We start from the raw sequence: 72,089 nt of genomic DNA, 5'->3' as shown, positions 1-72,089 counted from the left end.
TCTTCTAGGCCTGTGTTAGAATGATATTACTTGACATGCTTTAATACGAAGCACTCCGGGTCATCTTAAAAAGGTAAGCACCACCTTTAATCAAAAGTGTGCACATTGGAGCTTATATAAATTGTCTGTTCGCTAAGTTGTTGTCAATTTGCTGCAGTAGACAAAGGCTAGAGACCCGTGGGACGGGAACTAGGGTGGCAATCTGGGAAGTTGAGGACCCCAGAATAGCTATATCGAGGTGTGGGATCCTCGTCACAGTTGAAAGCCTGCACGAGGGCGGGCCCAAGTTTTTCGGCTGCCTAGATTCCGTGCAGAGGGGAGCGAACTCGTTGTAGTGCCTCTAAATTCAAATTTTATTTGTCATGTACACAGTCATACACAGTACGATATGTAGTGAAATGCTTGGACAACTGCTCGTGACCTAAAGAAAACAAAAAAGGAAAAGGCTATGAATAAGAATAGAAAAATTAAAAGGTAAATTTAACTAGGAGGAATAAAATATAATTAAGGTTAAAAATGATAACTGTACAACACAAATTGAATGAAGGTAAATTAACTTGAAAGATAAGATAAAATATATAAAATTAAAAAAGTTAAAAAAACTAAAAATAACTGTACCAACAAATACACTACCAAATATAGACTCTATAAGAATGTATGAAGAAATTAAATAAATATATACACATAACAGCAGCTGTACAAGTATTAACTGGAAGTGAAGAATGTAGTGACCAGTGTTGTGCCATCCACATTATGTCTTGTGCAGTGCAAATATGTCTTAAAGTGATTTAAGTAATGAAGTGAAAACAATGTCCCAATGTCCAGTGTGTGTGTAAGAACAATATGTTGGGTCCGTACTGTGTGGTGGTGTGATTGAGAGACCGTATCGCCTGCGGGAAAGCTCCCTCCTCAGTCTCTCTGTGGTGGTCTTCAGGGAGCAATGTTGTTGGGCCTCCTCCTGTGCTGGTGATGAGGAGCTCTTCCTGTGTTGATGAAGAGGAGCTCCTCCTGTGTTGATGAAGAGGGAGCTCCTCCTGTGCTGCTGATGAGGAGCTCCTCCTGTGTTGATGATGAGGAGCTCTTCCTGTGCTGGTGATGAGGAGCTCTTCCTGTGTTGATGAAGAGGAGCTCCTACTGTGCTGATGTTTCTCTGTGTGATGTAGGAGGTTGGGGAGCAGAGCTGTGGAGCTGTGGAGGTGACGGCTGCCTGAGACGGAGCGTCTGCCTCTGCTGTGAGTCTCCTTCATGTTTCTCCACATGTATTATCTGTGTTTCCACCACTGGAGGGCGCTGTGGATTATTGATGTGTGGGAACAGTAACCAATCACTGCAGTCTAAATGCTTCTCTTTGGTCATGTGACCATTTGAACTCTGATCAGTGTGTTCTTCAGTTTCAGGCCTGTTTCTGCTGACTGCTGCAGGTGAGCTGATGTTCCTACACCTGTCTGTCCTCATCATGACCTCTGACCTTTGGTGACCCTCAGTGACCTCTGCCCTCCTGTTACAGGTGTGTGTGTGCTGCTGCTATCTGCTCTGGCTGTTCCTGCAGGTGAGTTGATGATGAGGAAAAAACACTAATAAATGAAAGAGGAGGAGGGAGGAAAGTCCTCCTCCCTCATTAGAGGAGCTCTGACATGATGCAGCAGGGCAGATGTTGTCAGTCTGCGTCACCTTTTAGATAATTTAGATAGATTTACATAAAGTGCCTTGAGGTTGTTGTGATCTATATAAATAAAACTGAATTTTAGATCCCCCTCATGTTTGGTCCTGAGCAGCCTGTTGGGGCTCATGCAGTGTAATGTTCTCAGAGCTTTTCTGGTCTCACTGACTGCTCAGAGTATTTGAACTAAAGCTCACACATCTGCCTCACCTCCACAGCTGATCCAGGATCAGCACTTCCAACCTTCCAACTGTGAGGGGACAGAGTTGACCACTGCTCCTCTGTGCTGTGTTTAATTGACCAACACTCCTCCTCTGCTTCTTCCTTCTTCAGATGGTCCTCCTCTTCTTCCCTTTGAGTCTGTGCTCAGACTCTTCTGCCATCTAGTGGTCTTCTGTCCGTACTGCATCTCCACTGGTCTTCTGCTGTCCATCTGCTGCAGCAGGAAGACACCGAACAAACCAGCCATCTCTATGGAGATGACCCAGCATCGCAGAGGTCAGGAACTGGATGAAGACTGCGATGACATCACTGCTGATGTCACCACTGAGCATGCCCTCTGAGCTGCAGAGGCTGTTTGTGTTGAAGCTGCAAAAGATGGTTTTTCACTTTCAGTCTGTTCCAAAAAATTCAGAAATCCTCCAGAAATATTTCCAACAGCTTCATCGCTGATCTGAGTTCATCTCTGTGAACTGACTCTTCCTCCCACTGTGCCACAGCCTGAGATGCACATGCTGGAGCAGCACCCACAGCAGTCCTCTGTCCTTGGAAGAAGCAGCACTCAATTCAATTCAATTCAATTTTATTTATATAGCGCCAAATCGCAACAAAAGTCGCCTCAAGGCGCTTCATAGATACAGAGAAAAACCCAACAATCATATGACCCCCTATGAGCAAGCACTTTGGCAACAGTGGGAAGGAAAAAACTCCCTTTTAACAGGATAGAAACCTCCGGCAGAACCAGGCTCAGGGAGGGGCGGGGCCATCTGCTGCGACCGGTTGGGGTGAGAGAAGGAAGACAGGATAAAAGACATGCTGTGGAAGAGAGACAGAGGTTAATAACAGATATGATTCAATGCAGAGAGGTCTATTAATACATAGTGAGTGAGAAAGGTGACTGGAAAGGAAAAACTCAATGCATCATGGGAATCCCCGGCAGCCTACGTCTATTGCAGCATAACTAAGGGAGGATTCAGGATCACCTGGTCCAGCCCTAACTATATGCTTTAGCAAAAAGGAAAGTTTTAAGCCTAATCTTGAAAGTAGAGATAGTGTCTGTCTCCTGAATCCAAACTGGAAGCTGGTTCCACAGAAGAGGGGCCTGAAAACTGAAGGCTCTGCCTCCCATTCTACTTTTAAATACTCTAGGAACAACAAGTAGGCCTGCAGAGCGAGAGCGAAGTGCTCTAATGTTGTTCGTGTGTAATTTACGTTGAGTAGGCTAACCGCGTTATTACATTAATGCATGTAAGGTGAACTAGCAAACATCATCATAGCTACATGCGGCTGTCTTCTTGTTTGATGGCAGATGCTCCCTTCACCCTGGCCAAAAAGGCTAAAATGACCAAAGAAAAAGTGGGAAACAGTTAAACATGAGAGGTTTTTGGACAAAGTTTATGTTTTTTCCATTGTTTAAGCACTGCTTCCAGCCAAGAGTGATACCATATATGCCCCATAGCTGCAGAAAAGGCTAACATTGTTATCTTTTTACAAAAAACCAGCTGAACATGAGAGGTTTTTGGACCAATTTTGTGTTCTCCATTCTTTAAGCACCGGTTTGAGCACCGTTTGAGCACCGGCACCGTTTCAAAAGTACCGATTTGGCACCGGTATCGGATAAAACCTAAACGATACCCATCCCTACTCCCGTGTGTCAATTCGTCGGAGCTAGAAAATTAAAAGAGAAGGCTAGTGACGTCATATCCCAAAAAGTATCAGAAATTCTTCTCTCGAGTACCGTTGCTCCAGCCTTGTCATCCTGTGTTAGAGAATAAAATCAATTTAATTATCATGTTAGATCTGTTAAACTCCTGGCTCCGCCCGGAGCCTGTATCCGCAGAACTACCTAAAAACAAAATCTGTGTGTTAATATGAACTACACATTTGTCACTCCCTTTTTACCCACTGTTTTTCCCTCATTGTCGAATTCATCATCCTAATTCATCACTGAGCCCAACCATCACTCGCATCTGATAGTGTGGCACTGCCTATTCTTCTCTTAGTGTTCAATCTGTTAATCAGAATCCTTAAACATGAAGTAGACTGCGTCCACAACAAGTCAACACAGCTGTAAATGTGGCCAATTATCAATTAATTAACATTCAATAACAAAATGATTATTTTATGCATGCTTTAGTCAACCACTCACCCTGAGGATCTTCAATCCCGGAAATTTCCCTTCTCCTCATGTAATAAAGTCTGTCATCCTTCCATGCCCTGGTAACTGGTCCATCCAGAGCTGTAACATTTTGAAATGTACATACAACAAGCCAAACCACACCTTGGTCACACCAACCCTTTTCTGCCCTGAAGATGTCCAACGCCATCTTAGTCTGGACCAGGGTTGTAATAGTTTTGCAATTTTCATTAGTTTTTATTTTTATTTAGCTTCGACTTCAGATTTTCAATTTTATATCAGTTTTAATTAGTTTTTACCAATTGTTTGCTAGTTTAGTTTAGTTTTTATTTTTTGAAAATCCTTCTATAAATTCAGTTAATTTTAGTTAGTTTTCCTTTTTTATTTCTATTCTATTTCCGTTAACGAAAATGTTTTTTCACTTCTAGTTTTCGTTATTTCATTTGTTTTTGTTAGTAATAATAACCTTGCTCTGCACACTGGAATAAACATAATCAACATGATCAACATTTTACTGCGTGTTATTTCACCATCTTATCGATTCAAATGTGGTTTGCGACATTATGTTTATCCACTCTGTCTCTAAATGTTTGAAGAATTTTCAAGTTTGGGGTCAAATTTTGAGAATTTGACCATAAGTGAAAGTTATGGTGTTATCACCCCCTTCGGGGCTTACCTTTCCCAGTTTTGATGATATTCCTCCCTATTCTTTGCAAGTACCCCCTGTTGGTGGCGAGAAACTGTTGGTGTGGTCAAGTGGGTGCTGTAAAAACAAAAGCTCAGGACAGAACAGTTATCAGTCATGTACTTCATACAAAATTAGCATATATTGAATTTCATATCGATCCTCTGAGTGTAATGGTACATTTTAATTTGAATTTCTCAAAGCTAAACACAATAATTTTTCTTTATTTTGCTCTTGTTCTTGTGCAGCACCACCTCCTATCACATGCCCCTGTCGGTTATATTCTACTTTTAATAATTTACTCTTTCAAGCGAGAACCTAAATCACGTGGACCAATGTTTGTTATTGCATATCTCTATTCTGAATGTGACAAGTCTACCATTCCCCTGTTATTCATAAATATTGTTAAAGTTTTGGCGATTTTCCTCTATAAACTTTAATTGACTTTTTTACAGTGGCCTGCTATGGTTAATTGTAACATATTCCAGTCATGAGTGATATCAAAAGTCTTCTCCACTGTAGCATTTGGCATTCCCAATAATATAACATGATACCTTAATCAAAACACAGCTAATATAGCACAGTTTTCTTAATGCAAACATCAGTAACTCAGAATTAGCAACCAAAGCGTTAAGTCTGCAGTTCACACTCATGTGAAGCTACAGTCTCCCCCTCCAGTCTCTCTTATCCTCCTACTCCTGCAAAAACAAAACAAAGCGAAGCATCCACCCTTCTCTTGCCGGCTGGGTGAATTGTTTGTCGGCATTTACTAATCCTAAAGTTGATGCAGTCTTTGTCTCAGTCTCAAGTCAGTTAAAACTTTTAGTCGTCAGTCCATCACAGTCCAGTCACATGCATTCATTCACACACATTCATACCAGAAAATCTCTCTAACGACTTCTAACTCAAGCCCAAACAAAGCCACATTGGGAAGTGGCCACAGGAGAGGGCTTTAAGGGGGCCTCGCTGAAAGAGGCAAGTGGAGAGGGAGAAGAGCTGGTTCAGTTCAGAACTACCCACTTCAGCTCAGACACAAAAGGAGGAAAGAGGATGCAGTCCAACCCAGGAGGAAGAAGAGAGTCTGGATCCATTTAAGAGTTGGATACAGAACTTGAGAGGAAAAGGGGATACTCCTGCTGTGACCCTGGCCCCTAAGGAACTGGTAAAGAAATTAGAGGGAGGTCTGGAGCGAGGGAGTCGGGAAAAATATCAGAAGGGGTTTACTCTGCTGATGGAGCGAAAAATGAAGACAAATGATAAAGAGTGGGATGACGATTTGTGGGGCGGTTGGGTGACAGCTGCAGTGGAGGAGAATGAGGATCCTATGAAATGGCGACTGAACATCACCGAGACTGAAGAACTTGAAGAGTATGAAGCATTCTATAGGTGGGGACAGAGAGGGCGACGTGAGGAGGAAGAGAGAGTACTAGAGAAAGGGGGTTGTCGTATGCGCCTACGTACCGGTTTGGTACAGATGCTGCCTCCAATTACTGAGACAATTGGATAGTGACTTCAGGCACCCTACTTGCTCTGGGAGACTTCAGGGCCATAGCTGGAAGATGCATTACTATAACAGCATTAGAAGCGGTGCAGATTATAGCAAGAGTTGTGGATGTTCCTGACACCACACCTTACTGCCGTGTGCAGGAGAGAGTGGGGAATGCTGTCAGACAGAAGTACCCGAACCCAAATGCTTCGGTGATTACTAAGTTTGAGTGGAAACCAGATGGGTGGCATCGTCCGCATAACTGCAGCCGTAGCACCAATCCGTCTGTCCATCTCCGGCTCCCTTCTCCCATCACTCGCGAACAAGACCCCGAGATACTTGAACTCCTCCACTTGTGGCAGGAACTCGTCCCTGACCCGGAGTGGGCAAAAGTTATGAACAGAACCGGAGGCAAAGGGCAGCCCTGGCGGAGCCCATCACCCACCGGGAACGAGTACGACTTATTGCCGGCTATGCGAACCAAGCTATTGCAACGGTTGTATAGGGATCGAATGGCCCGTAGAAATGGGCCAGACACCCCATACTCCCGCAGCACCTCCCACAGGACACCCCGAGGGACATGGTCGAATGCCTTCTCCAAGTCCACAAAACACATGTAGACTGGTAGAGCTGGTGCAGTGTTCCACAACCAGGACGAAAACCACATTGTTCCTGCAAAAGCAGCAGGAAGCTTTTCACCATCAGGTTGCAGTTTCTCAGCATAAAAAAAGAAGGCACCGAGTTGCCAGTTCTCCATCCCTCCTTTGCAAAATTCTGCAGCAAACCTCGGCACCGGGTTGCCAGGATCTCAGCCACTCATCCCTCCTTGACTAAACTGCAGCAAACGGGGCACTGGGTTGCCAGGATCTCAGCCACTCATTCCTCCTTTGCTAAACTCTGCAGCAAACCTCGGCACTGGGTTGCCAGGTTTCCTTTATCCCTCATTCGCAAAAGCAGCAGTTGTCAATCCCCCAGTTCTCAATGCAAAATGCAGCATGCTTTGGCACAGAGTTGCCAGCTTCCCTACATATGCTAAAGATTTTTTTTAAAAAGACACTGGGTTGCCAGGTTTTCCTTCATCTCCCATTTGCAACGCAGCATTAAGCTTCTCTACTACCAAACTGCCAGTTTCTCCACATCTATCATCGCAAAGCAGCGGCAAACCCTTCTAGGACTTTGGTGTCAGATTCTTGCTATATCTATAATTTCCAAACTTCAGCGACAAGCTTCTTACACCTGAGTTGCCAGGCCCTGCCCATCTATCATGGCAAAAGCAGCAGCGAAATCTTCTAGCAGGTTCCTTCTATATCCATCAGTCGTAATCGCAGCAGTGATCTTCTTCCACCACTTTGCCAGTTTCTCTGCATCCGTTATTGCAAAGCAGTAGTAAACCCCTCTGGCACCGAGATGCCAGGTTCTCTCTTTATCCCTCATTCGCAAATGCAGCAGGATGCTTTTGACACCGCGATGCCAGGTTCTCTTCCTCTGTCCCTCCTTTACGAATGCAATATCAAGCTTGACACCGAGATGCCAGGTTCTCTCTTTATCCCTCATTCGCAAACGCAGCAGCATGCTTTCTAATATAGAGTTGCCAGTTTCTCTGCTCGGCACCGCGATGCCAGATTCACTGCCATCTTTCCTGCCTTCGCAAAGCACCGGCGAACCTTCGTGGCACCGGGATGCCAGGTTCTGTTCTCTATCGCTCCTTTTAAGACATCCAAACTGCGCCGTGCACATAATCCTTCGTGGCGTCCCTTCACTTCTCATGTGCTTTCACCAGCATCATCAGGCATCCACCCTCGACACAATCGACCCTCTAATCAGTCTTTCAATTCATCAAATCTTCCCAAGCTGCTGCTGTCACTTCTGTTCATTCAGAAATCAGCTCAGTCGTTATCCCCACCTTATCGGAAGTAATTAACCAGCTGAGCACCCCCTCAAGTCAGATCATTTTTAAAACTAACAGTGTGAGATCTCCCAGACAGGTAGGATCTCAGCCATGATAAAACATTTCCCGTAACTCCAATAAATTGTTCTAGACTATCCAATAAAATACAGTAATCCACAGTGACAAATGCAACACTGAGATCCAGCAATAATAAAACTGAAGAGCGATCATTGTCTGCATTTACCAGTAGATCTTTTACCACTTTGACTAAAGTGATTTGGTCTAAAAGCAGACTGAAATGGTTCAAACAGATTGTCTGTTGACAAATGCTCAGTGAGCTGCTAAAAAACCACTTTTCCAAAGACCTTAGATAAGAAAGACAAATATGAGATGGGTCTATAGTTTGCAACTATGTCAACATCCAGTCCAGACTTTTTCAAGATTGGTACTACCACAGCTGATTTAAAACATTCAGGGAAGACTCCGGTTGTTAACGAAGTATTTAAAAGAAACAGAATGTAGGGTCCTAATACAGACAGTTCGTCAGAGAAATCCATGTACTGTGAATACACGTGGAAGATGGCGCCAGCAGTATGCATGGCGACACGTCCGTCAACTCTGCTAGCTTTGCTTTGGCTTATCCTTTTCTATTTTATCCCAAAATGCGCTCACTCTGCATGTGTACAATCACCAGTTACTCTTAGAAATCAAAGCATCGTATGACCTGGCACTTAAACAAACGGAGACAGGAGATGAGGAGGATATGGGCCTCCTCCACCACTTTTTGAGCCCTGTATTCCGGTTTATCTGTGCCAACACTCCTACACCACTTCCTGGAAGAAGCGCCCGAGGAAACGAGGAAAGCGGGCTGGTACACTCATCAAAGTCTGAGCTCTTCTCCATGCTTCTCGTGGAACTACTGGACCAGCAGAGTGCATCTTTAGATGGATCCTGCCTGTTGTCGCAAACTCCAAATGGCTTTACTAAATGTAAGATCATTAGCAAACAAGACGTTTGTATTAAACGACTTGCTAAAGTCACAACAGTTGGAATTTCTGTTTCTGACAGAAACATGGCTTCAACCCGGTGAGTCTGTAGCTTTTTCAGAACTGGTTCCTCTTAATTTCTCATTCTTCAGTCTCCCTTAGCCCTCTGGTAGGGGGGGAGGCTTAGCCACCGTGTTCAATGCTCGATTTCATTGCCATCAAACATTACAGCACGACTCATTTTCTAGTTTTGAACTCCAGCTGTTTGAGTTACACCTGAATTCTGCTGCGCCTTTGCTGTGTGCCCTCATATACCGCCCTCCCAAGTTTAACAAGGATTTTATCAAAGAGTTTTCAGGTTTTATGGCTGGAATCGTTCTTAAATTTGACAGTTTTTTAATCCTTGGTGATTTTAACATCCATGTCTGCTGTGACTCTAAACTTTTGGTCAAGGACTTTTTAAATATTATTGACTCTTTTAACTTGACCCAGTGGGTTACCGGTCCCACGCATGAAAAAGGTCACACACTGGACTTGGTGCTCTCCCACGGGTTGGATGTGTGCATCACAGAAATATCCGAAATATCTCCGATCATCTTCCTGTGTTGTTCACTCTAACGCTGTGCTGCTCGGTAGATAAGCCGTACGTCCCAGCACGCAAAAAGTGAGCGCTTAATGCTCTAACAGCGCCCGCTTTTTCTGCTGCCTTTATGGACTCTGGAATAATGAACTCTAACTGTAAAAGTGTTGAGGACCTTTCGGACATTCTTCATTCTACCTGCACTGATATCTTGGACTCTATTGCTCCGCTCAGGACTGTGCGCGCTAAGCATTTATCAGAGCCGTGGTTAAATGAACATACGCGCTCCCTCAGACGTGACTACAGACGCGCTGAAAGGAGATGGAAAAAGGACAGATTGCATGTTTCCCTACAGATTTTAAGGACTCGTCTTTCTGCTCACCAAGAAGCTGTAAAAACTGCAAAGACAAAGTTTGTCTCAAACTTAGTGTCAGTAAACAGTCACAGGCCTCAGGTACTTTTTAATGTCCTTAATCGCTTTCTTAGTTCACGTGATAATTCTGGAGTCACTTCTTCACCAAGTATGTGCGATGATTTTTTAGCATTTTTTAATGACAAGATCCTATCGATTAGGGCCCTTGTCTCGTTGTCTGCTGCTTCAGATCCAAGTCTTTCTCCTGTGTGCTCAGCTGTCTTAGAGCAGTTTGATCCCGTCTCCCTTAATGACTTGACCACGGTAGTTAGTAACCTAAGATCATCACACTGCCCCTCTGATTGTCTCCCTCCAAGCTTGCTTAAAAGCACTTTTAATACTGTTGGGCCTTTTATCCTGAGATTAATTAATATGTCCCTGCGTCCCATCATGCTTTAAACAAGCTATAGTTGAGCTTCTTCTTAAAAAACCTGGACCCAACTGTTCTGTCCAACTACAGGCCTATCTCAAAGCTTCCTTTTCTATCTAAAGCAGGCATGTCCAAAGTCCGGGCCGTGATTGGCCTGCGGGCAGATTTCATGTGGCCCACAGCTTCAGTCTAATTATGTATAATTTATGGCTCACTTTCCAAGTCTGAATAAATAAATCCTGGCTTTAGAGGTGTAATTCCTTTTTTCACCACATGGTGGCTGCACATTTTTTCTGCTACTTGCACCTGTGCTGCGAGCCCGCCCTTCTCTGCTCATTTCTGCCATGGCGACTGTTAGATTTATATTGTTTATTGTCATTTATGCTTAGAAATATTTAACCATATATGCTTAGCGGTGTATAATCGATTGTGTAGTGATAGGATGTGTGATCTTTAGCAGTCTGCATAGGCTTGGTGTGCATTCCAGAGTGTTCTGGCATTCACACCCATATTCTGGGAGCATGGGAGAGGGCGTACCTTCTCTTATTGTTTTATGGTAGGATAAACGTGTCTATATCTGTTTTAGGCTAAGTGCCTTTTGTTTAGATGAACTGTTGGACTTCCAAACCAGCAGGGTTAGGGAAGTTGTTTATGGGGTCACACTCTGACCCCACACACACACACATACACACACACACAAACACACACTTACACAACACACAGGCAAGGTACTCTTTGTGTGTATGTATACGTCGTATGTTAATGAACCTATGTATATTCATGTAACCTCAATAAAAGAGCAGTGTTACGGGGGAGCAGATGAGAGCAACTGGGGTCAAGCGAAGGAACGGCGTTTGTCCAGTTCTCTCCCGTGCACGAGAAACATAAAGATCTTTGCCTACTCGTGTCTTGCTTTGCTGTGTAATTAAATTGTCCTTAACGTTCCAACCAATATGGTTTATGCTACAAACCTATCAGCGACTGTACAAAAAAAGAGAAAGGTTGATGGTGCGGTGGGAATTGCAGTATTTTTTAACTGAAATTCGAGGCAATTGTGTTTGCCTGATTTGTAAAGAGACTGTTGCCTTGTTTAAGGATTTTAACATTAGGAGACACTATGAGACTAAACATGTTAGCTTGTTATATGTTGCAGCATATAACAAGCTAACAGGGAGTGAGCGCGCTGAAAAAGTAAAGCAACTCCAAGCTGCTCTGGCTTCGCAACAGCGATTTTTCACGCGGGCCTGTGAGACACATGAAAATATCACGAAAGCCAGCTACGAAGTGGCTATGTTAATAGCTAAACATGGCAAACCTTTCACTGAATGTATGTTTGTCAAAGACTGTGTCATGAAAATGGCGGAGAACATTTGCCCCGAGAAGAAGCAAGAATTTCTGAATGCTTGCTTGGCACGCATCACTGTGGCACGAAGAGGTGAGGATATACCGCGCAACTGCTGATTTATTTACGAGGAGTCGACGACAAGATGAACGTGACAGACGAGCTGCTGGATCTCAAAAGCCTTAAGGGTCAAAGCAGAGAATTGGCTTCTGTTTGTGAAGCTGTTGATGATATGAAACTACCATGGAGTAAAGTTTCTGGGATCATTACTGATGGTGCACCTGCCATGGCTGGTGAGCGAAGCGGATTGTCCACACTGATCTGCAATAAAGTCAGCAAAGAAGCAGGTAACGCTGTTAAACTTCACTGTATCATTCATCAGCAGGCTCTCTGTGCCAAACATCTCAAATTTGATGATGTTATGAAACCCGTAGCAAAGACAGTCAACTGTATTCGCTCTAAAGCTCTGTACCACCGACAGTTTAAGCAGTTTCTTCACGACATCCAGGCTGAATATGGTAGCTTAATTTATTACAATGATGTGAGGTGGCTAAGTCGGGGGTCTGCACTACAGCAATTTTTCTCTCTCAGAGAGGAAATCAGACAGTTTTTAGATGAGAAGGGACAACCAATGGAAGAACTGTCTGATCCTGTATGGCTGGCAAATCTGGCTTTTTTGGTTGACATGACGAAGCATCTGAATGCGCTGAATGTTAATCTTCAAGGAAAAGACGCAGTGGTGAGCCAACTATACGCTTACATCAAGGCCTTTGGAACCAAACTGCAACTTTTCCAAAGACACTTGTCCCTAACAGAGCCCTGTACTGCACACTTCCCAGCTTTGAAAGAGGTTATTGACAGTTTCCCAGTGGACATTAATGTCCAAATGAAGAGGTACGCAACAGCTATTGCGTCTCTTTCTGGAGAATTTAATAAACGCTTTCAGGACTTTGCAGCTATTGAAAAAGACATGCTGCTTTTCTCATCTCCCTTCTCCGTGGACCCTGATGATGCTCCTCCGCAGCTTCAGCTGGAGCTCATTGAGCTGCAGTGTGACGATGAGTGCTGCGGAAAACACCGGCAGTGTTCTTTTGTTGACTTTTATCGGCAGCTGGACAAAGACAGGTTTCCTGAAGTGCGATCTCTTGCTAAGAAAATGCTGAGCTTATTTGGTTCCACATATTTGTGTGAGCAAACATTCTCTGTCATGAACTTAAACAAGAACCGATTGAGATCAAGGATGAGTGACTCCCACTTGCGTGATATTTTACGCATCTCAACCACTGCCCTCAAATCAGACCTAATTGCTTTACTAAAATCTAGATCTCAGTATCACCCCTCTCATTAGTCCAGGGATGTCCAAATTCTGTACTGGAGAGCTGCTATGCATGTTTTAGTTATTTCTGGTTTAGCACAGTTGAATCAAATGAAGAGCAGGCCTCCAGGAGTGACATCCCTGCATTAGTCATGTGTTCCTGAACAGTAAAAAGCATAAAGCATGCTAATGCAATCCACAAAAGGAAACGTATTTTCTAAAACTCTTAAGATTTGGTTTTAACTGTTGATGTTATGCTCTTAATTCATAGTTGAGTGTGTTGTGTACATATTGTGTAAATTTACAAATGTGTTTATTTCTTGCGGCAAGTGAACTTCCAGTTGTGCAGTAGATGTGAAAAACTTTGGCTTCCTGAAAGGTCTTGTAAAAGTCAAGGGCAAAATTCACTTTAAAAAAAACTTTATTGATAACAGAACACTTTTCATTACTTATAACTCCTGTTTAAATGTTCATTAGGCAAAGATATTGCAAACTCATGGAAATTTAGGGTATTCTATACAGTTTGTTCACTGTTGTCTGACTCTCCAGATATAAATGAAAGGCGGAATTGTGTCTTTAGAGTTGTAAATGCTTGCCTGAGTGTCTTTTATTTAGGTACATTTCTATTTTAAAAATAAAGGTAATTGTGACTATTAAAATTGTTCTTCATTATTTTTTCATGTACTGTAACTTTGTTATGGAAAAAAAAGTCAAAAGGAACCATTGGCCCCCAGGCATCTTCACTTTATAAAATTTGGCCCTCTTTGCAAAAAGTTTGGACACCCCTGATCTAAAGTCTTGGAGAAAGTGGTCTACCTACCTACAGTTGCAGGCCCACCTTGATTTTAATATGATCTCTGAAAAATTTCAATCTGGTTTTAAATCACTACATAGCACTGAGACGGCACTTTTAAGGGTTTTTAACGATATTCTTTTAACTCTGGACTCTGGCAGCCCTGCTGCCCTTTTATTGTTGGACTTGTCAGCAGATTTTGAGACAGTCAACCATGACATCCTGTTATCACAGCTAGAATTTCATGCTGTCCTAAAAGGATCTGCCCTACAGTGGTTTCGGTCCTATTTGTCAGAAAGGTCTTTTCATGTCAATATGGGCCCTCACAACTCCAAAATAGCCCCTCTTTAATACGGTGTACCTCAAGGCTCTATTTTGGGTCCTGCCCTGTTCGCACTCTATTTGTTGCCATTGGGCTCCATCTTCTCGCGGTACAGCATTTCATTTCACTGTTTTGCTGATGATTGGCAGATTTATCTACCTTTAAAAGCAGGGTCAGACCATCCGCAGCTCTCATTACGCTGACGATGTCAAACAGTGGTTGTCATTAAATTTTTTAAAGCTAAATGAAAATAAAACTGAGGTTGTCATTTTTGGCAACTTTAATCATATCAACAGCACTCTGGGCGCCCTTTCCTCTTAATGTAAAAAACCTCGGTGTCTACATTGATGGTTCTTTTAAATTGAATAGGTGAGTGCAGTAGTTCAGTCCTGCTTCTTTCAGTTAAGACAGCTGGCCAAGGTAAAGCCATACCTCCCGACTAACGTCTTTTTTCTTACTTGCAGGTTGGACTACTGCAATTCATTGTATTATGGTCTAGATCAGGCCACCATCCATCGTCTTCAGATGGTTCAAAATGCAGCTGCTCGCCTGCTAACTGGCAGGATCTACAGGATCCAATTTAAACTTTCACTTTTTGTTTTTAAGTCACTTAATGCCCGAGCACCTCCTTACCGGTCTGAGCTCCTCTCTGCCTATGCTCCAGGAAAAACCATGAGGTCTAGCTCAAAACTAATGCTGTCCATCCCACGGACTTATCTCAAACCCATGGTGATAGATCCTTCTCTGTGGCAGGTCCCAGACTTTGGAATAGTCTCCCCTTAAATATTAGATCTGCACAAACACTTGAGCAATTTAAATCATTACTAAAGACACATTTCTATGCCTGGCTTTTAACACACTATGACCGAAGCATTTTGGTCTTATTTGAATTAGTTTTAGTTATTGTTTGAATTCTTTTATTGTCCTATTATTGTTTTTTATTGTTATTATTGTATTACATTGTTGCTTTTTAATGCCATTTTTATATTGTTAAGCACTTTGTGCAGCATCGGCTGTTTGAAATGTGCTATATAAATAAATTTGACCTTGACCTTGACCACAGTTCCTTTATAGCCCAGGCTGGTAGAGGATCCAAAAAACAGGTTGTACATCGAGCTGCGTTTACAATTTTAGTTAATCCAGACAGGGAAATAACCTTGAAGTCAGAAAAAAGTTTATCAGCACAATGAAAAACAGACAATGAGTCTTTCCAAGACTGGAGAAATACTTCTAGTGTGGAAGTCAAAGGAGCTTGCAAAGAAAAGCGTCTGGACTTCTTTAAGTTACTTGAAGACGTTTCACCTCTCATCCGAGAAGCTTCTTCAGTTCTAAGGTCAAATGGTGGAGAGTCCCAGATATAAACCTAGTGGGAGTGACCCCCCACAGAGGGACAAAAGGACCCCCTGATGATCCTCTAATCGCCTGAGCCAAGGTGTGAAACTGGGTGTGGGTCCCAATCAGCCAGAGTTTCGGGTGAGTTCATTGTGAAACCTGGCCCCACCTTAACATGCGAATTCCTGAGATCAGATGGCCCAGGATGTGAGTGGGCGTTAAGGCGTCTGGGAAGGGATCTCAAAACTGGATTATAGATGGCAGACAGTTGGTGTCGTAAACCACCGCCTCTGTTCAAAGTTGGTCGCTCACAGTGGACATAGATGGCTTCTTTCACTCCTCTTTCAAACCATCTGTCCTCTCTGTCCAAAATGTGAACATTGGCATCCTCGAAGGAGTATCCTTTATCCTTAAGATGCAGATGGACTGCTGAGTCTTGTCCTGTGGAGGTTGCTCTTCTGTGTTGTGCCATGCGCTTGTGAAGTGGCTGTTTGGTCTCTCCAATGTAGAGGTCTGGGCATTCTTCACTACACTGTACAGCATACACCACATTGTTAAGTCTGTGTTTTGGAGTTTTGTCTTTCGGGTGAACCAGTTTTTGTCTGAGCGTGTTGCTGGGTCTGAAATGCACCGGGATGTCATGCTTGGAGAAAACCCTCCTGAGTTTTTCTGATACACCGGCTACATAGGGGATGACAATGTTGTTGCGTCTGTCCTTCTTATCCTCCCTCGCTGGTGTCTGGTCTTCTTTTCTGTGCCTCTTTGCTGACTTTAAGAACGCCCATTTAGGATAGCCGCACGTTTTGAGTGCTTCCTTTACATGTGTGTGTTCCTTCTTTTTACCTTCAGGCTTAGAGGGAACATGTTCTGCCCGGTGGTGTAGGGTCCTAATTACTCCAAGTTTGTGTTCCAGAGGGTGATGGGAGTCAAAGAGGAGGTACTGGTCCGTGTGTGTGGGCTTCCGGTAAACCTCGATGTTGAGTTTGCCGTTCTCTTCAATGTGCACAGTGCAGTCCAGGAAAGGCAAACAGTTGTCCTTTGTGTCTTCCCTGATGAACTTGATGTTTTTATCCACAGCGTTCATGTGCGCAGTGAAGGATTCCACTTCTTGTGTCTTGATCTTGACCCAGGTGTCGTCCACATATCTGTACCAGTGGCTGGGTACTCTTCCTTTGAAAGAGCCAAGAGCCTTCCTTTCCACTTCCTCCATGTAAAGGTTGGCTACAATAGGTGACACGGGGGAGCCCATGGCACAGCCATGTTTTTGTCTGTAAAAGCCTTCGTTGTATTTGAAATATGTAGTGGTGAGGCAGAGGTCTAACAGTGTGCAAATCTGATCAGGTGTGAAGTTGGTCCTGTCCTCCAAGGAGCTTTCTTCTTGTAGTCGTTTTCTGACAGTCTCCACGGCCTCCGTGGTGGGTATGCAAGTGAAGAGAGAGACTACATCAAAGGACACCATGGTTTCATCTGGATCCAGGGTAAGTTTCTGGACCTTGTCCGTGAAGTCGGTGGAGTTCTTGATGTGGTGTGGGGTGTTCCCCACGAGAGGAGCAAGGATGGTAGCAAGGTGTTTAGCAATGTTATAAGTGGCTGAGTTTATGCTACTGACTATGGGTCTGAGTGGGACAGCTTCCTTGTGGATTTTAGGAAGTCCGTAGATGTAGGGTATGGCATCCCCTGGGTAAAGGCGGTGATATGTAAGGCTGGTCAATAATTTTGTCCTTTTCAAGTCTTGAAGGCAAGCTATAACTTTCTTTTTGTAGCTGCTTGTGGGGTCTCGCTTTAAGGCTTCGTAGGTATTGTTGTCACTGAGGAGAGTAGTGATCTTTGTATGGTAATCTGTAGTGTTTAGGACCACGGTGCATCTTCCCTTATCAGCTGGTAAAACAGTGATGTTGTGGTCTTTGCTCAGGGAAGCGACGGCCTTCTTTTCCTGTATTGTGAGGTTGGATGGAGGGACTTTGGCACTGGAGAGCGTGGCTGAGACTTTCATCCTGATTTGCTCTGCTTCTGTCTGTGATAATTTATTAATCCGTATGGCAGATTCTGTGGCTGTGATGAGGTCCACTATGGGAAACTGTTGTGGAGAAATGGCAAAATTGAGTCCTTTGGCTAATACTCTCTTTTCAGGTTCAGTGAGAATTCTGTCTGAAAAGTTCTTAACCCATTTCTCCTGACTGTCTTCAGGTGTGTTTTCTTCTCTGGGTTGTGTAGGTTCAGGATGAGGAGTGTGTGTTTTTGAAAGCAAGGTGTGAAATTTCCTGCGTTGTCTTTCTTTTCCTTTATAGTGTTGGGCCCGCTGAGCCTTGTCCACAAACTTGTAAACCTCTTCTAAGATTGGAGAGGGTAGAAGGATTTCCAGTTCCTGCAGGGTCTGGCTGATCTTGATCTAGAGGGCATCTATGGTGAACTCCCCCGAAAACTCTGGCTGATTGGGACCCACACCTAGTTTCACACCTTGGCTCAGGCGATTAGAGGATCATCAGGGGGTCCTTTTGTCCCTCTGTGGGGGGTCACTCCCACTAGGTTTATATCTGGGACTCTCCACCATTTGACCTTAGAACTGAAAAAGCTTCTCGGATGAGAGGTGAAACGTCTTCAAGTAACTTAAATGCAGCAGCGAAGACAGCTGAGAATTGGGGAGCAGTTTCAGGTGTTATAGGGCATATAAGAGAGGGGGCCTGGGTTTGTTTGGGGGATGAGTGAGGAATTGGAACATTAAACAAATGAAATTATGGTCAGACGGACACACATCAATCACTTCAACGCCGATCACTGAGAGCCCAGATGACAAGATGAGGTCAAGAGTGTGGCCCTGCTTGTGTGTAGGGCCGTTGACAGACTGGGTCAGATTAAATGAGTCCAAGAGTTGTAAAAACTCCCTAACCAAAGGTTTAGAGGGGCAACACATATGGATATTGAAGTCGCCAAGGATTAGAAGCCTATCAGTGGTTGGTAATGTCACAGATAGAAAATCCGAAAATTCCTTAATGAAGTCTTTGTTAAGGTGAGGAGGCCTATAAACTAGAGCACAGAGTACAGGAGAGGACAGATCCAGCATAAACAGTTGCAGTTCAAACTGGTGTAGACACTTCTGGGTAGTATTCTGCATTTAAAGTGATCTCTGAAAACTGTTGCTAAGCCTCCTCCATGACGGCAGGTCCTAGGTGTGTTAAGGAAGTTACAGTTTTCAGGAGTGAATTCCACAAAAGCAGCTAGATCATCAGTAGTTAGCCAAGTTTCAGTAATAAAGAGAAAGTCCAAGCCATGAGAAACAAACAGGTCACGGTATATGAAAGTCTTGTTCACCACGGACCTTGCATTGATTAATGCCAATTTAAGTGGTGAAGAATCCAAGACTGAATGTGTGACAGCACCAGATGGTACAAATTCCAGATGCTGAAAATTGGTGATGTTGGCACCTCTTTTTTTTCCTGTCCAGTCTAGTTGGGTTACGACGGAAAGCTGACCAAATAGATGGTATTTGGTGAGAAAGTCCGTTTCCCACAGGATGATTATACACATGCAGATTATGACGGCAGCCCCGGTGAATATAGCGTGGACAGCGAGCTATCCCCAAAGCAACACAGCGCGCATAAGTTTGGGGAGGCAGCCGAGTCCTTGTGTTAAGATGTAGCAGTTCCAATTTTGAATAGTGCATTCCGTCATTTGCATAAAGGTCCGAGCCTTTAATATGGCTATAAAAAACACTGCATAGTCCAATGATAAAACCAAGCAACAGTAGGCATATCCATTGTATGGTTAAAAGGGGAATCATAGTTTCTCCATTTGTTCACACAGCCAAGTTAAAACCACGTTAGCCAGCATGCCACAGCCACGAATTAAGTAGATGCGTCTCTAACAGCATCACCATCAACACAGGAGCACCTCAGGGATGTGTCCTCTCACCACTGCTCTACTCCCTCTACACTTCAGACTGTGTGGCCACCATGGCTCCAACACCATTGTGAAGTTTGCTGACGACACAGTGGTGTTGGGGTGTGTCGGGATGAAATATTATTTTACTATTCATAATCATTATTATTACTGTTGCATCACTTATGATTTATCATTATTATCATTTCATTGACACATTTATTGAAACTGATGATGTTATATTAAAGTCTGTATTTCAGGTGTTAGTATAACTACATTATAATCTTATATACACATATATTGCCTTTTTGTGCTTATTAAAGGGTTGAAGTTAATTAATGGTTTGAAGCTACAGCAGGCGCGAGTTCGACTGATCAATGGAGCAAAGTTCAAGCTGAAAGAATTGCCTATATATACAATTTAACACATATTATACATGATTGTTTAAGAGATGAAATAAAGGCCGTGTGCCCTGTGCTATGGATGTTTGCCTGGTAACAGATGACGTAGAGGGGGGTCATGTACTGAGGTTAAAACACAGACACATAGTCTGCCTGAGTGAACTGACTGCAAATGTTGTGTACCTGCATACGTGACAGTTTAGTTCTGATAAGCCCAGAAGAGTGTAATAACAGGAAGCATCTGGAGGAACAAAGGAAGTAGCTGTTCTTTTTTAGAATATCTCCTGAGATAGAATTACTAGAACATGCATGTTGTTTTTCATCTGCGGTGACGCGAGTTACTGGTCATCATAAGTATAAATATCACACCCACCTATTGTTCGGGGGAGATCGAGGCTGATGTTTTGCAGAGCCCATCTTCACCACATATATGCGTTTTAATAAAATCATTTGTGTTGACCCACTATGGACTTTCAGTCGTATGTCTCTTCTCAAATAAGAACCAGGTAACAGGTGCCATCTCCAACAGCGATGAGGCGGCCTACATTGACGAAGTGAAGAATCTGGCATCATGGTGCCAGGATAACCATCTCCAGCTGAACGTTGGCAAGACCAAGGAGCTGGTGGTGGACTTCAGAAGGAGTCAGCACGGAGACTACAAGCCCATTATCATCAAGGGAACTCCAGTGGAGAGGGTGCAGTCCTTCAAGTATCTTGGTGTCCACATCTCCTCAGACCTGACATGGGCTGCCCACATTCAGGTCCAGACCTAAAAGGCTAGGCAGCGCCTGTACCACCTACGACAACTGAGGAAGTTCAGGGCCTTGCCAGCGATCCTCAGGACTTTCTATGCAGGTGCTGTGGAGAGCATCCTCACACAGAACATGACATCGTGGTTTGGGAACAGCTGTGTGAAGGACCAAAAAGCTCTTCAGAGAGTGATCCGTACAGCAGAACGCTGCTGCAGGATTGCTCTCCCCCCGCTTCAGGACACCTACACCAGGAGATGCCGGACTAGAGCAGCGCAGATACTGAAGGACCCGTCCCATCCTGACAACAAACTGTTCCAACTTCTGCAATCTGGTAGAAGGTTCCGCATCCTCCGGGCAAGGACAGAGAGACTCAAGAGGAGCTTCTATCCCCAAGCCATCCGGGCCCTAAACCATAACAAGCCCTCCCCCCACACTCACACACCCGCCATCTCACAGCATCCATAAGTGACTGAGACAGGACTCTCTTCTAGACAGTCTGAACCCACCGGCACAATGTACATTTCAATTTTTTAAAATTTTTAATATGTTCAGATTGTCTATTTTGTAAAATGTTCAGATAGTGTATTCTTATTTAATTCATTTAATGTAGAGAATCCATCCACTTGCTGCACACAATGCCACTTACTGCATATAGTGTCCCCCGTGTATATATTCACTTAATGTATATATTGCTCTTCCCGCTGTAAACACATTATTCAGACAAAAAACATTGCGTTTATTTTTTATCATAACTCTAGTTTTACGTGGCCAGTCAACATGATTTAAAACTGGTATATAGTTTGAAGTCCGGGCTTTCGACTCTGACTCTGGGTCGCTGCATCTTGTTGCTGTGCCATCTTAAATGGGTTAAGAAATTAATATAGCCACTACAGTGACCATCAAAACAATGAAACAATATTGCCGTAAACAGTTTATTTTGTGACAGCATGGAACAAATGATAGTGTAATATGAAACGATAGACGTTTTTATATCGTCATTTGCTATATATCATTATATTGAACAGCCCTAGGGGCATGGGTGTCTCTCTTCGCTCTCCTGAAGTCCACAAGGAGCTCTTATATGTTTGCTGGTATTCAGGAGCACGTTATTGTCAGCACACCATACAACTAGGTGCTTTACCTCTTCCCTATAGTCAGACTCATCATTGTCAATGATGAGACCAATCACTGGGGTCATCTGCAGACTTGATGATGCAGTTGGATCCATACCCTAGGTCTGCAGTCACAGGTGAAAAGGGAGTAGAGGAACGGGCTCAGCACAAAGCCCTGTGGAGTGCCAAGGTTGTTGTCTGTAAGGGTGATGGCGGTAGTGCATTTTTGGCATGACTTGACATGTTGGTCAGAAAGTCCAGATGGAGTTGCTGATTCCAAGTTTAATAATCAGTGTGGAGGCAATAACTGTATTGCATGGTGAGCTGAAGTCAACAAAGAGCATTCTTGCATAAGTAAGTAAGTAAAGTTTATTTATATAGCCCCTTGCACAGACGTGTCACAAAGTGCTTTACAAGAAAGGAAAGAAAACACAATACAGTCATAAATACATCATAAATACAACATAACCCCTTGTCTAATTAAAAGCTTTTTGAAATAAAAATGTCTTTAGCTGCATTTTTAAGTTCTCCACCGAGTCCAGACACCATAGAAGTAGAGGAAGTGCAATCCACAGTCTGGGTGCAACAGCTTGGAAAGATCAGTCCCCTTGAGTTCTAAAACGAGTATGGGGGACCACTAAAAGGTTTTGATTTGATGACCTCAGGTTGAGAAGGGGTATGTGTATGAATCAAATCAGCAATATAGGGAGGGGCATGTCCCTGTACTCTAAAGGTTAAAACTAAAAAGGAACCTAAATCTGATTGGTAGCCAGTGAAGCGACTTTAAAACAGGAGTCATATAAGCTCCCTTGATCGATCGGGTCAGTAGCCTCGCTCACTCTGCAACGGCTGTAGACGAGCTAGCCCTTTCTTGTTTAGAAAAGTAAACAGGCTGTTACAGTAATTGAGTCTTGTAGAGACATAAGGATGGATTATCATCTCAAGTTCACTTGTTGACATGATGGATCTAAGTTTTGAAACATTCCTCAAGTGAAAAAAAGCTTACTATCTTACTACCAGCTGATTTAAATTTCCCCCCAAACAAAAAGCTTCATCAAAAATAACACCTAGATTTCTAAGGTTACGCTTCTGTGAGGAACCTAAATCACCGATTTGCTGTTTAATATCAGGCATTGGTCTGGTGCAATAATCAAAGATTCTGTTTTGTCTGGGTTTAGCTGTAAGCAATTGTTGTTCAACCATTGTTTAATGTTGGTTAAACACTCAATCGGAGCAGAGAGCTTATGAACTTCAGAAGGCTTAAATGAGTATTATAGCTGAATATCATCAGCAAAAAGATGATAAGACGCATCAGGAGACTGCCATATTTTCTGTGTGCAAAAGGGCAAAAGCTGTTCAGGCATGTAGGTGATGAGTGTTTTGGCACTGGCGTGATGGAGGAAAGAAAGAAAATGGAGTCCATAAAATGAAATACATTTGGTTTTCTTTTTGTTTCCTGCTTGAGAGATGACCTAAAGTATATGATTTCTTCCTTGCTGTTCAGGCTTGTTTTATTTTTATTTACCAAAGTTAAATTCTGTCCATCACTTATCTAATTAATGTCAAGCTTAAATGCATATTACATTTCTATAAGCTTTAGTATTTGGAGACTTCAAGGAGCCCTTATTGTTTTTCATGCTTCCTATGTCTGCTTTGATTTCTTGATTTTAAGTTTTGTCTTTTGGCCTCTAAAGGGTCCTTTTTTGTCACTTCCTCCACCTCTACATATATACCTGTCTTCAGGATTCATTTTTAAATCCTCACCCTTTCATAAAAAAATTTAACAGAGAAATTCACAGTCAGGCTGTATGACAGTCAGTGTATGTAGTCCATCTACACCATCACTCTTCATCTCACTCACTTAGTTCAAACATGATAAATTTACCGTCTGTTCTACAGACCTGCCAAAGCTCATCAAGCATTTCTATTTGGTTGTTGTATCACAGGTTCTAAAAACTTTCTGATTATTAAGCTTTAATAATTATTTATTTTTCATCTTTTGATAAAGCTATGCTAAAAGTTATCCCTGCTTTTAGTGTCTGCAGTAAGTTAGGATAAATGTATGCAGACCTGTCTCTGTACAGAGATGTGATCTTAATCTGGTCAAAAGGGAGGATGAAAATTTCCCTTAAAAATCGCTGCACCATTGAACATACAGAGATTACAGATGGACCGATCCGATATTACGTATCGGTATCGGTCCAATACCGACCTAAATTACTGGATCAGGTATCGGAGAAAAATAAAAAAATGTAATCCGATCCATTAAATATCAAAAAAACATCTCACAAAACTTGCGACATGGCGATACTCGGCTCACAACCGTAGCACGTCGCAGCAGTGTGCATCACGTGATAGAGCGGCTGTGTGTATTTGGAGCCTCGCTACCAAACCAACATTTCATCTCCGAGGAAGTGATCCCAGAGAGAAGTAAATCAAGAGTGTAAGTTCATCTCTGAATGTTAGTAAAGCATTCCAGCCTTAAGCTTAACAACCGATATATGCAGCGACTGCCTCTCTCTCTCTCTCCCCCTCCCTCTCCTGTTGCTACTTCAATCATGAAACTGATCAATGATCAGCTGATCGGCTTTTCTCTCTTGTTTGTTTATCGCCCACTTCGCGGCACAAAGAGGAAACCAGCGGCTGAACAACGGCAGAACGTTTAAGTTTGATAAGCTGTTGTTAGAATTTAGTTAATATTACTTTGTACACCAGGATCTTTTTCTACGCAGCTGACGGCTGGTAACTGCGCAGGGGCGGGGTCTAACAAAGTTTAGCCAGGGGGGCCGATAGGGCATTAACAGGGAAAGGGGGGCACAAAGACATACTTTTCTTTCTTATTCTCATTTAAAATGTCGAGCTTTTAATAAATAATTATCTGAATCTCACACCCAAAGTTTTAATCTGATGTAAAATGTATAGAAGTCCATTACTGTATATAGTAACTGTTAAGTCTAATATACCCTAGTAAGCTATAGTACTTTTTCCTTTGGGAAGATACCATCTGTGCAGTCTGCAGTTCTGTTGAAGAAAGATGTTGAACCTATTTAATTATTCTTGGAAAATAATTTATTTCTGTGCATTTTTTTTCACACTGCATCAAATTAAAGTTGATTACGTCGATTAAGCATCATGGGGAGGAGGGTGGGGGGTGGGTTCCCTATTTTTTTTTCCTTTGCTGGGAGTTTTAGAGCCCTATTAGTTAGGTTGCTTACTCTTTAAAATACCAGAATAGGAAGGATGGAGTAGGTTTGAGTTTATTAGATTGATCAGTATTGCTGAACTATGAAATATTTTGGGTGCAGTGTATTTTTTACATACAGGTATAACAGAGTAGATTTAGTGTTTTGTTTTGTTTTTTTACTTGAGTATGAACTTATACAAAAAGCAGCAAGATATTAAAAAAACTGTTTTATTGATTAAAAAACACACTATATCGGATTCATATCGGTATCGGCAGATATCCAAATTTATGATATCGGTATCGGACATAAAAAAGTGGTATCGTGCCATCTCTAACAGAGATCTGTCCAAATGGTGAATAAATGGTAAGCAAAAGTCAGTTATCATTAATGTTTCTGCAAATGTTTCCAGCTCTTCTTCCTCTATCCGACATTCTCTCCATACCTGAGAGTGTCCAGTCTCCAGCATGGATCCTTCAGTTGAGCCGACAGCAGCTTCATTCCTGAGGCTCCTGGATATTGTAGCTCAGGTCCAGCTCTCTCAGATGGGAGGGGTTGGAGCTCAGAGCTGAGGCCAGAGAAGTACAGCCCTCCTCTGTGATCAGACAGCCTGACAGACTGCAGACACACAAAACAATTGACCTGAAAATGCTTCAGTCAAATTTTGCCTTTGTTCTTCTTTTTTCAGATACAATGACCCTCACTCACTCTATCCATTCAATTGAACCAGGTCCGGGCCAGCCAAAGGCGGAGCCTGCCCCGAGTGGTGGCCAAAATTGCAGCTACATAGCGAAAGAGGCGGAGGTGGGAAGAGCTGCAGGTTTGGTGGAGCGTGGGCTGAAATGCTGCTGCAGGTGAGATTGACTCAACTGCATGGCACCTACAAGCATGTCTTTCCGGCTTAAAATCTGTGCTCTGCTAGCTGTTGATGGTTTTTGTTACAGCTGGCAGCAGGACAGCTGCAGTCATTTGAATGTATACCAGCAACCGTGTCGAAAGTGTACAATAAAGATGCTAAAAAAGCATAGAAATGTCATCTGGTCTGCCGTGGTTTATTACACGGTATTTGACTACAGATGGAAGGAAGATATCCATTTTAATGTGAAGATACTGCCAACAGAACCAGGATGAGGGAAAATTGAAGAGAAAAAAAAAACATAAACAGCAAAATACAATCTACAAGAGAGCAGAGATAAATGTTAATGTGCTCAAGTTGCAGAAGAGTGGAGAAGAAATGTTCAGTACTTCATGGGAACTCCCCCAGTAGTCCAGACCTGTGGAAGCGCGGCTCAGGATGGATTCAGGGTCACCTGATCCACCCCTACCTATATGCTTTATCAAAAATGAAACCCTAACCTTACATATCTATATTATTGCTAATATATATTGTAATATATCTATATCACTAAAGCACTTCTGGATGGATGCAAACTGCATTTCGTTGCCCTATACCTGTGCATGTGCAATGACAATAAAGTTGAATTCTATTCTATTCTATTCTATTCTATTCTAATCTAAGTCTATTTTTAAATACTCTAACGAATCACAAGTAAGGCTGTTTAATGCTCACTGCTTACCTCGTTGCATGGCAGTGAGCACTGAAAATGATGTCACATCATCCGTTTTAGTGTTGCTTCAGCTGGTTGTGCACATAATGATTATTTTTAACCTACCACATGGAACTATCACAGCTGGGTTGGAAGCAAAACTATTGCATCAGTTTTTCTACCATTTTAATTACATTTCAGTACAGAAGGTCTCAGAGATTTACAGATTAAACAGGAGGCATTGCAACAGTTTGAAAATATGAGACTGGGGAGAAAAAAAATTCTCTAGTGTTGTTGCTTCTAGTTCTGATTTCTTTTGCTTCCAGTTTTGATCTCTTTTTCTATATCATTGCTGATCTGGGTGAGGGTATACTGGTGACCAAAGGCACCAGAGTAAAGTGCTCTGCTTGGAGAATACGGTCTCATGAGGTCTTTAACATATCATTGAACCTGAATAAGCAGGACTTTGTATAGCGGAAGAATTTGGATTTTAATTCTTGTTTCAACAGGGAGCCAATGATAAGGACCTAATATGGGATAAATATAGTTGCTCTTAGTAGGATGAAATGATGATTTCAATTTTTTCAATACTGATCACGGGAAAGAAAGCAGAATTATATTTTGTCTTTAATGTGCATATTAGAGGACAAAAAATAGACCGCATTTGATCACAAGATTAATTGTACTGTTATGAAAAGAACAGAGCTTTACAGCTTCTCTCTGAGAGGAAACAGCCACTTAGTCTAAAAACAAAGAACACGCACACAAACCTGAATTTAATGTGTATTGATGGGGCAATGACGAGTTGCTAGAATAGCTAATTCCTTATTTTAAACACATTATAAATGTGGCAATCTACTGTGATTTAGAAATAATGAAAAAAAAAAAAAAACCTATGACACAAAAATAAATGGAAAAAACTCACATTTAATAAGTTTTAATTGGTTAGTTACATCATTTGATGAAAAAAAAATATCCTTTGATCTGACCTCAGAGTGTTAAGTTTCCAGTGTGGACTCTGCAGTGCAGTAGACAGAAGCTTCACTCCTGAATCTTGTAGGTTGTTGTTACTCAGGTCCAGCTCTCTCAGGCTAGAGGACTGGGAACTGAGAACTGAGGACAGAGCTTCACAGCTTCTCTCTGAGAGGAAACAACCACTCAGTCTGAAAAATAAAATAAAACGGAGTTTCTGTTCAATACCAAAAACTTTAAATGTTCAACTTAAAGAAAACTGTTCTCAGTGTGCACTCATGCTATTGCAGCCACGTGATTGGTTTGGCAAAACACTGTTCTCATTGTCATTGTCTTTCCATTTCTTTAGTCTAAATGTGGCTAGAATGCACTCTGTTGACTTTATATTGATTGTGCCTCGTGTTTTTATTGAAAAGACATTTATTGAAAAATAGCTAATTAGTATTAACAAACAAGAAGAAAATTCAAATCTTCACCTGAGCAGTGCATTGACAAAGAGAATTTGGTTAAGAAGATCAGAGCAGTAGTAAGAAAGGACATTACAGTAGGAGAACATCATGCATCGTTAACCTCCTAGGACCTGGCATTGACACATGTGGACATCGCGCACCGCGGATGACGTCAGTGCGCACACTGTGTCTGAGGAGGATGTGCGGAAGTGCTTCAGGAAGGTGAACGCGCGCAAATCTACTGGTCCGGACGGGATTCCCGGCCGAGTCCTTAAGTCATGCGCGGCTCAGCTGGCTGGAGTGTTTACACACATCTTCAACGGCTGTATCCCAATTCAGGGTCTGCAGCCTTAAAGGCCGCATTTTAAGGCCGATTACGTCACAGCGACGCAACGAAGGCTGTCCCAATTCAAAGGCTGCTCGAAATGCGGCCCTCAAATGCGTCCTTCATTTCCCTGAATTTTAAGGACGTGGCGGTGTAGACTTCGTGGTGTGGATAATTTTGCCGAAAAAAACGGCGGATGAGGGGCGCCCGAAGAGTAAACTTTAAGTAAGTACTGAATATTATGTCACTTATTTATGTGCAAATGTTTAATAACGAAGATCATCAAAACATGACTGTTGGCCACATGTCGGCAAAGTTATGTGACATTAGTGACGTTTGTACTAACTTGGTTTTAAAGCCTTTACTTTAAAATATACTCCGTTCAATAGCTGAGCTTAATCTTACAGAGAATGATCAAAGCTCATGTAGAAACAAACAAACAAATGAACAAAAGATTTTCTCCTTCATTTCTGTCAAACAAAGCTGTATGAAACATTTCCAGCTGTTAGTATCATGGTTGCTAGGCAACCTGGGCAGCGCAACGGAGGCTAGACCGTCCCATTTCACAAGCCTCGCACTTCCGGCCTTAGCGGTCTTTAAGTACGCGGCCCTTGAGGATCGTTGAGACTGCGTACTTTAAGGCTGCAGACCCTGAATTGGGATACAGCCAACCTTTCCCTCTCTCTGTCTGTAGTCCCAGCCTGCTTCAAAATGGCCACCATCGTCCCTGTACCCAAATCCTCCACCATCTCCTCATTGAACGACTGGCGACCTGTAGCCCTGACCCCCATCGTAAGCAAATGCTTTGAGAAGCTGGTCAGGGACTTCATCTGCTCTTCACTACCCGACTCACTGGACCCTCTACATTTCGCATACCGCCACAACAGGTCCACCGATGATGCCATAGCCCTGACACTACACACTGCCCTGTCACACCTGGAGAAGAGAGACACGTATGTGAGAATGCTGTTTGTAGATTACAGCTCAGCATTCAATACCATCGTTCCCTCGAAGCTGGACAGGAAACTGCAGGATCTAGGACTGAGCAGCTCCCTCTGCAGCTGGATCCTTAACTTCCTGTCTGACAGAAGCCAAGTGGTCAGACTGGGCAGCATCACCTCATCCCCCATCACACTGAACACTGGTGCTCCACAGGGATGTGTACTGAGCCCTCTCCTGTACTCACTCTACACCCATGACTGCACGGCCACTAACAACTCCAACATCATTGTGAAGTTTGCGGACGACACTACAGTGGTGGGTCTTATCACCAACGGTGATGAGAGGCTTACAGGGAGGAGGTCAGCACCCTGACCCACTGGTGTCAAGACAACCATCTCACCCTCAACGTCGCAAAGACAAAGGAGCTGATAGTGGACTTCTGGAGGTGCAGAGAAGCACACACCCCCATCACCATCAACGGCGCTGCTGTAGAGAGAGTGAGCAGCTTCCGCTTCCTTGGTGTACATCTGGCTGAGGATCTTACGTGGTCAGGACACATAAACAAAACAGTGAAGAAGGCGCAGCAGCGTCTCTTCTTTCTCAGGAGACTGAAAAGATTCGGCATGAGCCCCCGCAGAGCATTGAGAGCATCCTCACTGGATGCATCACCACCTTGTACGGCAACAGCACCGCCTACAACCGCAAAGCTCTCCAGAGAGTAGTGCGGTGCTCTGAACGGATAATTGGAGGTGAGCTTCCCTCCCTCCAGGACATCTAAAGGAAGCGGTGCCTGAGGAAAGCGGGGAGGATCATCAAGGACTCCAGTCACCACAGCCATAAACTGTTCAGACTACTTCCATCAGGAAGGAGGTTCTGCAGCATCCGGTCCCGAACCAGCAGACTGAGAGACAGCTTCTTCCACCAGGCCATCAGACTGCTGAACACGTCATAGACACCTCAGCTTCACTACTGGAACTTTAACATTATGCACTCCACACTGTACATTAATGCCACTTGTTTTGCACATGTCCAACTACCAACCTCTGTATATTTTATTTTATTGTTTACTCTATGTAATTTGTAAAATATGTATACACAAACACACACACACACACACATGTAGAAAAACATATCTAGTATACACATCCAGTAATGCATATACTATTATATATTGTACATATATTTATTAGTCTCAGATTTAGCCATTCTTATATTTTGCTTGTTTTACGTTATTGTATTTTTTGCACACCTCTGTTGCTTGTGAAGCTCGCACACAAGAATTTCACTCACATGTACTGTACCAGTGTACCTGCACATGTGATGTGACAATAAAAGTGATTTGATTTGATTTGACATCACATTTTGGGTTGTCTAGACCAAAATACAAAATGTTGCCTCTGTTCTATCAAATTAATTTTAATATTGGAAAATTAAAACTTGAGTAGGAAATGCAGTTTTTAAATGAAGATTTCATTTCTGAATTGAAAAAAAAATATTCCTGCCTACCACACACAGGCTATGTAGTACCTCAGTGAAACAATAATTCCCTTTCATGCTAAATTATGAACTGAATGATTGATCAATATTTTTTTATTTGCATTTTGGAATGCTGAATTCAATTTCACTAGCCACACCCAGGCTTGATTACTGACAGACCTGTTGAATCGAGCGATCATTTATCCCTTGTACAATATTCATATTGACCCATTTGAAATTTTTAACAGAAAAACAAACAAACAAACAAACAAACAAAAACACAAAACACAAGTCCAGAGGGCAAAAGAGATAAACACTTCCATGTCACATTACAGAATCTTCCACAATCAGTGTGACCAAAAGGTTGAGCTGTCAGAGGACTCTAGAACTCATATTTGAAGAGAGTCAGGCATACAGTGACATGGAAGAGGAAGATGTCTCACAATAGGAGGATAATTTAGAAATAATTTCATTCTGGTTCTGAAAGTAAATCTAAAGGTGGCCGTCACTTGGAATCCCTCAGTGACAGAGTCCCTGCTCAGCTGCTAACATAAGACGAATTTTACCAGGACATACATGTTTGCAGCAAGTCATTTTCAAGATATCAAGTCAATCAGAAAATTATTCTGGATATAACCAGTCCTGAGGTGAAACTTATTTTCAGTGACCAGCAGAAAAAACATCATGAAGACATCACACATTTGTAGGCCTACATTGGGATCCTCATCCTTGGTGTATACAGGTCAAGAGGGGAGTTGACTGAAAGTCCGAGGGATGCTGAGACATGGAGAGAAATTTTTAGAGCTACAATGTCTCTGAAGAGCTTTCACATGAAAGCTCTCAAGGATCATCAGATTTGATTATCCTGAATCAAGACATGTTAGAAGGCAGTCTGCACTGTGTGGGACTACTGGGTGGACCGGGTTCCCCTTTTATACTAACACTAACTACTGATCTTATCTATTTCTGATTTTATCTGTTTTGATTTTATATACTGTTTTGTTTGTTTGTTAAGCTTAAATTTCAAAACTTTAACTACTGATTTTATCTACTGTTCTGATTTTATCTGTTTTGATTTTATGTACTGTTTTGTTTGTTTGTTTGTTTGTTTGTTTGTTAAGTGGGTTTAGAGCTCTGGGTAGCTCCCCAGCTGGGTCTAGACTGGGTCTAGAGAGTATTTTAAATTCAGGGAATTTAAAATAGAAAGTAGCTCGTCCACAGAAGGACTGGTAGCTCCCCTTACGATAAGGGTTCAGATCGCGCGAACAGGTGTGGGATTAGAGCTCTGGGTAGCTCCCCAACTGGGTCTAGACTGGGTCTAGAGAGTATTTTAAATTCAGGGAATTTAAAATAGAAAGTAGCTCGTCCACAGAAGGACTGGTAGCTCCCCTTACGATAAGGGTTCAGATCGCGCGAACAGGTGTGAAATGTGTGTGTTTAGTTAGTTTGTTTGTTTGCTTGTTTTAATCAATTTTAAATCATGCTTTTTATTTGTTTTTGTTTCTAATGTCTCTGTAAAGCACTTTGAATCACCTTGTTGTTGAATTGTGCTATACAAATAAATTTGCCTTGCCTTGCCTTGCCTTTTATGACACTGGGCAAAGTGTAACTGTGGACGATTCGCCTGTGGGTTAGAGTTTGCCTCCATTTCAGGCAGTGTATCCCATCCAGACCAGCAATGGCATGACACTTTGGCCTGTATGTGATCTTACTTCATTTTATGTATGGAACATGTAAATTTATACAGAGAAGCCAGAAAGAGGAGCTGCTGAAAGAAACCAGGGGACACAAGTGTGACTGATAAGATTTAAACTGCAGGGCTAAGTACGCCAAGGGAGTCAAGCTGGGTGACTCATCCACACCAGCTCCAGAACCTCATAGGATCAGGGATTAGAAGTTCTTCCACAAAGAGCCAAACGAGATTTCCAGTACATGGGTTTGTAGACAAAACCCATGTAGCTCTGCTATCTGTTTTTTCATCAGTTCAGTCTCTAGTTCAGTCTCCTGTGTTGCTGTCTGCTCAGTCTCTAATTCAGTCTCCTGCTCAGTCGCCCTTAGCTCAGTCTCCTGCTCTGTTGTCTGCAGTTCAGTTACCTGCTCAGGTTGCAGTTCAACCATTAGCTCTGCTTTCTCCTCAGTATGCAGTTCAACCTTCTCCCTAGTGTGCAGCTCAACCATTAGCACAGCCTGCAGTTCAATCAGTAGCTCAGCTATTTACTCAACCGTCAGTTCGGCCATCAGTTCAGCTACCCATACAGCCAGGGGTCCCCATACCTTCTGGCCCTGCATCTGCTGGAGGCTCAGGTTAGCCAAACCAGCACTCCGTGGCTCCCACACCGGCATCTGCCTCATCCACTGGGGCTTCTATAGAGCCCAGCCAGCATTTCCTTGTGTCCGCTTGGGGTTCTGGAGGGTCCGAGGGGCCCATTCAGCCATCTGCCATCTGGATCATTTCAGCCATCTTTGGTCCCCACTGGAGGGTCCAGTGCATCCATCCAGCCTGCTCTCTAGTGTGTGCAATAGTCATCTGGTTTTGACAGCTCGTTCAAATCACAACCTCTGGGTGCATTTGGGTCCTTTCTTCACCTCCACATGGCTTGCCTCGTCAGCCGTGACAGTGTCAAGTCCGCGTCTTTGTAAATGTTGCATGTTTCATGTTTTATTTTGACAGTTCCAAGTCCTGTGTTCAGTGTTTTCAGTTTTGTATCAATGGCTGTATCCCAATTCAGGGTCTGCAGCCTTAAAGTACGCAGCCTCAACGATCCTCAAGGGCCGCGTACTTAAAGACCGCTAAGGCCGGAAGTGCGAGGCTTGTGATATGGGACGGTCTAGCCTCCGTTGCGCTGCCCAGGTTGCCTAGCAACCATGATACTAACAGCTGGAAACGTTTCATAAAGCTTTGTTTGACAGAAATGAAGGAGAAAATCTTTTGTTCATTTGTTTGTTTGTTTCTACATGAGCTTTGATCATTCTCTGTAAGATTAAGGTCAGCTATTGAACAGCGTATATTTTAAAGTAAAGGCTGTAAAACCAAGTTAGTACAAACGTCACTTATGTCACATAACTTTGCCGACATGTGGCCAACAGTCATGTTTTGATGTTCTTCGTTATTAAACATTTGCACATAAATAAGTGACATGATATTCAGTACTTACTTAAAGTTTACTCTTCGGGCACCCCTCATCCGCCGTTTTTTTTTCGGCAAAATTATCCACACCCACCTCTGCGCTATGCATTCTGGGATATGTTGGGCCATAAAGTCTACACCACCACGTCCTTAAAATTCAGGGAAATGAAGGACGCATTTGAGGGCCGCATTTCGAGCAGCCTTTGAATTGGGACAGCCTTCGTCGCGTCGCTGTGACGTAATCGGCCTTAAAATGCGGCCTTTAAGGCTGCAGACCCTGAATTGGGATACAGCCTGGGTCTCAGTATTTGCCATTGGTTCCAGCTGTGTTTCGCTCCTGTATCCCATTCCCTCATTATCCTCTGTGCATTTAAGCCCTATGGGCCCCTAGTCACATCTTTGCACATTGCTGTGCGTTTTTCCCAGGCTTCTGGTTTCTACTTTCCTACGTTCTTAACTTCCCAGTTTTTTTAGATTTGTTTTCTTATTCCCGGTTTTGTATTATTTAAATTTTGATAGAGCATTAAAGCTGCCTCCGTGAGTTCACTCCTGCTCCAGCCTGCCACAGCGCTCTATATCACAACTAAGAGTCACCTCTGTTGCGGAGGATAAATTCTTCTGTGTTATCAGCCTCAGGAAGCAAAAGTTAAGGGCATCTCAGATTAAAGCCCAGATAAATGCCACACAGAGTTCCAGTAGCAGACATTTCTCTACATCCACTCTTCAGAGGAGACTGTGCTAATCAGGCCTTTATGGATCCTGCAGTGATATCCTATCCCATCCAGTTTGCGTTTAGTTGGACCATCATTTATTTTTCAACAGGACAATGACCCCAAACACACCTCCAGGCTGTGTAAAGGGCAATATGACCAAGAAGGAGAGCAATACCTATCCATCGAAATCTTGAGGGGGGGTGTCAACGTAATTGCACATGAGAATAAAGTGGCAGGAGTGAGCAGCAGTTCAAGTTCATGTGCAGTACAAGATTAAAAGTGGCAGTCAGTATAGTATTGCACAGAGTATGAGTTTTTGTGAATATTGATAAAAGTGAAGTGAACAGTGCAGATTGTAGAGTGTACTTGAGCAACTGTAAGACAGTATCTGTTTGCATCCTGTGAAGTGAGGTGTGTTTTCAGGTGTTGAGGTGTCGAATGGCTCGATGGTAAAAACAGTTTTTAAGTCTTGTAGTCCAAGCAGACAGGCGCCTGTAACATCTGCCAGATGGTAACATGGAAAACAGCTGGCGTGCTGGGTGGCTGTGGTCCTTGATGATGCTGTGTGCTTTACAGAGGCACCGCTGAAGATAAATGCCCTGAATGGCAGGAAGCCTCATGCCAGTGATGTTCTCTGCTGCCTTCACCACGTTCTGTAGTGATTTCTGGCTGCTGGCAGAGCAACTCCCATACCAAACTGCGATGCAGCTCGTCAGCAAGCTCTCAATTGCACACCTGTACTTCCTGAGGAGGCTGAGGAAGTTTGGCATGAATGCCAACATGATCTCAAACTTCTACAGGTGTTACAGTTGCTGGCGAGCTTTTCAGATTACAGTGTCTGTGTGAAGGTTCCAGGAGAGATCCTCAGTGATGTTGACTCCAAGGAATCTGAAGTTGCTTACCCTTTTGACCTTGACAACATTAATATGGATGGGCTGGTGTTCCCCGACTGGTCATTTATGGTAGTCCACTATCATTTCCCTTGTTCTGCTGACATTGAGAGACAGGTTATTATCCAGACACCACTTGTACAGTGCCATCACCTACTCTCAACAGTGCAGTCTCATCATTGTTCGTGATGAGGCCTATGATGGTTGTGTCATTCACAAACTTGATTATGGTGTTGGACCTATGTTTAGCGACACAGTCGTGTGTGAACAAGGAATATAGCAGGGGCTCAGCACACATCACTGTGATGTTCGTGTATTTAAGATGAGTGGAGAAGAATTGTGACTACCTCATGAAGCCAAGAGTGTGCAAAGCAGTAATTAAAGTAATTCAAGCTATAAAACATATTTTGAGTTATTTCACACTTTTTTTTTAAAAACTATGTGATTCCCTATGTGTTCATTGAGAATAATCTACAATGTAAATAGTAATGAAAGTAAAGAAAAACCATTAAACGAGAATTTGTGTCCAAACCTTTGACTGGCAGTGTATATTTTGTATAAAGCTTTTCTGTTTACACAATAATATAATTAAGATTAAAATATATATCAGTGGAAAAGTTTTAATCCTGACCTGAGAGTTTCCAGTGTACAGTGAGGACTCTGCAGTGAAACAGACAGACACTTCACTCCTGAATCCTGCAGGCTATTGTTATTAAGGTCAAGTTCTTTCAGACTAGAGGACTGAGAGCTGAGAGCTGAGGACAGAGCTTCACAGCTTCTCTCTGAGAGGTTACAATGACTCAGCCTGGGGAAAAAATAAAAGCAAACAATAAAGAAATACTGGTGTTCAAATGCCTTACTAAGATGTAACAACACATGAATGACATCAGATTTTTTGGTTGTTATTTGTCAACTGATGTAAAATAAAATATCATTTGATCTGACCTCAGCATGTTCAGTGTACATTGTGGACTTTCCAGTCCAGAAGACAGAAGTTTCACTTCTGAATCCCAAATGTTGTTGCAGCTCAGGTCCAGCTCTCTCAGACGAGAGGAGCAGAGAACTGAGGACAGAGCTTCAAAACTTTTCACTGAGAGGTTACATTGACTCAGTCTGAAAAATAAGACAAACATTAAAACCAATGCTTGTGTAAAAGTGTGATCAGGAGTCATTAAGTTTGATAACATCCAATACAATTTTTTCAGGAACCCATAATTCCTTAGTAATATATAACAATACATGAATTAAATTCACTTGTTTTGGCTAAAATATTTAATTGGTTAATTTTGTCAACTGATGAAAAATAAAATATCATTTGAACTGACCTCAGTGTGTTCAGTTTACATTGTGGATTCTTCAGTCCAGAAGATAGAAACTCCAGTTCTGAATTCTCCAGGCTGTTGTAGCTCAGGTCCAGCTCCATCATGCTAGAACACTGGGAGCCAAGAACTGACGACAGAGCTTTATAGACTCTCTCTGAGAGGTTACAGTGAGTCAGCCTGAAAACAACGAACAATAAGCAATATTTGTTATAAAAATTATATCAGTTCACATATTATAATCAGTCAAAGAAAAATGCCAGTGAGCAATAAAATTCATGGTTAATCAATAAGCTAAACATCTAAAACAAAAAACACTGTGTTCAGGATGGACAGGGAGTCCAGCAAGTGTAGATTCAGTCTAGATTGTAGAAAGTTATTCTTATTGTTACAGACTGACATGAATCTGTTTAACTTCCAATTAAGCGCAAAGAAGGAAGCATCAGTAGTAATAAGAAACCTTGATTTACATACTTGTTCAAGCTAAACATTTCTTTTTTTTCCCTCTGTGCTTTAAGAAATGCAAAAATACAAAATACTCACTGTACATGTGGTCTGTATTGCTTGGAACTAAGGTGGAGTAAACAACATCATAGCTTTACATAATTTGCTTTATGGCTGGATTGATTTAAAACTCCAAAAGGTTGTGAGTCTACCAGACTTACAAGTATTGCTTAAGTGGGGAAAAAAAAAAGGCATGAACACTGCCAGGACTCAGAAAAGCTTCAGTCTATTTACACCTACAAGCCAGTGGACACTCAATGATGAGGATGTACACATCAAGGACACGGAGGAACACTGTATCATGGTCCTGAGTCCATGAACTCAGTGATTTTGGTTTTGTATATCATTATTATTATTATTATTATTATCATCATTATTATTATTATGGTTTCGTGAACTGGCATTCTGACTTTTGTTTTTTGCTCCCTCTGTTGGTCGCTGATGTTAGTGTTTCCCCTGTCTCATAAGATCCAGCTGTTACCCCCACCTGTGTGTAATTTCCCTGTGTTCCTCAGTGTGTACTTAGGTTGTGTGAACTCGTGTGCTGATTGCTGGTCTGTCTGTAAATCTACCGTGTGTTCTCCCTGACGTCATCCTTCATGTACCTTCGCTCTCCATCCTTCGTGTTCAGGTTTGCTTTTTAGTTGTTTAGTTTCTCCCAGTTCAGGTTACTTTTGGTTCCATTTTGCCATCTTCGCATTGTGTTTTGTTTTGCAATAAACCTCCCTGGCATATCAGCAAGTGCCTGCATTTGGGTCCTCATTTATTCCTCCACACGGCTCACTCTGTTAACCGTGACACACTGGTTTGAGCACGGAGTCAAGGAGGCCATTTGCATGAAAAGGGAAAGACCAAATCTGAATCGAGGAAGGGCCTAACAGTACATCTGTCACCATCTTACAATGCTGTGATTGCAGCAGTTCTCCATCTCTATATAAATGGAACCAATTGCCATAGATCAATGCTCATGACAACTTGCATATTAACAATCATGCAACTGACTTCACAGCCATTAAGTGTGCTAGTTTAAGTCACTATGGAAAGGTACTATTTATAAGGTTGGCGAAACCTGCAGTCAGCCAAGACTGAAGAAGTCACTTGGATGTCAAAACATTTCTCCCGCTGAAAATCCTACGTCCAGATGAACAGAATAAACTTTCTGAGGTTTCTTTACCTGAATGAATGAGCATGCCTCAAGATAGATAAACACTGACTGAGGAAGGATCTACTGTACAGACAAACAAACAAACAAACAAACCCTTCAGCTCTGTGTTATTCACAACTTTTTGTTGGGAAGATGAAAAGATAGGTGAGTGAGAACTGACAATGACAGAAAGTTTTTTTTTGTTGTTGTTTTTTTGTTTGGGTTCTATTTTTTACAGTGAATTTGATAATAGTACATTATTGAGCCATGAAAAATGTTACAGTTGAAGAAGAAAATTCCCCTACTTAGAGATGCAAGTTCTTCCAATAATAGAACACAAAGTCATCATCAATTACTGACTTCTGATCAAAAACATCACTGACTATGCATTATGTCCAAATAAAGGTATGATCACATATTTACTCACAGAGCTTTGTTGGAGGCTTTGACCACTGGCAGCAGCCTCAGAAGAGCCTCCTCTGAAGCAGAGTATTTCTTCAGGTCAAACACATCCAGATCTTTTTCTGATGATAGTAAGATGAAGACCAGAGCTGACCACTGAGCAGGAGACAGTTTATCTCTGGAGAGACGTCCTGATCTCAGGGACTGTTGTATCTCCTCCACTAGAAAACCATCATTCAGTTCATTCAGACAGTGAAAAAGATTGATTATTTTCTCTGCAGGCAGACTCTCACTGAGCTTCTTCTTGATGTACTGGACGGTTCCCTGATTGGTCTGTGAGCTACTTCCTGTCTGTGTCAGCAGACCTCGTACGAGAGTCTGATTGGTCTGCAGTGAAAGACCCAGGAGGAAGCGGAGGAACAAGTCCAGGTGTCCATTTGGACTCTGTAAGGCCTTGTCCACAGCACTCTTTTGGAGAGTTTGAAGATTTGATTTGTTAAATAATTTAGACCACATAGAGGTTGTTTGTTGTTCTTCCATCAGATTGAGTCCAGAGTTGATGAAGGTCAGATGGACATGAAGAGCAGCCAGAAACTCCTGAACAGTCAGATGGATGAAGCAGAACACCTTGTCCTGGTACAGTCCTCTCTCCTCTTTAAAGATCTGTGTGAACACTCCTGAGTACACTGAGGCTGCTCTGATATCGATGCCACACTCTGTCAGGTCTGATTCATAGAAGATCAGGTTTCCTTTCTGCAACTGATCAAAAGCCAATTTTCCCAGAGACTCAATCACCTTCCTGTTCTCTGGACTCCAGTGTGGATCTGTCTCATCTCCTCCATCATACTTGACCTTCTTCACTTTGGCCTGAACCACCAGGAAGTGGATGTATATCTCAGTCAGGGTCTTGGGCAGCTGTCCTCCCTCTCTGGTTTTCAGTACATTCTCCAGAACTGTAGCAGTGATCCAGCAGAAGACTGGGATGTGGCACATGATGTGGAGGGTTCGTGATGTCTTGATGTGGGAGATGATCCTGGTGGCCTGCTCCTCATCTCTGAATCTCTTCCTGAAGTACTCCTCCTTCTGTGGGTCAGTGAACCCTCTGACCTCTGTCACCATGTCAACATAGTCATGAGGGATCTGATTGGCTGCTGCAGGACGTGTGGTTATCCAGAGGTGAGCAGAGGGAAGCAGTTTCCCCCTGATGAGGTTTATCAGCAGCACATCCACTGAGGTGGACTTTCTAGGGTCAGTTAGGATTGTAGTCTTGTGGAAGTTCAGAGGAAGTCGACACTCATCCAGACCATCAAAGATGAACACAACCCGGAAGTCTTCAAGGCTGCAGATTCCTGCTTCTTCAATTTCAGTAAAGAAGTGATGAACAATTCCCACCAAGCTGAACTTTTCCTCATTCAGCACATTCAGCTCTCTGAAAGTGAATGGAAATATCAACTGGATGTCCTGGTTGGCTTTGTCTTCAGCCCAGTCCAGGGTGTATTTCTGTGTTAAGACTGTTTTCCCAATGCCAGCCACTCCCTTTGTCAGCACTGTTCTGATTTGGTCATCTCTTTCAGGTGAGGCTTTAAAGAGGTCTTCTTGTCTGATTGTTATTTCTGGTCTGTCTGGTTTCCTGGATGCTGTTTCAATCTGTCTGACCTCATGTTCATCATTGACCTCTGCAGTCCCTCCCTCTGTGATGTAGAGCTCTGTGTAGATCTGATTGAGAAGGTTTTTGCTTAATGTTACAGAGATCCCTTCGACCACACGCTCATACTTCTTCTTCAGATGAGACTTGAATTTAGACTGACATGGCTGCAGAGTCTCTGAATGAAGAAAAAAAAAGAACAGAAATTAAAATAAGAAGAAAAAAGTGGCAAAAATCAGGAAACATACTTTTCCTACAGATCTTTATCTGATGAAGTTGTTTATGTTATATTAAAACACAATTAAATGTACTTTTTTTTCTAATATTCTTGTCAGTTTAAAAGAAAAATCCAGTCAAAAGTTCAAAACCTTGACTTAAGTGACACCATGTTAGCAGGCCAAAAATAACACTGCATTGACTAATGAAAAACTTAGAAATGTCATAGTTTAACATTGAATGTTTCTGGTTCACTTGATCCAGCCCTAACTAATGAAATTTGTCAAGTAAGCACTTACAGTGCAAATATTACATTTCTGAAATAAAAAGGAAGTTTTAAAATCAGCCTATAAATACTTAGAAATCACTGAAGTTAATTTAAATGTCTTTGGGTTACTGTGTAGATTCAGAACCACAAGTTTGTGTGTGTTATGTAAGTGAGATGTTCATATGACATGAAACTTTTACAGTATCGTAAGACAAAAATAAATTTTGTTTGTATTGTTTTCATATAGGTACCCTAGGGGGTAGGGTACCACACCTGAGGAGCTAAGGCTAAGTTAGCTCCTCAGGGTATGTTAAGGATGTTTTTAGGTTCTAATATTATATGGCATCATTCAAATAGAAATAAAGTACATAAACGTCCTAAGTATTTACAGGTATTTCGTCAGCTGGATGTAAACATTTTTTTCCAAAATAACTATGGATGACATGGTTAAATTACAAGCTAGTTATTTTACAGTAATAATAAGAATAAGAATAAGAATTTTAAAAATGCATGAATAATTCAATTATTATAACTGTAGAGATATCACACTGGAGAACATGAGTCCATAATGAATTACAATGTTAATAAACTGGCAAGTGTGTTAAGAATTTCATTGATAACAGTTTTATGAATAAAATTTAATACATGTATTTTCAAAAATATTGACATACATGTAACAGTTTGCTAATTAAATAAAATTGTTTAAACATGAAAATGAGTTAAAACAAAACAAAAACAAAAAACCCTTTGTTTTACAGATATGTGGTCTCACCTTTCTTTGTAGATGAGGAGTGATGCAGTTGAGAGGAGAGAACTGGATCTATAATCTGAAGATGGTTGATAGTTATCCTGCAGGCTTTGTTTCCTTTTTTTTTCACTGTGTCAATAAGGCAGCGAGCCTTATTTGCTCTGGTTTGGTTTTCTTCTAATATCGATTCTTTCTCCAGATCATCCAAAACACCATCACTTACAAGGGCTTCAAGGAGCTGTGTAAAGATTTCTATTGACACCCTCCTCACAAATTCTGTCCGTAACATGGCAAGCTCCTCTAATAGATGAAGAAATGAACATGAATGTGTCACTTAGTGTCACAGTCAGGCTGCGAAGCTGACTGTATAAATGTGAGGAGTGGACCCAAAATGCAGACACATAGAACAAAATGTGAATGTTAACAAGAAGTGAGCCATTTAATATGGCTGATGGAAAAATACTAAGGCAAACAAAGATGAGACTAAACAAACAACCTAAACTGGGGAAACTAAAAATAAACATGAAAAATCCTAAACATGAAAGTTGGCATTGATACAAAGTTACCTGGAACATTAAACGTGGAACATGGAAACCTAGGAGCATGGCATGGAAAAGAACAGACGACCTGACAAGGAATGACTGACAACACAGGACTAAATCACACAGGAGGCTAATGAGGGAAGAGGGAACACATGGGGAAACAGCTGACACACATGCACATAACGATATCACAGGGGAAACGTAAAACTAAACACATTGAACACAGGAACACAGGACCTCTTCAAACTTAAACAGGAAACATAATGAAATGCAAACATGACAACATGAACTTGAGAATTAAAAAGACATGCATACATGAAACATATAAAGGACAAGGAAGACTTAACAAATGGGTTGAAAACACAAGAGGAAACTAATAAACAAATTAACTTAGGAAACCCAATGAACTTAAACATAAACCATAGATATCAAAATAAAGTAAAACTTAAAACGCTGGGTCAACAGACCCAGGAACGTGACACTTAGTAAACTTAACTCTGTTTGAAAGATGTGCAAATAGATTACAATTCAGTTTTTTATGTGAGTGAATTCTGATAAAATTATATTTATGAATATAAAGGTTCCACCCCTCCTGTGTGTAACTGATTAGTATGATTTCTGATTCCGATGCCAAGCAGGGCTTCCACATGGGCTTTCTTCCCTGAGCCAAAATGCTGAAGATGGGTTGTGAATTGAGGTTTGCAGCATGACAGTGACCCCCATAAATACCTCTGAGGCAGCAAAGTAGAAATAAATATTAGGCACATTAAGGTCATCAAGTACCCTAGCCAGTCTGCAAACCTCAGTCCTATATGTCTGTGAAGGTTCTCAGACGTCCAGGTTATCGTAGTCTAAACTTGGAAAGACTTCTTTAAGTTTTTTTTAAAGTTTTAAGAAACTTAAAGAAGCCCAGATGCTTTTCCTTCCAAGCTCCTCATACTCAGTCCTGTAGAAAGTCTGTGGATTCAGCTGAAACTTCAAGTTCCTAAGTGGCAGGCAAAGGTAACGAGGAGTGGGCCAAAATCTCTCCTGAGATGTGTGCAAACCTCCAAACAACTATGCTTGCCAAAAAAATAGGTTCTGCACCAAGTACTCCACTAAGTCATGTTTTGCAGGTACCCCAGGATTCTTAGCTGGTGGCACAGCAGACTCCAAGAAGGAAATAAACAGAAGTTCATCCAATTGATCATATGATCAACTAATCAATCACTCACTGGGTTATGTTTCTTTATCTTTCACTTTCTGCCTATTGCATACAACTGTGCAATGGAAACCTCTCAGACAGGCTGACCGAAGCTGACCCATAACATGACTCATCGACCCAGAGACAGTAACCTACAGTCTACTGTAGGAGGCTTAAACCTACCAATTAGAAACAGCTACATTGCTTTTAAAAATGTGCTAAATTGTATTAGCACTTAGCTGTATCTGACTAGACTCATTTAACCATCAGTTAGATGAACAGTTCACTACAGCCACAGTTTTGATTCAGATGCTTATTATGAGATTAGACCTTTTTTTTATTAACTTCCCTGACTTCAACTCCATCCATCCATCCATCTTCTTCCGCTTTATCTGGGGCCGGGTCACAGGGGCAGCAGCCTAAGCAGAGAAGCCCAGACCTCCCTCTCCCCAGCCACCTCCTCTAGCTTATCCAGGGGAACACCAAGGCGTTCCCAGGCCAGCCGAGAGATATAATCTCTCCAGCGTGTCCTGGGTCTGCCCCGTGGCCTCCTCCCAGTGGGACATGCCTGGAACACCCAGGGGGCATCCTTGTCAGATGCCCGAACCACCTCAGCTGGCTCCTTTCGATGTGGAGGAGCAGTGGCTCTACTCTGAGCCCCTCCCGGATGGCCGAACTTCTCACCCTATCTCTAAGGGAGAGGCCAGCCACCCTTCGGAGGAAGCTCATTTCCGCCGCTTGCATCCGCAATCTCGTTCTTTCGATCACTACCCACAGCTCATGGCCATAGGTGAGGGTAGGGACGTAGATCGACCGGTAAATTGAGAGCTTCGCTTTTACACTCAGCTCCCTCTTCACCACGACGGACCGGTGCAGCGTCCGCATCACTGCGGCCGCCGCACCAATCCGTCTGTCGATCTCCGGCTCCCTTCTCCCATCACTCGTGAACAATGCCCCGAGATACTTGAACTCCTCCACTTGGGGCAGGAACTCATCCCCGACCTGGAGTGGGCACTCGACCCTTTTCCGGCTGAGAACCATGGCCTCAGATTTGGAGGTGCTTATCCTCATTCCCGCTGCTTCACACTCGGCTGCGAACCGTTCCAGTGCGAGCTGGAGGCCATCACCCGATGAAGCCAACAGAACCACATCATCTGCGAAAAGCAGAGATGAGATCCTGAGACCATCCAAGTGAAAGCCTTCTGCCACTTGGCTGCGCCTAGAAATCCTGTCCATAAAAAATATGAACAGAATCGGTGACAAAGGGCAGCCTTGGCGGAGCCCATCACCCACCGGGAACGAGTCCGACTTATTGCCGGCAATGCGAACCAAGCTCTTGCAATGGTTGTATAGAGATCGAATGGCCCGTAGCAATGGGCCAGACACCCCATACTCCCGCAGCACCTCCCACAGGACACCCTGAGGGACATGGTCGAATGCCTTCTCCAAGTCCACAAAACACATGTAGACTGGTTGGGCAAACTCCTATGCACCCTCAAGTATCCTTGAGAGGACAAAGAGCTGGTCCAGTGTTCCGCGACCAGGACGAAAACCGCATTGTTCCTCCTGTATCTGAGGTTCGACTAGCGGACGAACTCTCCTTCAAATCCATTTTATTTATTTAGTGCCAAATCACAACAACATTTGCCCCAAGTCACTTTATATTGCAAGGTAAAGACTACAATAATACAAGACTCCCGTATCCTCCGTTTCAGAGACTCCTCAGTTAGACTATTACTGGCTTCCACTTCTATCAACACATCTCAAAATTCTTACCCACAAAAAGGAAGATCCATCTCAGACCTACTTGCTTGCCTTTCTGCTCTCCACCACATTTCTCACCTGGTCTGCCCCATATTCAGATTGGACCTTTCTCTGCTCATCAGGGCTAATTCTTCTGTCCAACGGGGACCGTAAACCTGTTCTAAGCATCAGTGTCAGCACTTAGTTCCTCAGGTCTGGTATAAATATGACAAAGTAACTTTTTTTCACTTTATTGGATCTTGAATGAATAATTTCATGAATTTTTGATCTGAAATTTTAATCCACATCCAAATGCCCATATCAGCTTGTATCCCATGGGATTAAAGACTTTGACCTCTTTTCCTGCCTGATTCCCAGTGATGTCAGTGATGATGTGTAATAGTGTAGGTTTAGCTTTTCCATAGCTGATGTTGACTCTTACCTTCTGGTGATAATGGTGACGCTCCCTGGGTTGAGGAATGTCCTGTTGAAGGAACAAGCACATTTTGAATAATAAAACTGGCTTTGTCTTCTTTTTCCTTTGACTGACCTTCTTTCATCTTTAAAATTGATGTAGTCAGTTCTATCACATGGTCATTCGTATATGTCTGCACCATCAGATCTACAGTTTCCACTATGTCAAGCAAAAGTTAGTCCCGCACTGATAGGGGCAGATGAGGAAGACATTGGACTCAAACTGACACAACCGGTTTAGCTGCTCTGTTATATTATCAGCAGATCACGAATGATAAAACTGGTATTTTGAGAGTAAAAAGTTGTGAGGCTTCAAAACAACATGAAAATATCTGCCTGCAAACATGATTTGAAGTAGGGGTGGAGCTGAACCCGAATACGGTATTCAGAGAGGCACAAATAACGTGTTTTTTACAAATATTTTTTTCGAACAAATACTTTAAAAAATATTTGTATTTGGGAACAAGGAAAAACTTTATATCAAAAAGCTGAGTTTCCTTATGAGACCGCAGTGCATGCCCAGATGAGTGAGTGATATGTGAAAGAGGTGACTGACACGGGCTGCCTCACACAGCAACAGAGAAGGCTTGGCTGAGCGAAAAAAGACTGAACTGAATCAGTTTTTCTTTTTTTTTAATAGATTTTTTTACACCTTAACTGGGTTCTGGAGGCAGATTATAACTTTTGCAAACATCGGGAGATTATTCCATTACGCTGCATTATTGACGTCTGCAGTGCTCTCATGTTCACTCTGTTTACGTAGCTCTGTTAGCTCGGTAATTTAGACAACAGGCTGTTGACAGAGTAACCTTAACGTTCGGTTAAAAAGGTTAAAACAATGCTTGTGTAGTTGTGTTGAATTGTATGCACTTGTGTGAGTTATATGGTACGTTTAAGATGTAGACTATAGGCCAGTTAACCTTAGCATAGCTTCCCGTCACTCATTAACTTAGGTGAAACGCAGAGATATCAAACATCTGCATAATCACATGAGCTTAAAGCATCCTCTCCTGGTACTGAGAGGACCCCCCCCCCAAACTCCAACCCCTCTACCAGCACCAATTCATCATCACAGCCATGTTCTGCCCCTGCAAGTCAGTTTCGTTGTCTGTTCAGCGTCCTCCAAGAGGACGGGTGGTGGGGGGATTCATAATGTTCCAATGGTATTTTATTAGTTGTTGGTTTAACCATGGATGAGGCAATGGCTGTTATGCTATTTTCTTTTCAATGACGTTACATTTATGGGAAAACATCAACTAATACTGCATATTCATAATTATTATATTGGATATAATTAAAGAATACTTACTCTGTAACGTTAATTAGAAGTGTAACACAAAAATTTTATGCCTATTTTGAATTTTACTCGAATACAAATACAAATATAAATACCTTTCCCCCCTCAACAAATACAAATACAGATACAAATATCAGCTGCTTTGCACATCTCTAATTTTAAGTCACAAATCTAGACTAAAATCAAACTAATACAGAGTAAATTTTTAATACATTTCACGAGATACAATTGCCAGTTCTGTGTCTTCATACTGCACCAAGGGTTTCATGTCTTTTTCCTCTGACTGACCTTTCATCTTCTTCAAAATTGATGTCGCCACTTCCATCACATGGTCATTAGTATATGTCTGCGCCATCAGATCTCTAGTTTCCAGTTTGTCTGCATTCTCTAGTTGGCACTTATTGATGGTTACAACAACAACAACAACAACCTTTATTTATAGAGCACATTAAAAGCCTTAGGCATACCAAGGTACATCCTGTAGGTAGGAGTGGAAACGTTCCAGTTCCTCCACTTCCAAATTCTCCAGCATTTCAAGGGGCTGCTCATGAACAGACTCCTCCATCTCTGAACTATAAAATATGAGAGTCAAAATACTGAAAAATGGAAAATAGGACAGAGCAGCTGTAAGACTTGTTAAGACCTAAAGAAATGATCTGTGATCTGTTACATCAACTGTATGTTATACTTATAGATCTTGTTCTATGAACTAATCATTATAGAAACACTGAATTATTTTGTATGATGAAGATTTTTTTTTAGAACAAATTGTTGCATTTTTCCTAATTTTTTTAACAATTCAGTTGTAATTTCAACTCAGCACTAAAATAATTAATTAAAATCATTCATTCCACTCTATTTTACGGATCCCTGCAACGGACAGGGGAGAAAAAAATGAAGATGAACTTTTTCGAGATCTTCCAAAAGTAACTCAGGATCTCGCAAAACTTTTGTGAGATCTTGCAAAATAGGCCGCATCCTTCGGAGGCTGCCAGCGTGAAGCTGACCAGGAGGTCGAGGCACGATGTGCTGGGAGTTGGGCAAGGAGGGACACATTTGTAACAGCCTTTGAATTGGGATAGCCTTCGCCGCCTTTGTTAGAGTTGATTATTTTAAGATTGTCATTTGTGCAAAGAGACATAACCATTGCTTTTATGTGTTCTAATATGGTTGTTGTTGTGCAGAAAGAGCTAGATGATAAGAAGACTTGTTTTCAGCTTCAGAACATTTCCATTGCAAGCATGAATTTTTGCAATTTCCGGTTTTTATAGTTCAGCGAGACTCTGACTTATATATATGTCTCGTGTGTGTTAAGTTCATTGAAATGTTGAATCCTGTGTGGGGGCGACTGGAAACGTTGATAAGAAGTCATGCTTTGTATGGTATGGCGGGGATAACACCCACACATTCACACACACACACACACACACACACAGACGCTGACGTTGCTCCCATACGCTTGTCTCCAATGTAACTGCTTTCACTCAATAAAAGGGCTGCAAAGGAAGCCAGGTTCAAGGTTGGCTAAGTTCAAGTGAAGGGTGAACAGCTCTTGGCCTTTGCCAGCTTCCCTTGCAAGTGAAAGAGTGCTGTCTCGTCTTGTTTTGTGTGCCATTGGTTGTCTCTATTCCAACAGTCTGGCTCGTCACCTCTCCCAGAATTCAAAGCGCGGCCCAGCAAATTCCAGTTTCCAACAATGGCGGCGGCTACTTAGTTTTAATACTCTTTCTGGGTCACAAAATAAACGTTTACAATATTTTCAGGCGAGAATGTAGCTGTGTAAACTTCAAATATAGCAAAAGTTTTGCGAGATCTCATAAAACTTCATCTTCTTTTTTTTTTCCCCATGTCCCTTGCGGGGCTCTGTACTATTTGAAATATGTTGACTCTGGGGTTTTTTTGTTTTTTGTGGAGGGGGTTTCTGGCTATAAAATCAACGCAACAATTTTCAGGAAAGTAAGGACACACAGCTGGGTTCATCTCACCTCTGAGCTTTGGTCTGGTTCTCATGTTCCCCACTTAGAGTGGTTTTAGAGGGAGGGACTCCCTCCTCTCTGTCCTCACACTGATCCATGCTGCTGAATTTACATTCACATCAGCTCACACACACTTTCTACCTTCACCTGCAGAGGAACCACAAATCATTCATGTGCACATCAACTGAAATCCTCCTTTCCATCATGTGTGCTGTCCAAATGTCCCCAAGCTGCTTCTTTCCTGCTTCATCTTAGCGTCAGCTGAATGCAGTCAGACAGCAGTGTGAGGCAGAGGAAGCTGCCATCAGCTGCTCTACTTCTACTATCAGTCTACTAGATGGAGCTGGGAAGCACAAACAATGCATTCACTGACACACACTGACTCACTGTTAATAATAATAATAATAATAATAATAATAATGGATTGCATTTGTATAGCGCTTTTCGAGACCCTCAAAGCGCTTTACAATTCCACTATTCATTCACTCTCACATTCATACACTGGTGGAGGCAGCTACAGTTGTAGCCACAGCTGCCCTGGGGCAGACTGACAGAAGCGAGGCTGCCATATCGCGCCATCGGCCCCTCTGGCCATCACCAGTAGGCGGTAGGTGAAGTGTCTTGCCCAAGGACACAATGACCAAGACAGACAAAGCTGGAGATCAAACCAGCAACCTTCCGGTTACAAGATGAACGTCCCAACCCATGGTCGCCCCAAATAATAATAAGAACCCTCCTCCATCCTCTAACGCTCTGTGTCTGTGAGTTCAGGATTAATGTGGCCAGCCAATCAGAGTTAAACATTTCATTCATTTTTAGACTCAAAGTTATCTTCTAGACCGATTGCTTTTCAATAAAATATCAGTTAGGGATTTAACTGCAGCGTCATCAGTCTGAAACTATTCAATTTAGTGTCATGAACAAAAAACAAATCCATCAAACCCTCAGAGTAGATATTTGCTTCAGAGCACAAAAGATTTTAAAGACAAACTTTTAAAGGAGGAAACAAAGCAAACTTACAGTTTCTTCAAACACACACACCAACAACAAGTTCCACTCCACACCTGGACACTAAACACGGACACACGGGTGAGCTGCTTCCTGTAAGGAGGCGGGACTACACTTGAAGCGTGTAAGAGGGCCACACCTTCATGTGTTCACTCCAGAAATATGATGTCCAACTGCTCAGACTGAGTCAAAGTCAGAGTAAAGTTCACATAATGTGAAAAGTGAAGCTTCCTGCTTATATCCTTTGGCCATTTCTTACCTTATTTCCATTTAGTCTGAATTCCGGTGGACACAGAGTAGTTTTACTTTGAATTCATTAAATCGGCCATTCGACGTCTCATTAACCAACAGGTTCAGGAAGCAGACACATTTTGACTTCACAAATTGTGTCTGCTTCTCTGAGCTCTAAATAGCACAGACATGATCAACATTTCTTTTTTTCACCTTCCATTGCATGCAAATCTCTTATTATGTCTTGTTTTTAGTACCACTTCAAAATGCTTTCCACTTCCCCCATTGTCTATCTTATTTACACCCAATCAGTCTAATATTGTATGTAATTCTTTCCATCTCTGAGATTCCTTCCAAAATCCTAATCCAATCTTGTTGAGTGTGAGGGTCTGGTTGTAACCAGTTCTTTGTGATTGCTTTCTTTGTTGTGGCTAGAATTATTTCTACTAGATAGATGTCCTCCTTATTTACCAGTCCCTTTATGTTTCCAGGGTACATTACTTGACAGGTGTTTGGGAGTGCATAACCTGGAATATTATTTATGTTCATTTTAAGATCTTCCCGATACTTTTTTATTTTTATGCACTTCCAAAATACCTGTGAATGATCAGCTTCCATTTCTCCACACAATCTCCAACATTTCTGTGGAGTTAAGACCTGTTTGCTTTTAATTTTGGGTGTAAAGAAAAAACGGGTCAAATTTTTCTAGCAAAATTCCCTCCACAACGGCAAATTCGTTGAACTGTGTTGTATCTCACATATAATGAACCATTCCTTCTCTGTTATATTTGTTGTCAGTTCAGTTTCCCATTTCTTTTTAAGGTAAAAGGTTGTATCCTGTCTACCTTCTTCTAATAATCTGTAGAACGTGGATATTGCTTTGAACAGTTTTTGTTCATAGCAAGTGGTCAGTAGTCCGATTATACCCAATGGTTTTTCAAACCAGTCGGTCTTTATTTGTTTTGCACATTAGTCCCTTACTTGTAAGTATCTAAAAAAGTCTCTATTTTCCAATTTGTATTTATTTTTTAGTTGTTGGAAACTCATTAGTGTTCCATTTTTCATTAGTGTACAAACGGCTGTAATCCCTTTTAACTCCCATTGCTTAAACGTCTGATCAAATTTTTATCGTGTCTGAACCATCTCAGTAAAAAAAATTTTTCCTTTAACTGGCATTTATCTATTACTGTGTGCCATATGTCTAATGTAAATTTCACGAATTGGTTCATTCTACTTTTATAAGAGGTTATTAGTTGTTTGTCGGAAATAAAAATTTGTATTTTGTTTCCCTCAATTTCTCTCTCAATTTCTTTCCACCATGCCTCATAGTCTGTTCTACACCAACAAACAAGGGGTCTAAATTGAGCTGTGTAAAAGTATTCCCTTAGATTGGGCAAAGCCATCCCTACCTTACACTTCAGGAGTTGCAGTGTTGTTAACCTTGTTCTTGGCTTTTTCCCATCTTATTAAAAACCTTGAGATTATTTTGTCCCATATTTTAAATTTACTTTGAGGTATAGGAGGTGAGAGTGACTGGTACAAGTATAGCAATCTTGGGAGAACGTTCATCTTTATTATTTTGATTCTAGAGTAGAAATTTGTAGGTATTGTTGACCACCGTTCTTTTTTATGTTACCTTCCACCTGGTTGTAGTTTGTCTCAAACATAGCGGATAATGATTTTGTCAATGTTATGCACAAATATTTCATGGTGTTCAAGTGCCACTTTAGTTTATATTCGTCTCTAATCTTTTGAGACAGTGTATAGTTAAATGATAGAATTTGTGTTTTGGATACATTAATTTTGTAGCCCGATAGGTGTTCGTAAGTATGGAATAATTGCATCAGAATTGGAAAACATTTCTCAGGATCTCGTAAGAAAATAAACGATATCATCAGTAAATAATCTGATGTCTGACTAGAGTAACTCCCACTACATTTGGGTGTTGCTACACTGCTTGCGCTAGTGGCTTGGCATATAATGCAAAAAGAATTGGTGACAAGACACAGCCCTGTTTTATACCTCTATGAAGCTGAATTCTGTCCGTCAGGCCAGAGACATAAATTCCGGGGGGGGGTTAGAGGGGTTATGACCCCCCCAATAATCAGATCCAACCAACTGACTGTGGTTCAGGGGGTTGGGAAGCTCATCTGTAACCGGAAGGTTGCCAGTTCGATCCCCAGCTCTATCTGTCCTGGTTGTTGTGTCCTTGGGCAAGACACTTCACCCTACCACCTACTGATGTTGGGCTGATGGCGCGATATGGCAGCCTCACATCTGTCAGTCTGCCCCAGGGCAGCTTTGGCTATAAATGTGGTTTGCCTCCACCAGTGTGTGAATGTGAGAGTGAATGAATAGTGGAATTGTAAAGTGCTTTGGGTGCCTAGAAAAGCGCTATATAAATGCAATCCATTATTATAATATAACTCCCCCAATAAAATTATGAATTATCTTGCATAAATAGGCTGTTGATTTTCTTTACTCATTTCAGTTATTACCAGCAAAATAGTTGCATGTTTAATCATCTGGGAAGTTACCCAGATTTATTTATTTATTTAGACAGAGATCTTGACCCCCCCCCCCCCCACTGTTCAGCACAAATACTCTTTTGCAATACTCTTTATTCTTGCCTTCTTTTGGTAAAATTGTGATAATGGCTTCTCCCCATGATGGTGGGGCTATTCCCTGCTTCAAAGTCCAATTAAAGCAGGATTAAAGGAGTGTCTAGAGTTCTTCTTTAAACACTTTATAAAATTCAGACTGGATGGCACCACTTCCTGGAGCTTTGTTAGTTTTCTGCTTGCCAATGGCTGCTTCTAATTCCTTATCAGTAATTTGTGAGATCAATAATTTGTTTTGATTGTCCCCTACAGAGGGCAGGTCGAGTGGATCAAGCAAATTTCTGATTGTTTCATGGTCTGCTGCAACCGGTTATGAGTACAGTCGCATATTTTTTAAACTCATTTTCTATCTCATTGGGCATATAATGTAGTTTGTTACTGTCCAGGTTTCTAACTTTATTAACAGTCATCGATGCCTGCTTTTTACGTAGTCTTCTTGCTAGGATTTTGATTGCTTTCGGCCCTGATTCATAATAGGTTTGCTGTGTAAACCTTGCCTTTTTTTCTATTTCTTCTCTTAGTAATTGATTAATTTACTTTGTAATACCTGATATTTCTTCTAAAATTAGTGAGTTTTTAGATTTTTTGTGCTCCTTCTCAAGACATTTAAGTTTTTATATAAAGCCAATCGTGCCTTTTTTGTGCTGCTGTTGGAGCCATTAATTTTCCCCATAAAACTGCTTTTAATGCATACCAAAGTATGATTGGGCTCACATCTCCAGTATCATTGTCTTCATATACATTATAATAAGAAGCTGTGTAAAAGTAGAAAAGGGACGTGTGTAGAATAACATAAAAAGAGAAGTTTGTGATAAAACAAAGTGCTTGTATAGAGGGTTGGTGACTGGGAAACCTATACATTTCCCCTGCACCACCGTCTTTGCCCTTGGAGTGGCATCCCACTTATTCTTTGACGAGGCAATAGGCCCGGACAGCATTTCCAGAGCTAGGTTGGCAGGCCCGGGGAGTTCAGGACCCCCGAAATTCCCATTGTCCTTGGAGGTGGTTGTTCCTCCTGTACGCCTGACGAGGGTACAGGCCCGATGGGGGTTCCAGAAACTGGGTTGGGAGGCCCGGGGAATTCAGGATCCCCGAAAATATCACATAAAGGTGAGGCCGTGAAGGGGGATATATGGCTGAGTAGAAGACTCCCCTGAATCCTGCTCTCTCGCTGAAAAATTGTATTTAAAGGAAGCACTAGGGTTGGTGGCCTGGAAAGGAAAACGGCGACCTTTCCAAAGTACCCACAGAAATTGTGTAAAGGGTTTGGAGGCCCAGAGAAGAAACTGGGATTAGTTAGAACACTCTTTAAAAACCAGAGCTCTTATCAGTTCATTGTGTGAAGTTGTTGTTTGAATAAAAGGTTGTTTTTTATTTTATGTTATTAGACTAGTGTGCACCCTGAGAGAAGCAGAGAATTCCAGCACGGTGCTGTGTGTGTGTGTAACAGGAAGTCAGAGTTTGTGTTTGGAAGGCCATAAAACGAGAAGTAAAGGGAGAGTGTGTAAAAAATAAAGGGACAGAGTGGATTAAAGTGGATTGCCTGTGAAATAATAATAAATAAATAGTAATAATAAATAAATAATAATAATAACACATAAATAGTAGTAATTTAAAAACAAATAAATACAATTAGCGAATTAAAGGTGAGAAGTAAAGTATTTCAGGATGGATGGAGAATTTGTTCGTGAATTACAGGACACTGGATGGGGAAAAGGAAAATGGTGGAAATCTCAAGGAGATCAGGTGGACCTGTTGGTTAAGGCAGTGCGTGCCACCTCCACTTCCGGGGATCCGGATAAGGCTCAGAAGAAAGTTCAGGAGGATGTGAGGAAGCTGCTGGAAAGGAAAAGCGTGGACCTGAAGCACCGAGGGTCCCTAGCGGTGAAGCTCGGGGAGGAGGCAGAACAATGTAGAAAGCGGGCGAGAGAGGTAAGTGAAAGGAAAAAAGAAGTGTCACCAATTCCCGATGTCGGGGGACGACCAAGGTTAGGAGAGCCACAGTAACCAGCAATGACACGCCCCACAGGGAGACCGGGACAACAAGGGAAAGGCGGACCCTATGTTGTCTCTAAGGGTGGCAAGCACTGAACTGCCATTCCTAATGGACAGTAGAGCAACTTTTTCCATCATTAAGATGATGTTCACATCTATCTGACGACACTGTTGAAGTAGTTTAGTTTCTCTGGGGTACCTCAAACTCTGCCATTGAACCACTGAAAACTCAAGTGGGTCGACAATCAGTCACACATCCTTTTGATATCTCTCACTCTGTCCCGGTGAATCTTCTGGGATGGGACCTCTTAATGAAACTGGGAGCAATGATCCTATGTGGCCCTGATAGACCACTGGTGACCCTGCCAGACGGCACTACTGTTGACTGTGGTTTTCCGGTCACACTCAGAGATCTTCTGGGGGTGCCTAACCACTGATACAGGCATTCCGGCACAGTACCTGAAGTGGGAGCCTTGGATTCTGGCTCTGGACATGTACTCTCCTTTTGTGGACCCCTACCATGTCACTCTGCTTTATGACACTAAATATACAGAGTGGTATGAGGATCTATTTGATAACTATTTGGGAGAGAAATCATGGGAGATTCATTCGAAAGGGATTTATGTTGGCCCATGGAGGGTGCCTACGTTAGTTGAACTAACACCAGAGCAGATGGTGTGGTATAAGATGCAGGATGAATCCATCCCCCATGTGTCACTGGGTTTACATGTAGAACACCAAGCTAAGGATTTGGGTCCCATGGTAAGAATGGCTGGTAAATCCATTGATTGGGTATTCACACAAATACTTGGTGTCACCTGTTGTTCCAGGTGTAAAACTTATTGGACTGATCTTGAGGCTTTAGACATGGTCCTACTGGTTAACCCTAACCCTAACCCTGAATCAGCAGAGTTCATGGAAGAGAAAAAAAAGGGATCATCCAAAGCTCTCCGGGCATTGGCAGCTTTGCCCAACTCTCTTTGGTGTCAGGGTCCCACTGATGTTGGCTTAACTGACTGCGCACTTTTGAACTTTGAGTTGACGCAGTATACACCGATTTCCTTACAAAAGTCGCGGATTCTGAATCACACAAAACCATTAAGGGTGAAGGACATGTTGTCATTTTGGGGTTTGACAGGGTATAGCAGACACTACATTCCAGACTGCATGGGTTTAACTCAACCCTTATGTGACTTGGTGAAGGAGCAAGTTATGCGTAACCCCACCGGCAAACTTAATTGGATAGTGGAGGCTGAGCAGGATTTTATCACACTGAAACAAGCCCTGTCGAAGGCAGAAGACTTGGCAGTGCCTGATTATAACAGAGACTTCTTTTTAGATGTCTCTAAAACAAAAGGTGTAGTAAGCTGAGTTTTGTTTCAGAAGAAAGGGGGAGGGGGCTAATACTCAAGTGGCCGAAGGAAATGATATGGCAGCCAAGGAAGCCAATAAAGTTGCTGGCAATCAGGAAGGGAAACAGATGTTAAGTATGAGGCGTAAGTGGGAGGATCACCCAGAAGTCACTCGAGAGGTGATCATAGAGGCTCAAAAGAGGGTGAGACCTCAAGAGAAGACAGTATGGAAGCAGAGAGGGGCAACAGAGAATGAAGGACTGTGGAGAGGACCAGACAGTCGACCAGTGTTGCCCCCAGAAATCAGAACCGGGGTCATTGAAGAGGCCCATGGACTAGGACAAGTGGGAACTGCCCAAAAGGAGAGGGATTTGTGTCATTGGTGGCACCCATTCTTGAGAGACATGATAAAACTACACATGCAAAAATGCCCAATTTGCAACCAGTATAACCCTAAACCAACAGTGAGACAGGAGATGGGGGCTTTCCCACTTCTGTCATAGCCAGGACAGGAGATTTTCGTAGACTTTACAGATATGATAACACAGTTAAGGGGTTGTAGGTATGTACTGGTGTGTGTGGATGCATGCACTAGGTGGCCAGAGGCATGGGCCACCAAAGGAAAGAGAGTTTACCATCCACAATCACAAAGTAAAGAAGAGAGAATGAACCAGAATCTGAAAAACAAATAGGCTAAAATCTGTGCACAGACCAAAATAAATTGGTTGGATGCATTACCAATAACACTAAGGAGCCAAGGTGGACCAGACTGTTCGAGGTGGTGGACCTCCCATGCGGTCCAGATGAAAGGCAAGGGAGAGACCTGGTATCACTGGAGCCAGTGTGCTCTGGCCGAGGAGCCCGGACGGAGTGTGAAGGAAATCCAGGAGGACCTGACGGAGCAGGTCCAAAGCCCTGATGTAGCTCCCGTCAGCCACCACGCGGACAAGTTCTTGTTTACAGATGATTTATTCAATGTTCGGCGACAAGATCACTCAGCGTCGTCATCAAATTCAAATTCAAATTCAAATTTTATTTGTCACGTACACAGTCATACACAGTACGATATGTAGTGAAATGCTTGGACAACTGCTCGTGACCTAAAGAAAACAAAAAAGGAAAAGGCTATGAATAAGATAGGAAATAAATATGAAAATTAAAAAGGGTAAATTTAACTAGGAAGGAATAAAATATAAATTAAGGTTAAAAATGAAATAACTGTACAACACAAATTAGAATGAAGGGTAAATTTAACTGGGAGAATAAGATAAAATATATAAATTAAAGTTGAAAATAAAATAACTGTACAACAAAATACACAATATAGAACTATGTAAGAATGTATGAAGAAATATAAATAAATATATACACAATAACAGTAGCATATACACAATAACAGCAGCGTGATTTAAGTAATGAAGTGAAAACAATGTCCAGAATGTCCAGTGTGTGTAAGAACTGTTTGTGTGGGTCAGTACTGTGTGGTGGTGTGATTGAGAGACCGTATCGCCTGCGGGAAGAAGCTCCTCCTCAGTCTCTCTGTGTTGGTCTTCAGGGAGTGGAATCGCTTTCCTGACCTCAACAGAGAGAACAGTCTGTTGTTGGGATGGCTGAGGTCCTTCACGATCTTCCTGGCCTTGGTCCAGCACCGCCTGCTGTAGATTGAGTGCAGGTCAGGGAGCTCGGAGCGGATGGTGCGCTCAGCTGACCGCACAACCCTCTGTAGAGCTCGTCTGTCCTGCATGGTGCTGTTCCCGAACCAGGTTAAGATGTTTCCCGGTAGGATGCTCTCTATGGTGCAGGAGTAAAAGTTCCTGAGCACCTTGGAGGGCAGTTGGAAGTCTCTCAAGCGTCTGAGGTGGTAGAGACGCTGACGGGCCTTTTTCACCACGGTGTTGATGTGACAGGACCATGACAGGTCCTGCGTGATGTGAACTCCGAGGTATTTGAAGCTGTCCACTCTCTCCACTGGGCACTCGTTGATGACGGGGGTCTGGTAGTTCCTCTCCTGCTTAGTGCTGAAGTCCACTATCAGCTCCTTTGTCTTACTGACGTTTAGAAGGAGGTTGTTCCTCTGGCATCATCATCATCATCAAAACAATTACAATAAGCAACATGTTTACAATAACTCTTATCACAGTAAATCCAAACAACAAAGGTATAGACACATAAATGCCTTTTTATGGCACTTTCATTGAAACTGAAATTAACAGAGGCACCCTGAACACACCTCATTGCCTGCTGTAGCCAAACGGGAGAAAGTCCGTTCTTCGCGCGAGCCGCTACTCCTCTCAACTGTGAGTCCACAATTGGGTTTAATTTAACTTAGCTTATGTGTTCTTTAAAACTTAAGTCCAGTTTAAAGCAGTAGGACGATGCAGCAGAACTCACAGAGCGCCATGCTTCTCTGCTCTTGTGTCACCACAAACTCAGTCCGTGCTGCACGTTACTTCCGCTACCACCAATTACAAAACAAAGTTCCACAATTAAAGGAAACTTACAAATATAAACACAAGAAAAACATTGGAACACTTCACTGTTAGTTACACCTGAGACCTCAACTACAGGGGCAGAATAATCCCCTGGTCTGTGGTAAAGATCTCAGGGTAGTCTACCCCTGAGATTGAAGTAAGAAGAGGAGGAAGAGCGGAGAGAATCGCCCAACCTGGAAGACACTGTGTTAGACTATAAAAGGTTGAAAATTTGTTAGACAGAGGTTGTAGTCTGAGTATATAGAGAGAAAGTGGACACCAGTGAAGATGGTGGTTAGGGAAAGCAACCTTCCCCTAGACATATTTGGTGTAATCAACATTATAATCCCAGGAGCATCTTCCTTGGAGGGCTCAACCCGGGGTAGCGGTCATGGCCTATTAAGGGCTCTGTTGGCTCTTAGGTGACGGTTTCCTCGTGGCTGCGTGCAGCGGGACTAGGGGAGGGTCTGTGCTGACGGACGTGGGTTACTGACTTGGTAGCCTGGCTGCCTCTGGGTGGGTCCAGGACGGGCGTGAGGTTCTGGGGGTGCTCCGTCTCTGGGCTGGGGCCCTGGCTGGGCCTCGGGGGCTTGGGTCCTTGTTGGTGTGTTGCCGGGGTTGTGGGTGGGTGTATGGGGGCCCAGTCCTGGCGCAGGGTGCCGCCGGTGCATCGAGCCACCTGGGGGGCTCTTCAACTGGTGGGGGAGGTTGTTACATCTTGCAGGAGCTCTCCTCTCTTCAGGAACTCACTCTGCAGGAGGGGGAGATACAGGAGAGGTGGAGGAAGATCTCAGCCTGGGCGTCTATTGTCTTGTGTAGTCTGGAAGATGAGTGGATGACGGGGTGGGTGCAGTTTTCTCTGAGGTGGGGTCGGGTGGACTGTACCGGGCTCTGAGCGGCCGGGCGGCGCTGCTGTACTGGGCCCTGGTCCGGATGGGCCTGGGCCCCCTTTCCCTGGTGGGTTGCGGAGTATGGGGGTACCTACTGGGGTCAGCGGGGGAGCTGGCCCCAGGGAGGGGTCACTTGCCCCTCCCTTCCTTCCCTCCCCATCTCCAGCTGCCTCCCTCTTCCCGCTCCACCACAACCAGCTTCCAGTTTGGATTCGGGAGACAGACACTATCTCTACTTTTAAGATTAGGCTTAAAACATTCCTTTTTGCTAAAGCATATAGTTAGGGCTGCACCAGGTGACCCTGAATCCTCCCTTAGTTATGCTGCAATAGACGTAGGCTTCCCATGATGCATTGAGTTTTTCCTTTCCAGTCACCTTTCTCACTCACTATGTGTTAATAAACATCTCTCCATTGAATCATATCTGTTATTAACCTCTGTCTCTCTTCCACAGCATGTCTTTATCCTGTCTTCCTTCTCTCACCCCAACTGGTCGCAGCAGATGGTCACCCCTCCCTGAGCCTGGTTCTGCCGGAGGTTTCTTCCTGTTAAAAGGGAGTTTTTCCTTCCCACTGTCGCCAAAGTGCTTGCTCATAGGGGGTCATATGATTGTTGGGTTTTTCTCTGTATCTATGAGCGCATGAGGGTGGCGAATGGATGTTTGTATCTGTGTGTGCCTGTTTGTCTGTGTCCATATGTCAGGTCGCGTATCAGACGTCACCTCTCTGGGGACATCCCAGGTCCTCCAAGGTATGGAGGCCTATCTCCCGCACCACTTCCCCTACCAATGGCAGACGCCCTCAGACATCGGTGCGTTGGTCGTTCTTTGTGTCCGGGGATGGGCGTCCAGGTACACACCGGCTCACTCCTTGGTGGCTGCTTATCGGGGCCTGGAGCCTGGGGCTCGCTCGGGCCACTTCGGGGGTGGGGTGCCCTCGGCCTCTCGGCCTGGGGCTCGGTCACTCTGGCACAGCTGGCTGCCTGCGGAGCTCACGGGCACGTCACTGCAACCCCCCCTGGCTTCTCCTCCGCGGCTGCTGAGTGAGCCCTCATCTGGGACTCTCCTCAGCTCTTTCTGGGACAGTGGCGCAGCTGCCCCTCTGTTGGTCTTCCTTGGTCTCTTGTGTTCTGAGGGCCTCTGGATGTCTGGAGTTTTGATCTCCTCCATACCTGCTTCATGCCCTGGTGGACGGGGCTGTGGCTCCCCACACCCTCTAGCACAGGGGTGTCAAACTCAAATACACAGTGGGCCAAAATTCAAAACTGGAACAAAGTCGCAGGCTAACGTTAATATTTATTGAAATATATTTATTCCTCCAGATATAAGAATGAATCTTTTCTTATGGACTCAAACACGTTTTGCTGAAAAACTTAATATGGAACAAGCAAAGCTTAATACTAAACAATATATATATTAGCTGTATAATACCAGTAGGCCAGCTGTAATAGTAATTTGGTATGGCTTCACGGGCCAAATGTAATTAGGCTGCGGGCCAAATTTGGCCCGCGGGCCAGAGTTTGACACCTATGCTCTAGCAGAACATTATATGAAGGAACCTTTTAAAAACAAGCGCGTCCATGCTCACAGGTGTACACACGGGTGCTCACACACACAAACTACACCCTTTTCCGCTCCTACCTAAAAGCACACTGTGCGCTGTCGATCTTACGTGCTGCACAATAATGTTTAATATTTAGTATTTACTGTTATATTCCCATATATCATCGTGATGTTGTTTATTCTATTGCTCTCGTGTTCTTCTGCTTGTTTTCTTTTTTCATTCTCAGCAGGTGATCCAGGTGATCGATATATGCATTTTTTTTCTCTGCTTATTCTGTTGGTTTTTGTTTTTTGCCCTTCTCCCCCGTCCCTCTTCTCAGCTGTTTTTCTTTCCCTCTTTCTTTCTCCCCTTCTTTCCCCCAGTCAAGTCTGTCCCGTATTCAGCAAGTGAAAATAAAATAAACAATAAAAGGTGAATCAAATGGACCATTACGGCAAGGCTGGGATGGTCAATTTGGTAAAGTAAATCCGTTGGGCATCTTTCTTTGCCTTTAGACAATAATTCTGATGGCAAAAGAGGCAAACGGGACAGGCAAAAAAAAAAAAAAAAAAAAAAAGGAAACACTTGTCGTCTTCGTGTTCTCGCTTGTTTAAAACCTGTGAACTGTGATCAGCGTGCAGCCCGAGGCAGCCGAATGTTTTCATGTCGGACAAACCAAAATAGACTCAGAGCTTCATTAGAGCTCAGCTGCAAAACAACCTGACTGGGATCAACGGGGGGCACCGGGAGGGGGCTCGGTCCCCATGTAAATGCTTTGTGTTTTTCTGCGAAAGGCCACTTTTCTTTGTTGAAATTGCATCCCCGGCAGAGTCATTATGAAGCAAATTAGCTCAGCGATAGGAAGTTTAATTTTCCTTTCAGGGTTCAAACAGAAAACCACAAACACATTTAGACTGAGCTCAAACCAACAGAGGGCTTTGGTGAAGATGAAAAGATTTTCAAGCACCCGAGCACACCGTGTGACTCTTCACAAAAATAAAAAGCAACCCTCTTGACCCTGGAGGTCCCTCAGTCCTCTAAAACAAAACCACGTTAATCACATTGTATTTCATGACAAGCTGTCAGAGGCATTAAAACCATGATATATCCACAGACTGTATGTGAAAGAGGGACACAATCACTGTGACATCACTCGCTGGTTTTGGTTTGTTTTTAGAGCACAAAATATGTGAGCAGTGCCGCTGCTGGTCTGCACTGTATGAATGTGCACTATTTACTAGAGATGGACCGATCCGATAATACGTATCGGTATCGGTCCGATACTGACCTAAATTACTGGATCGGATATCGGAGAGAAATAAAAAATGTAATCGGATCCATTAAATATCACGAAAGCACCTCGCAAAACTTGCGACACGCCGTAACTCGCCTCATAACCGTAGCACGTCGGAGCAGTGTGGTCACATGATAGAGCGGCTGTGACCTGTCGGTGTCACGGTGAGTGCGATGAGCCGTGTGGGAAATAAAGGAGGATCCAAAAGCAGGCACTTGTAAAGGGGTGAGGGTGGTTTATTAAATACGAAATAAATATAGACAAACAGCAAATGGAGCACGAACTAAACTAGACTGGAAACAACTAAACTACAGAGCACAAACCTGGACAAGAATGAGAACGAGCAGAGGAGAATGACGATGGACAGCAGGGAGAACACACGGGTGAGACATGGTGGATACACAGACGGACCAGCAACTACAATGACAGAGGACACGGCTTAAATACACACAGAGAAACACAGGGGAATTACACACAGGTGGTGGACACAGCTGGGAGTAATCAACAAGACGAGACAGAGGTAAAACTGAACACACATACACACACACACACTCACATGAGACGCAGACCTTCACAATAAAACAGGAACAAGAAACCATCACACAAAGACGCAGACTCGACACTGAGAGACAGACAGAAAATGACACATGGAACTAAACTAGACCTGCAAAAACATGACAACTCAAAATACTGGGTCAAACTGACCCAGAACCGTGACAGTCGGCAGTCTGGTTGAGCATTTGGAGCCTCGCTAACAACCCAGCATTTCATCTCTGACAAAGTTATCCCAGAGAAAAGTAAAGCAAGCATGTAAGTTCATCTCTGAATGTTTGTAAAGCATTCCAGCATTAAGCTTAACAACCGATATATGGAGCGACTGCCTCTCTCTCTCTCCCTCTCTCTCCTGCTGCTACTTCAATCATGAAACTGATCAATGATCAGCTGATCGTCTCTCTCGTTTGTTTTTGGCCCACTTTGCACCAGAAAGAGGAAACCAGCGGCTGAACAACAGCAGCACGTTTAACCTTGATAATCTGTTGTTAGAATTTATTTAATATTACTTTCTACACCAGGATCTTTTTCTACGTAGCTGACGGCTGCTAACTGTGCAGGGGCGGATCTAGCAAAGTTTAGCCAGGGGGGCCGATAGGGCATTAACAGGGAAAAGGGGGCACAAAGACATACTTTTCTTTCTTATTCTCATTTAAAATGTCTAGCTTTAGAACATTCAGCTTTCAACAGAAGCCCAGGAAAGCCCCCGGACCAGACGGCGTCTCACCCTCCTGCCTCAAAACCTGTGCTGAACAGCTGGCTCCCATCTTTACTCACATCTTCAACAGATCCCTGGAGCTGTGTGAAGTTCCCTCCTGCTTCAAACGCTCCACCATCATCCCTGTTCCCAAGAAACCCACCATCACAGGACTGAATGACTACAGACCTGTCGCCTTGACGTCTGTGGTCATGAAATCCTTTGAACGACTGGTGTTAGCCCATCTGAAAGACATTACAAGCCACCAGCTGGACCCTCTGCAGTTTGCCTACCGGGCAAACAGGTCGGTGGATGATGCAGTGAACATGGGGCTGCATTACATCCTGCAACACCTTGACCGCCCGGGAACTTATGCCAGGGTCCTGTTTGTGGACTTTAGTTCGGCTTTTAACACCATTGTGCCTGAACTTCTCTCCTCCAAACTCTCCCAGCTCAGCGTGTCACCAGCTACCTGTCAGTGGATCACCAGCTTCCTGACAGATAGAAAGCAACAAGTGAGGCTGGGGGAGATCACCTCTGAAACTCGGTCCCTCAGTATTGGTGCCCCTCAAGGATGTGTCCTCTCACCACTACTGTTCTCCCTCTACACTGACGACTGCACCTCCAAGAACTCGGCTGTTACACTCCTAAAGTTTGCAGACACCACTGACACCACTGTCATTGGCCTCATTCAGGATGGTGATGAGTCTGCATACCGGCAGGAAGTTGAGCGGCTGGTACTCTGGTGCAGTCAGCACAATCTGGAGCTGAACACTCTTAAGACTGTAGAGATGACAGTGGACTTCAGGAGACATCCCTCAACTCTGCTCCCCCTCACCACATCAGACAGCCCTGTGTCGACTGTGAAGATCTTCAAGTTCCTGGGTACCACCATCTCCCAGGACCTGAAGTGGGAGACCAACATCAACTCCATCCTCAAAAAGACCCAGCAGAGGATGTACTTCCTGAGACAACTGGGGAAGTACAGTCTCCCACAGGAGCTGCTGATCCAGTTCTACACTGCGGTCATCGAGTCTGTCCTGTGCTCCTCCATCACAGTCTGGTATGGAGCAGCCACTAAACAGGACAGGAGCAGACTGCAGCGGACTGTACGGGCAGCAGAAAGGATCATCGGCACCCCCCTGCCCTCCATCCAGGATCTGTACCTCTCAAGAACCAGGAAACGGGCAGGGAAAATCATCACAGACCCCTCACACCCTGGACACAGACTTTTTGATCTGCTGCCCTCTGGCAGACGGTACAGAAGCCTGCAGACCAGGACCACCCGACACAGGAACAGTTTCTTTCCCCTCGCCATCTCCCTTCTAAACAGTTGACCTGTCACACTGCTCCCACTGCCAGACTGCAGCTGCACCTTATGTACATTTTGTAGTATTCATTCCACCTCATTCATTTCTGTATTTTATGTATATAAGTTTAGATTAGTTATTTATAGTTGGTTTACACAGCTTTGTGTATGTATGTGTATGTATGTGTAATGTGTGTATATAGACACGTGTGTGTGTGTGTGATTTACATTGCTGTGCTTGTGAGCCACCATCTGCCGGAACCAAATTCCCTGTATGTGTCTGTGCATATACTTGGCCAATAAACACGATTCTGATTCTGATTCTGATTTTAAGTGAGTGAACAAACAGAACAGAGGTAGGAAATGGCTGGCTGGACGACTGACTGAATGAATGAAGGACTGACTGACTGAATGGCTGGCTGACTGAACGCAGGCGGAAACGACAACATAACATCAATGACACGACAAAGGCTGAAGGGAAGAGAGGGCTTAAATACATGACTACAATGACAACGATTGGAGACAGGTGAGTGAACAGCTGAACCTAATGAACTAATGAACCGCCGCCGTCTTCCGCGGGGAAGACGGCGGCGGTTCATTAGGCCACTGAGCAGGCCACTGAGCAGGTCCGGCGGGCGGCCACGCCGGCGATGACGTCCAGAACGTGGCCGGGGCGACGGCGCGGCAGCCGCAGGACCAGGCGAAGCAGAAGCTGAAGCTGAGGCTGGACCAGGCGAAGCAGAGGCTGAGTCTGAGGCTGGACCAGGCGACGGCTCGGGAGCCGGGGGTGTCGGAGCCACAGCTGTAGGGCCAGCGGGTGCGGAAGCCCCTGGCTGAAGAGCAGGAGAGCTCACAGCTGGTTCTGGGTGCTGTGGCTGCAGGTCCGGGAACGGAACAGGATGGTGGACGGGCGACTGGGAGACAGGAGGCAACTGGACTACAGACTGGACAGGAGCAGACTGGACTGACTGGACAGGAGCTGACTGGACTGACTGGACAGGAGAAGACTGGACAACAGACTGGACAGACTGGAGGGCCGGATGCTGAACAGCAGAGTGGACTGACTGGAGTGGAGGCTGAACAGCAGGTGAGGGAACTGACTGGAGCGGAGATGCTAAGGGATGAACAGCGGTTGGCGTGGCTGACGACGGAGCTGAGGTTGGTGTGGCTAATGGCTGAGCTACAGACTGAGCTAGTGAAGGAGATAGAGCTACAGCCTGGGCTAGCAAAGCTGGTGCCTGAGCAGGGGACAGGTCAGCTAATCTAACTAGGGATAGTGCGAGGGCGTGAAAGGCTGGGTCAGGAGGTGGACGAAGTGGTGAAGTAGCAGGTGGACCGGTTAGCTCTTCCAGGCATCTAGGGAGATTAGACTGGGTTCTGGCTGCCCTCAGCCTGGGCGCTGGGACAGGCACGGGAGGTGGCTGGACACCAGTCACCCCCACCCGAGAAACAGAAGCGGGTGTGGAGGTAGACTGGGTCGCAGCTGCCCTCCTCCTGGGAGCTGGCACTGGTGTAGGTGTAGACTGAGCCCTAGCCATCTGAGGAGGTGAAACGGCTGAAGGGGAAGGCCGAATCTGGGCCGCCGTGCTGGTGGGAAATGGCTGAGTAATGGGTGTGGAAATAGCGACTGGGTGTGTGATAATGGCAGGTTTATCGGGGATGTTTTTGGTTTTTCTGCCACCACTATTTACAGTCTTTAACTGAACAGTCTTTGGGGGAGCAGAGCAGAAAAACTCCTCCCAGTCCACAGAATCCTCCAGGAGGGAAACATCCCATGAATCAGAGATGGGTTTATTATTGGTTTTAAGTGGAGAATCATATGAGGGTGGAAAACAGTCACTGGAACTCACCACCGAGAAGTGCTGGAAATAGTCCATTTTATGGCGGCGTGTGCGCCGCTTTCTCCGGGAAGAGGAAGCGGGCGGGGTACACAGCCGAGCCTCTGGCGCGGGAGCCTCTGTTGAGCCGAGGTGGGATGCGGAGCCGCTGTGCCATGGCGAGGTTGAAGGTCCGGTGAATGAGGCAGGTGGCGTGTGAGCGAGGAGCGGACCCACGAGAGAGGGAGCCGCCAAAGCGCGGCGTGAAACGCCCACTCTCCGCGGCAGATGCTCCGGTGCATGGGAGGTAGCAGGTGGGTGAACGCGGCGTTTCCGAGGTCCACCCAGAGCCAGGCGAGTTCCCTTGAAGACGTGCTCTCGCTCCGCGAAGAGCCGCTGTTTCTCCTTAAGCTTCTCCGCCCAAATGGAGAGCGCTGCCTCCTGCCGCTCGAACAGATCTGAGTCCGCTGGGCCGAAAACGTGTCTTCGTGGCACGGGTCGTGTCATTCTGTCAGGATTTGTGTCGTGGATGAGAGAAGGAGGACCCAAACGCTGGACTCACAGGTAGGTAGGTGAAGGTTGGTGTTTATTGTCGATGGAGTGAACAAACAGAACAGAGGTAGGAAATGGCTGGCTGGCTGGCTGGACGACTGACTGAATGACTGAAGGACTGACTGACTGAATGGCTGGCTGACTGAACGCAGGCGGAAACGACAACATAACATCAATGACACGACAAGGGCTGAAGGGAAGAGAGGGCTTAAATACATGACTACAATGACAACGATTGGAGACAGGTGAGTGAACAGCTGAACCTAATGAACTAATGATAAATGGGAAGAGGACTGAACATAATGCACACAGACCAAGGCTAACACAATAAAACAGGAAGTGGAACAGGCAGTAGATAAACAGTGAACGTGAACTGAAAATACTGGGTCAACGACCCAGAAACCCTGACAGCGTGATTACCTTGGGCATGCTGTTTGTGTCAGAGAGTCCATTAGTCTAAACTAGTTTATATTCAGTCTTCACTAAAGAGGATTTCAGCTCACAGACTGATAAGTAAGTAGGTAAGTAAGTAAAATTTATTTATTAAGCGCTTTTCATAGACAGGTAGTCACAAAGCGCTGCACACAGAGATTAAAATACAGTGGGGCAAAAAAGTATTTAGTCAGCCACCGATTGTGCAAGTTCCCCCACCTAAAATGATGACAGAGGTCAGTAATTTGCACCAGAGGTACACTTCAACTGTGAGAGACAGAATGTGAAAAAAAAATCCATGAATTCACATGGTAGGATTTGTAAAGAATTTATTCGTAAATCAGGGTGGAAAATAAGTATTTGGTCAATAACAAAAATACAACTCAATACTTTGTAACATAACCTTTGTTGGCAATAACAGAGGTCAAACGTTTACTATAGGTCTTTACCAGGTTTGCACACACAGTAGCTGGTATTTTGGCCCATTCCTCCATGCAGATCTTCTCGAGAGCAGTGATGTTTTGGAGCTGTCGCCGAGCAACACGGACTTTCAACTCCCGCCACAGATTTTCTATGGGGTTGAGGTCTGGAGACTGGCTAGGCCACTCCAGGACTTTCAAATGCTTCTTACGGAGCCACTCCTTTGTTGCCCGGGGGGTGTGTTTTGGATCATTGTCATGTTGGAAGACCCAGCCTCGTTTCATCTTCAAAGTTCTCACTGATGGAAGGAGGTTTTGGCTCAAAATCTCACGATACATGGCCCCATTCATTCTGTCCTTAACACGGATCAGTCGTCCTGTCCCCTTGGCAGAAAAACAGCCCCATAGCATGATGTTTCCACCCCCATGCTTCACAGTAGGTATGGTGTTCTTGGGATGCAACTCAGTATTCTTCTTCCTCCAAACACGACGAGTTGAGTTTATACCAAAAAGTTCTACTTTGGTTTCATCTGCCCACATGACATTCTCCCAATCCTCTGCTGTATCATCCATGTGCTCTCTGGCAAACTTCAGACGGGCCTGGACATGCACTGGCTTAAGCAGCGGAACACGTCTGGCACTGCGGGATTTGATTCCCTGCCGTTGTAGTGTGTTACTGATGGTGACCTTTGTTACTTTGGTCCCAGCTCTCTGCAGGTCATTCACCAGGTCCCCCCGTGTGGTTCTGGGATCTTTGCTCACCGTTCTCATGATCATTTTGACCCCACGGGATGAGATCTTGCGTGGAGCCCCAGATCGAGGGAGATTATCAGTGGTCTTGTATGTCTTCCATTTTCTGATGATTGCTCCCACAGTTGATTTTTTCACACCAAGCTGCTTGCCTATTGTAGATTCACTCTTCCCAGTCTGGTGCAGGTCTACAATACTTTTCCTGGTGTCCTTCGACAGCTCTTTGGTCTTGGCCATGGCGGAGTTTGGAGTCTGACTGTTTGAGGCTGTGGACAGGTGTCTTTTATACAGATGATGAGTTCAAACAGGTGCCATTCATACAGGTAACGAGTGGGGGACAGAAAAGCTTCTTACAGAAGACGTTACAGGTCTGTGAGAGCCAGAGATTTTCCTTGTTTGAGGTGACCAAATACTTATTTTCCACCCTAATTTACGAATAAATTCTTTACAAATCCTACCATGTGGATTCATGGATTTTTTTTTCACATTCTGTCTCTCACAGTTGAAGTGTACCTCTGGTGCAAATTACTGACCTCTGTCATCATTTTAAGTGGGGGAACTTGCACAATCGGTGGCTGACTAAATACTTTTTTGCCCCACTGTAAATGGTACGATAAATAGCAAAATGCACAGTATACACAATATAGTGTTTAAATGTAAATTAAAAATATAAAAATGTAAAAAGCATTGGTCAACAGAAAGCTTGTTGAAACAGTAAAGTTTTTAACTGTTTTTTAAAGGATTCCACAGAGTCAACCAAACGTAGTTGTAGAGGCAGACTGTTCCACAGCCTTGGTGCCACAGACTGAAAGGCTCCGCCCCCTTTCGTCTTCAGACGTGTTCTGGGAGCAACCAACAAACTCTGAGTCTGTGAGCGGAGACGGCAAGCAGTAGTGTATTTTGTGAGAAGCTTGGATAAATAATCTGGGGCCATTTAGTGCTCTGTACGTTAAAACAATGATTTTAAAACGAATTCTAAAATCTATTGGGAGCCAATGTAAAGAACATAAAATAGGAGTGATGTGAGCTCGCTTGCTAGAGCGAGTTAGTAGTCTGGCTGCTGCGTTTTGTATAGCTTGGAGGCGAGAAAGAGATGATTTATCCAAGCTGGTAAACAGGGAATTACAATAATCTAAACGCGATGACACAAATGCATGGACAATTTTTTCCAGTTCAGCTAAGGAGACCATATGTCGCAGTTTAGAAATATTCCTTAAATGAAAGAAACAGGAACGAGACAGAGATTTTACGTGTGAGTCAAGGCCCAGAGAAGAGTCAAATATTACTCCAAGATTTCGAATATTTGGCTCAGCAGAAGAACAGAAAGGAGCAAGAACCCGACTGATTTTAGAATATAGATCAGGAGGAGCTATGATCATGGTTTCTGTCTTATTCATGTTTAAAACAAGGTAATTGTTAGAAAGCCAATCAGAGATTTGAGTTAAAGCCTGGACTAGGGTGGACAGCCTATCCAGCTGATGAGGCTTAAAGGACATATACAGCTGAATGTCATCGGCATAGAAATGATAAGACAGGTCACTAAAAGACTGAATAATGCCAGCTAAAGGAAGCATATAAAAAGAAAATAATAATGGACCCAAAACTGAACCCTGTGGAACCCCGCAGGTTAGGGCAGCAGTGTTAGAGGAGAACCTATCAGTCCTAACAGAAAGGGTCCTGTCTGATAAGTAGGAAGAAAACCAGTCTAAGGCGGTGCCAGATATACCAGCCAGAACCTTCAGCCTGTTGAGTAGGATTTTGTGGTCGATGGTGTCAAAGGCTGCGCTAAGATCTAGCAAAATGATCCTGCATCAGATGCCATTAGTAGATCATTATAGACCCTTAAGAGAGCGGTCTCCGTAGAGTGCTGCTTTTGAAAGCCAGACTGAAAAGGGTCAAAGATCTGCAATCGGCATAGTAAGGACCTGAACTAGGGATGGGTATCGAAACCCGGTTCTTGTTGAGAACCGGTTCCCACTGTTTCAATTCCTTGGAATTGTTTGCCATTTTTGCAAACGATTCCCTTATCGATTCCAGTCGCCCCGAATGACGTCACCACGTTGCGGAGCGTCATTTATCTGGCAGGAAACACGGCGCCTAAGCGGCTCAAACACTCAAAAGTGTGATTATACTTTACGAGAACAGATGACAACAGGGCAACTTGCAATACTTGCAAAGTAGATATTTCATTTAAGGGGGGAAACACTACGAATATGCAAAAGCATTTGCTCACAAAACACGCGATGACCTTAAATGAATGTCGTGTTTTTAAATCCGCTCCGGACTCGTGAATCTCAACCCAGCAGCAGCGGTAACGTTTGCACGTCCTCTCCCGTTAATGCGGCACGTAAATAATCAACTAACAGTGCATATTATGTTAGCGCAATCTGCCTTATTACAAAACCTGCCATTACTGTGCATTTAGGTGACCATGATGAGAGAGACAGACAGAGTCTGGCTCAGATGCTGGCAGTTCTCGCTGCAGTCTACCGGTAGCGTCTCCTTTCAGGCCAGGATAGACGAATGTCACCGAGCAGTGACTAAGTTTGTGTTAAAAGGCTGCTACAGCAGATGCCCTCGATTTCACTTTGGTAAGTGAATGTGTTTAATTGTAGGCAGGGACATTACTGGATATTCTTGTGTAATTGCTACAGAATAATTTATGTTACACTTTGTTATTGCTACAGGAGAATATTTATTTTATTATTTTACATTTACAATTTTTTTTTCCTGGGGACCCTGTGACACCCCATTGAAGAGCCGTAGGCTGGATCTCTTAAGATCTCACTGTTGGGTTTGTAAGGCCATGTTACTCCTAAATTTCTATCTTGTTCAAAGAGAAGATATAAAACAAAGTTCTAAGCTAATCGACCTTAGTGTTCTCCTTTTTTTAAAAAGAATCGATAAAGAATCAAATCGTTAAACAGAATCGAAAATGGAATCGGAATCGTGAAAATCTTATCAATACCCATCCCTAACCTGAACTGATTTTCTACAATCTTTTCTAGTAATTTACTTATAAATGGCAATCTTGAAATAGGACGATAACCACTAGGGGAGGTAGGATCTAGATTCTGTTTTTGTAACAGAGGAGTTACCTCAGCATGTTTAAAATAGGACGGGACACAGCCTTGCCTCAGTGAATTGTTGATGATGGATAGTAGTGTGGGACCAGTGCTGGTGAGAGTCCCAGACAGGACAGAGGGAGGTAATATATCTAAGGAGCATGATGAGGATTTCATTTTACCTATTACTGCAATTAAGTCATTGAGTGTGATTGGAGAAAAGAAGTAAACGACCCGGGACAACAAGGGGCATCTTCATAGGGGGAGGCACTTGAGCAGATTTTGGATCTCAAGTCCATCATCTTCTTTACAACGTAATTGAGGAAAGTGCTACAGTCTTC

General features: G+C 43.4%; 2 protein-coding genes across 2 annotated transcripts; both read right to left on the bottom strand.

Annotated features, from left to right (window-relative positions):
• Nucleotides 1-25,110: 25,110 nt before the first annotated feature.
• On the bottom strand, nucleotides 25,111-38,726 carry LOC120719362 (ribonuclease inhibitor-like). The gene is made up of 6 exons (XM_040008487.1): nucleotides 38,686-38,726; nucleotides 36,617-36,790; nucleotides 36,237-36,404; nucleotides 35,923-36,096; nucleotides 27,387-27,560; nucleotides 25,111-25,468 (listed from the first exon to the last, which is right to left on the bottom strand). The coding sequence occupies exons 2-6, from the start codon at nucleotides 36,715-36,717 to the stop codon at nucleotides 25,348-25,350; spliced, it is 738 nt and encodes a 245-aa protein (XP_039864421.1). The 5' UTR covers nucleotides 36,718-36,790; nucleotides 38,686-38,726; the 3' UTR covers nucleotides 25,111-25,347.
• Nucleotides 38,727-39,909: 1,183 nt separating this feature from the next.
• Nucleotides 39,910-48,803, bottom strand: LOC120719352. Its single transcript, XM_040008471.1, has 7 exons — nucleotides 48,762-48,803; nucleotides 47,247-47,348; nucleotides 47,065-47,189; nucleotides 45,448-45,489; nucleotides 41,562-41,837; nucleotides 40,283-40,483; nucleotides 39,910-39,926 (listed from the first exon to the last, which is right to left on the bottom strand). The coding sequence occupies exons 2-7, from the start codon at nucleotides 47,339-47,341 to the stop codon at nucleotides 39,910-39,912; spliced, it is 756 nt and encodes a 251-aa protein (XP_039864405.1). The 5' UTR covers nucleotides 47,342-47,348; nucleotides 48,762-48,803.
• Nucleotides 48,804-72,089: the final 23,286 nt, after the last annotated feature.

This window comes from Simochromis diagramma, unplaced genomic scaffold, assembly GCF_900408965.1.
Source record: "Simochromis diagramma unplaced genomic scaffold, fSimDia1.1 OVJJ01000313.1, whole genome shotgun sequence".
Taxonomy (NCBI): Eukaryota; Metazoa; Chordata; class Actinopteri; order Cichliformes; family Cichlidae; genus Simochromis; species Simochromis diagramma.
The sequence above is the reverse complement of the archived record's forward strand: the minus strand, read 5'-3'. Positions and strand labels throughout refer to the sequence as shown.

Excerpts from the sequence above, each read along its gene's own strand:
- LOC120719362 (XM_040008487.1), bottom strand. The coding sequence starts at position 36,717 with ATGATGGAGCTGGACCTGAGCTACAACAGCCTGGAGAATTCAGAACTG. Across the intron at positions 36,097-36,236 it reads TGTACACTGAACATGCTGAG|GCTGAGTCATTGTAACCTCT; the intron begins GTCAGATCAAAT and ends TTTTTTCCCCAG. Across the intron at positions 27,561-35,922 it reads TGTACACTGGAAACTCTCAG|ACTGAGTGGTTGTTTCCTCT; the intron begins GTCAGGATTAAA and ends TTTATTTTTCAG.
- LOC120719352 (XM_040008471.1), bottom strand. The coding sequence starts at position 47,341 with ATGGAGGAGTCTGTTCATGAGCAGCCCCTTGAAATGCTGGAGAATTTG. Across the intron at positions 47,190-47,246 it reads TCCTACCTACAGGATGTACC|TGTAACCATCAATAAGTGCC; the intron begins TTGGTATGCCTA and ends TGTTGTTGTTGT. Across the intron at positions 45,490-47,064 it reads AATTTTGAAGAAGATGAAAG|GACATTCCTCAACCCAGGGA; the intron begins GTCAGTCAGAGG and ends TTCCTTCAACAG.